At 33.7% G+C, this 72,089-nt stretch overlaps 4 protein-coding genes across 6 annotated transcripts; 2 read left to right on the top strand and 2 right to left on the bottom strand.

Moving 5' to 3' along the window:
• The first annotated feature begins 2,618 nt into the window (after positions 1-2,618).
• LOC125837871 (uncharacterized) lies at positions 2,619-11,943 on the top strand. Of its 2 annotated transcripts, XM_049516937.1 has the most exons (7): positions 2,622-2,699; positions 3,208-3,393; positions 4,308-4,451; positions 8,612-8,791; positions 9,868-10,050; positions 11,394-11,579; positions 11,787-11,943. In XM_049516937.1, the coding sequence occupies exons 1-7, from the start codon at positions 2,682-2,684 to the stop codon at positions 11,835-11,837; spliced, it is 948 nt and encodes a 315-aa protein (XP_049372894.1). In that variant the 5' UTR covers positions 2,622-2,681; the 3' UTR covers positions 11,838-11,943. The 2 variants fall into 2 exon arrangements, with proteins under 2 accessions (XP_049372895.1, XP_049372894.1); XM_049516938.1 differs by lacking the exon at positions 8,612-8,791 and having other exon boundaries at positions 2,619-2,699.
• A 217-nt stretch (positions 11,944-12,160) lies between these two features.
• LOC125837870 (dihydropyrimidinase) lies at positions 12,161-24,184 on the bottom strand. The gene is made up of 13 exons (XM_049516936.1): positions 24,081-24,184; positions 23,138-23,305; positions 21,998-22,049; positions 21,402-21,671; positions 21,039-21,250; positions 16,059-16,179; positions 15,471-15,558; positions 15,292-15,370; positions 14,685-14,772; positions 14,544-14,584; positions 14,391-14,443; positions 13,877-14,033; positions 12,161-12,495 (listed from the first exon to the last, which is right to left on the bottom strand). The coding sequence occupies exons 1-13, from the start codon at positions 24,165-24,167 to the stop codon at positions 12,310-12,312; spliced, it is 1,602 nt and encodes a 533-aa protein (XP_049372893.1). The 5' UTR covers positions 24,168-24,184; the 3' UTR covers positions 12,161-12,309.
• Positions 24,185-28,846: 4,662 nt separating this feature from the next.
• On the top strand, positions 28,847-34,472 carry LOC125837835 (calcium-dependent protein kinase 17). Its single transcript, XM_049516903.1, has 8 exons — positions 28,847-29,559; positions 30,439-30,582; positions 30,798-30,950; positions 31,310-31,425; positions 32,361-32,528; positions 33,213-33,340; positions 34,105-34,204; positions 34,365-34,472. Exons 1-8 carry the CDS (start codon positions 28,896-28,898, stop codon positions 34,464-34,466), a joined length of 1,575 nt encoding a protein of 524 aa, XP_049372860.1. The 5' UTR covers positions 28,847-28,895; the 3' UTR covers positions 34,467-34,472.
• A 1,549-nt stretch (positions 34,473-36,021) lies between these two features.
• Positions 36,022-52,135, bottom strand: LOC125837836 (serine/threonine-protein kinase BSK7-like). 2 transcript variants are annotated; one of them, XM_049516906.1, is made up of 12 exons: positions 51,983-52,122; positions 51,631-51,786; positions 51,042-51,204; positions 50,685-50,905; positions 50,133-50,268; positions 47,678-47,811; positions 47,459-47,564; positions 41,282-41,367; positions 40,050-40,238; positions 38,354-38,506; positions 37,227-37,340; positions 36,022-36,909 (listed from the first exon to the last, which is right to left on the bottom strand). In XM_049516906.1, exons 3-12 carry the CDS (start codon positions 51,118-51,120, stop codon positions 36,664-36,666), a joined length of 1,464 nt encoding a protein of 487 aa, XP_049372863.1. In that variant the 5' UTR covers positions 51,121-51,204; positions 51,631-51,786; positions 51,983-52,122; the 3' UTR covers positions 36,022-36,663. The 2 variants fall into 2 exon arrangements, with proteins under 2 accessions (XP_049372863.1, XP_049372861.1); XM_049516904.1 differs by lacking the exon at positions 51,631-51,786 and having other exon boundaries at positions 51,983-52,135.
• Between the last annotated feature and the right edge of the window lie 19,954 nt (positions 52,136-72,089).

The raw sequence follows: 72,089 nt of genomic DNA on the forward strand, positions 1-72,089 counted from the left end.
TAAGAAAAGGGGATAGCAGAAAAGAAACATCCAGCTAAAGTGATGTAGACTTTGTAGTTGTACATTAATTTTGTATTAACTAATATTGCAATATTTCTTTTGATGAAGTAATAGATTTTATAGAAAAGGGCATCAAAAAGATGCAATTAGACCAATATTGAACATCTATTACAGATTTTTTTATAGCTTTTAATTGGGTTGCAGCTCCTCTCATAGTGTGTATGCTCTTAGTTCAAAGCTTATATGAACCTTTGTTTGTTTGTTTGTGCTCGACTCACTAGTTAAGATACATACACAGATTTATCACTGCACACTAGATTTAATTCATCAAAGCACAAAAATTTATCACCCGAAAAATGAGAAGTCATAGGAGGGTCTGTCAACAAAGTAGCAAAACGATAAAGAAATGAAAAATGATAATGATCAAATTACATTATATTCTTGAATCAGATTTGGAGAAATTTCCTTAATTTGTGATGATGATCAAATGGGTGAATTTGTTGAAAACCTTCTTTGTGTTTGAAAAGTATGTCAAAAAAAGGAAGTCAGATTTGTTGCTTCGAAAAATTCACCGCTTTTCTTTATTTGTTTCTGAAGTGTTGGTTGAAAAACTTACCTAAACTATCATGTGTATGAGTTTCTTACATGAAATATCACCATCAATTCATGTAGAGAAGTAAACTTTTGATGGTTGACATGTGTTTTGACAAATAGTTGGTGATAGTTCATAGTTTAGAGATGAAACTTAAATACCGAATATTTAGACCATTGACTCTTTGTTTCTTATTTCTTGCACAATGATATATAAATAAATAAATAAAACACAGATTACTAATATTATTTACACATCAAAATAATGGGACAGTGATATATAATTTTATTGATGATATCAAATGATCTGTTAACAAGGCAAAGTTGCGGTAGTTTACTACTAAGATTGAGAGAAACATGAATATTGAGAATTACTAAATTGGAATTATTACCACAAAACATACGCAGTATCTCAATACCAATAAATTCAAATATATCCCAAAAACTACATAAAAGAATAGGTAAGGCTCATAGAAATTCATCTAAAAAAAGAATGAAAATCAAACAATGGTGATTTTGGACAATTAACTAGTGACAAATTGATCATTTTAATTCGAGAAATTGAGTTACAATTACAGAAAAAAGGAAAACACTTCATGTGTTCTTTATTAATGATATTGTCGTTAACATAAACAATATAAAGAAATACCAAGTCTACTTTAATTTCAAGACACCTTATATGCTTTGTCAAATATTCAAGTCAAATCTTTAGTAGAATACATTGAGGCATCATTGTGTTAAATATAATCGTTGTACTCGGTTGCAAAAAAAAAAAAACTTGTTTTCCTAGTACTAGTGATTTGAAACAAGACATGCTTATAAGCTCCATTGTCTGAGGTTAGAAAAATCCAAATGTGATAGTTAAATGTTTTTATAATTGGACATGATTATGCATTAAATTTGTAAGGACTTACTAGTAATTAATCTTTCATTAGTTTTACTCTACAATTACACCCTTAACATGAAATTCCACAAGTATTCTCTAAAAATCATTATCACCACAAAACATAAAATTCTTCATATAAACAATTTTTTTTTTTAAAAATAGGGTTCAATTTTTTTTGGTACAATCAATTGAGTGTTATTTGAATTGGAGTACATATCGTGGTATATGAATCAAAGTTTGTTTTTAGTTAATTTGTACTGTTGATTGAATGAACTAAGAAGAGAAAACACAGCTTGAAGCAATGGAAGCATCTATCCAAACATATTTTCATGTTGCGAAGAAGACTTAATAAGTTTTGAAGAATTTTTTTATGAATAATAAGTTGTCATTGATAATTGTCTTAAATTGATTTAAAGGTGTATGTGAGTTGCTTCAATGGTGTTGCTTGAAAAGTATCGTGAAAATAATGATGAAGAAAGCATGAAAGATTTTTTTTTTTTGATAAACCAAGTAAGAATTCCAAACAAACTTGTATAATTAATTTATAGTCCAAGTTACCATATAATACTCTTTTTATTATTTTATTTAAACATTAACAATATGTGAATATATTAAGAGGAAAAAAATAAATATTTCTAAAAATGAGGTGATTATGTAGTTTTCTTGTCCACAGTCAATAAATAGTAATTAATCTAAAAAAATAACATATATTAAATCCATACTAGCATGAAATAACTTAAATTAAATCCACTTACATAATTTGAAACTAAGCAAGCAAAAACATTCTCATGAGTAGAAAAGGTAGAAAAATATTTTATAATTTTTCTTTTTTGGAAAATTGAGAGAAGAAAATATCCTTTAATTCAACTTAATTGCTTCTCTTACTTTACTCTCTTTTACTTTTCATTCTATATCAAAACAAAAACAAATTTTTAAGTAAATACTACTCATTTTTATTAACTAACCAAAAATAAGTTTTAACCAACTTCATTTCTCTTAATACTTTTTACTTTCTTTTTAATAATATCTATCCTTTAATTTTCACCTCTAGTTTCTTAAGGCAATGGATATACTTGAATAGTTTAGAATATTTCATGTTCCATAAAAATTAGAGGCTTATATATAAATGAATTCAACACATAATTAATTTCTTCCCAAAAATTTTCCACCATTTTCTCTCTTCTTTTTTCTATCTTCTTTCACAATGGCAAAACAAAGGGAGGTATGTATTACATATATTTAAGTGATTCTTTTTTAAGTTTTTTTTTTTTTAATCTTGAAGATTGTTATTTTTCTTGGGTAAATTCTCACATATTTGTTTCTGCTTTTCTTTTTCTTTTGAAAATTGCTTTTAAGTTTTTTTTTTAAATGTAAAACACGAGAAAAAGTAAATGTTATTTATTTTTTTTGACATAAATGATCAGGAATATAAAGTGGTTCATCTATTTCGTTAATGATTTTGTTTCTCCTTCTGTATTTTGAGTTTGTGGCCTTCAAGAACAATAATTTCTAGGGAATAAAAAGAAAAATAAAATCATTTACATCAAAATCCATTTGATTATGTGAATTTCACATTGTTAACTATCTTTTATTGGTTTAATTCTACATTTTTCTTTTAAAACAAAAAACTATGACTCCCATGATCATTCATGACATTCTTTGGTATCATAGATACTGAATAACTCGTATAGTCATCATTTCACTAATTAAAGTTTATTTTTTCTATATAGAGAAATGGATCGCCGTCTATACCTCAGTTTGGAGCATGGCATCACAAGACCGCAGACGATCTTAATTTTTCCATGGTATTCTCACAAGCTCGTGCAAACAAGAAGCAGCATAGACACAACATAGCACACCACAACCCAGCAAATGAGCAAGAGATGCTTGGCAAGCACCAAGATGTCTCACCCAGGGTAGAAAAATATTTTTTTCTTTTCTTATAATAATAACATTAGGAAAATTCATTTGCATATATTCTCACTTTAATATATAATGAGAGACTTTACCAGAGGTAATGGTTCGAGCCTTGGCAGTGGAGTTCTCATTGATGGGAGCGCTAGAACCCTCCATAATGAACTTTTTACAGTGAGAATCCGGATTAGAGGTAATGGTTCGAGAGACCACGTTTCCTTTAGTGATACAATGTAAGCTTCTCTTTGGTATGGTAAAACCCTTAGTTGTGCGGACTCTTCACTTTTGATGCCGCACCCGTGTTGGATTAACCAAAAGTACGCTACTTTTGGCAAATCCGACACACACCCGTTGACATTTTTGAAGAGTCCGAGCAACATAGGTAAAAACATGGTAAATTCCTTATCTTGTTAAAGAAATGATTTTTGGATCTACACTCAAAACCCAAATATTAGCTTATGTGAGAAACTGAAAATTAACCAAGTCTACACAAGGAGACACCATGTTATTCCCTCGTCTAATGTAGGACATTCTTACACCCCTATATACGCCTAGCTCTAGACGTTTAGAGCGTGGACAACATAACATGAAGGTCCAAAATTGGTAAACCAAGATTATAGATAGGTCTATACATCTTAATTTGTTCCAACTAGATTAATAATGATACTGCACTTAACTAATGACCATCCTAGACATCAAAGTTCACTAGATCTTTGAATTTTCTCTGCTTTTAACGATTAATAATTCGAACTATAAACTTCACTTTAACAATGTCCTTCAATGTTTGGGGTAACTAAAGTACATCAACCACTGGAATATCAACTAATAGAACATATAAACTATGATTCTCATTCATGACCAAACTTGCTGTAATAGTATCATCATCATTTAACTAATAGTGTTTCTAAATTTGTAGAAAAGTAGTTCTACTCCAGTGCCTCAAGGCGGAGCATGGGATTCAAAAGATCGTGCCAACAAGAAGCCACATAAACCTGATAAAACACACCGAAGCCTAGGCAATGAGCAAGAACTTGGCAAGCACCAACAGGCTTCAACAATGGTATGTAAAATTATATCTCTTGTAAACCATAAATAGTTAATTTACGACGTCTGCAGATGCTTCTTCATATAAGCATCATACAACTCTCAAAGACAAACTTTCCTTTAATGTTATTGTTGGGATTTGTTTTTGGGGTGGAATTGCATGACTCCTTCCCTAGAAAACACTCACTCGTACCCACTACATGCACCAAATCAAGCATAATTCGATACTTAGGTTTCACAAGTTTTCTAGAAAATGATAAGACATTGGGTGTGTTCGGTACAGTAGGAAATAATTTTTTATTTTCCCCATGTTTGATACTTCGTCAAATTTTCTGGAAAACATTCTCTACCAAAAGAAGTTCCTTAAAATGAAGAACATGACTTCCCGAGTCGAAGTAGGAAAAACAAATTCCCCAAGTGACATTCTAACTTGATTGTGTCCTCCCCGCCCTCGAACACACCTCATCTTCACCTCAACTCCCTCCACCAATAGTATTTGTCTGCATTTTATCCAAATACTTTTAGGATAATATTTTTTTGCTTATGTAGCAAACACAAGAAGATAAGTAAGAAATGCACTTATTTTCCTCAAAAACATAACAACATACCCAGTGTAATCCCACAAGTGGAGTATGAGGAGGGTGGTGAGTACGCAACCTTACCCATACCTTGTGAAGGTAAGATATGTTTCCAAAGGACCCTCGGCTCAACTAAAGCATACCAAAATCAATATGAAAAGGAAATACAACAGTAAAGGATCCATGTTGGAAGTAATTGAGAAAAAAACTGTAGCAACAAAAAATAATACGATAACCGAAGTAAAGAAAATAATATGTAATGATGAAATAAAAAAATAAGATAGTAGAAGAGTAATCATAATAATATTGATAAGGGAAACTAGACAACACTCGGCTACCTATTCTTCGACTTACATACCTTCTTTTCTAGGATCATACCCTTAGTAAGTTGAAGATGTGTCATGCCCTTTCAAATCACCTCCGTAAAATTTGCTATAGCCAAACTTTCACGCCTCCTTACTGGGCATGTGCACACCTCCTCTTCACATGCCCAAATCATCTCGGTCTCACCTCCCTCATCTTGTCCACCACGGAGGCCACTTCCACATTGTCTTGAATATCTTTGTTCCTAATCCTATCCCTCCTAGTATGCCCACACATCTATCTCATCATCCTCATTTCAACTACTTTCATATTCCAGACATGTGAGCTCTGCTTATGCCAACGCTCCCCATACAACAAAGTTGGTGTAACAACCACTTATAAAACTTACCTTTAAGTCTAGGTGGCACATTCTTAACACACGAGACATAGGATGTGAGCCTCTATTTCATCCGACCCACTCAATACGATGTAACAACATCGTCAATCTCCTATTTTCTTGGATTATTGATCCATGACTTAAACTTCCAAGTACTCTGTTTTAGTCCTTAATTAAACCCTTTAGACTCCAAGGTCTATCTCAAAAACCTCTAGCCTATCATTAACTTCTCTAGGAGTCTCCTTAATCAATACTATGTCATTAGTAAATAGCATACACCATCACACCTCTCCTTGGATATGGCACGTTAGTTTATCCATCACCAAAGCAAATAAAAGAGCTAAGAATTGATCCCTAGTACAACCTTATCCTGACTTAGAAGTGCTCTGAGTCTCCTCCCACTCCTCCCACTGTCCTCACTCGGGTCTTGGCTATATTGTGGATGTCCTTAATCACCCTAATGTAAGTTACATGCAGACCCCTAGCCTCCAAACGTCTCCATATGTAAGTCTATCTTCCTCTCCCCATATTGATCCATCAATATCCTTACGAGATGAATAACTTTTGTAGTTGAACACCTCGACATGAATCCAAATTGGTTCTTGGTCATATACCCACTCCTATTCACCCTCATCTCCATCGCCCTCTGCCAAACTTTCATAGCATGTCTTAGCAAAGCTTGATACCCCTGTAGTTATTGAAATTCAGATACCACCCTAGTTCTTCTATAGCGGGTTCTTTATATACCTACATTGTTCAGGCATTTTTGACGTCCTAAAAGTGACGTTAAACAACCCAGTTAGCCACTCCATACATGATTTACCCCTACTCTTCCAAAGTTCCACCAGATTCATATTTGGCCCACGCACCCTCTACCTTCTCATCTTACAAATGACCTCTTTAACCTCCTCAAATTTTATACCTCTACAATACTCAAACTCTCGACAACTCTCACAGTGCTCTAAAACTAGCACAATAATCATGTTCTGCTTTTCCTTCAAGAGTTTATAGAAATATGTCTGCCATCGTCGTCTAATATGTGCCTCTTTCACCATACTTCCCTTTCCCGTCTTTGATGCACTTCATTTGGTCTAGGTCTTTGGCACTCCCCTCTTTTGCCTTAGTGAGCCTATGCAACTTCTTATCCCTTCCTTTTTTGTGTAATTATTCATACAAGCGCTAAAAGAATATCATTTTAGCCATTGTAGCAGCTAAATTCGCTCCCTATAAGCAACCTTCTTGACTTCTATTTTACCTTGGATTTCTCCATTCCACCACCATTCCATCGATGTCCACCAACAATACCCCTCCAGACCCCAGGACCTCTCCAGCTACTTCCCTAATGTAATTAGTAGTCATATTTCACACTCTTTGCGTCCCCACTACTCCCGAAGCCCCATCACCATCAATTTCTCCCCATATCCTGAGATTTGGCAATAATCAAGCCACCCCATCTGACCCTTGATAGGTCTTACAAAGCCCTCTTCTTCCTCTTAATCTCTAAATCCATTACCCAAAGCTTATCTTGAGTTATAACATACTCACTCGGATTAACCTTGAAGTCCTTATATTAATAGAGGCGTATTCAGGATTTATAGATAATGGGTGCACTATTACAAAAAGGTGGATCTAAGACATAAATTTGATCGATTAGATTCTTTTTACTGAAAACCATTAAAATTTTAAAATCATGAGTCCAAAATTAACTTTTATTTATCCAAACCAGTTACAAAATCTTAGAAAAAAAATTAAAACAAGATAGATAAAAGATTCAAATTTCTAACCTCACCTAGAGAGGTGCACCCAATCATCATCGTACTACATTATATGATACTTCGAGTCTGGGTTCACGCATCTATATTTAAATATTTTTAAAAAATATAACACTACTATATATGATTTCGGGAGGGGACCATGGGTTCACGTGAACCCGGTGATCCCCTCCTGTATACGCCCCTGCTTATATATACTTTTATCACACTTCCTGAAGAGAAAGACATCTATTTGAGTCTTAGCCACCATGCTACAGAAGGTCACCAAGTGATCCTCTTTCTTGGGGAAACTTGAATTTGCTATCACAAAATCAAAAGCTTCAATGAAGTCCAAAAGTGAAACTCGTCCTTCATTTATATCCCCTAAACCAAAACCCTATGTACATCAACATAACTCCTTGAAGTTGTCTTGTGGCCATTGAAATCTCCTCCTATGAATAGCTTCTAGGTGTGTGGGATACCCCTCACTACCTCATCCAAATCCTCCCAAAACTACTTTTTAACCTTTTCAACCAAATCCACTTGTGGTGCATATGCACTAATTATGTTCAAGGTAAGTCCTCCAGTGACTAGCTCAATCATCATCATCATCCTATCATTCACCCTCCTAACCTCAACCACTAAGCTCCCTAAGTTTCCTATTCACTAAAATGCCTACTTCATTTCTATTCCCCGAGCCTCCCCAGTACAAAATTTAAACCTGTTAACATCTCAAGCGTTAGTTCCCACCCATTTGGTCTCCTGAACACAAGTTATATTGATCCTCCTCCTCTTGAGAACCTTCACTGACTGTATAGACTTTCCCGTCAAAGTATCTATGTTCAGCTCCCTTGTAACCCTTGAACCCAGCCCCACCCGAGGACATGTCCTTACTCTACCATCATTCACCAAAGCAACAATAATCTATAAGCTGCTATAATGAAGGGTTTACTAAACTAACATCATGACAATAAAGCGTCTAAAATAAATGAATGAGAACTAAACTTAAAAGGCACTAATCGAGAATAAAGATAGGTTGGGAACAGAAAACTTAAAGATAGGTTGGGGAACAAAAAACTTTACTTCATACTGAACACACCCACAGTTTTTTGTTTCGCTAAAATATTTTTCATATAAATTGTATAAGGTTCGTCCAAAGTCTGTTCCTCAATTTGGAGAGTGGGATCAAAAGAGTGGGGGTAGTCCTGATTACTCGAAAGTGTCCCCTCAAGCTCGTGCCAACAAGAAGCAGCATAAGCATGATTCAGCACACCGCAGCTTGGGAAATGAACAAGAGCTTGGCAAGCACCGTGAGGTTTCACCCAGGGTAAGACATGCTTTTTTCGCTTATGAGATACAAGACAAACTTCTCTTCAGTTGTACAATGGAAACTGTCATTGGTACAGTAAAAAACATGATTACTACCCCCTATTTTGCATGTCGTTAGACAATTTACAGCATGAGTAGTATGCTGTTCACTTAGAGGAGCAAATGACCTTAGGGGTTTCAACATTGTTCCTACTTACTCCCTACACGACTTGAAAGGCTCGACCAACCACTTAAAGGAGGAGATGCTTAACCAGTAAAAGTTAACAGCATTTTCTAGCATTTAAAAGGGTCCTCCATATGAAACTAGTAAAGGTAAGAAAGTGATAGTATGGTTTTGCTTGAGAAACATAAGACAGAAAATCCTTCAACTCTTTTTTTTTTTTTTTTGATGACAATCATGAAAATCCTTCAACTCTTTTTCAGTTAGGTACATGAAAACAATAGGTTCTGTCAGCAGTCAAAAACTATAGATTACTGTTTAAACCCTTCTCAAAATAGATTGTCTAAATCCATTTTCCCAACTGGGATAGGAGTGTCTAGTGGGGGTTGGGAAAGGTTATGAAGTTATTCATATGTATCATGTATTAAGATTTAACTCAATCTACTTGTGCATTTTACTAGATCTATTACCTACTGCTGGTTTGGAGATTAGCAGTTGCACCAGTGACTAGGAAGTTAATATTCATACATCATCCCACACAACTCTAGTCTGTATAGTTTGTGTTAACAAAGGGGGGATTTGACCTGGGTGTCAAGGATGATAACAATTACATGAGAAGAGAGAAAAAAGTACTGCACATATTTATTGTACAAAAATATAATGCATCTGCCAAAGGTGTGGCTCATCCCAATTCTTGATTTACCCGATGTTGGCCCCCATATTATGTTGTCCACTCTCCAGTTGCCACGTCTGGGCATGCGGGGGATGTTGGATAGCTTTTCAACTAACATAGTTTATGTTATTGTTAATGTTTCAAAACTTAGATAACATTTCAATTGTTCCAGAGAGTGGGTTACTCATGGTGTTATTGTGTCACTGATAGTTGTTTTTTTTTTATCTTTCTGAGTCTTTAGAAAAATAGTCCTATGGCAGAGCCTCATTATGGAGCATGGGATCAGAAGACTGGGAACAGTCCAAATTATCCCATGGGGTTGTCCCAGGATCGTGCCAAAAAGAAGCAGCATAGACATGGTTTAGCATGCCACAGCATGGGAACTGAGCAAAAGCTTGGCAAACACAGAGATGTTTCACCTATGGTAAGAACTTTTTTTTCCTAAATTTGAGACAAGCTTGAAACTGAAATTTTGAAATCCCTGGAATTGTTTCAATTCGAGATCTGATTTCGTGATCTTGTGGAATCAAAATCCAAAATATCTGCTGTTTGAGGTTTAGAAGATATCAAACACTGTTGAAAAAAAATTGGAACTTCAAACTTGACTTTCTATTTTTGGATATTTGTGGAGTACTTGGCACTTGAGATCGATTTGGGGTTATTTGAGCTCAAAAGATTGAAAGACAATGTACCAGTTTGAAGGTTTAAAGCTTGAAGAAAGAAACTTGAAACACCTTCAAGCCCACTTCGAGTTTGAAAATTTTGGATATAAGACTTTTTCATATAAGTTTAGTCATATATGCCAACTTCAGACATTACGCTTTGGAAAGACAAACTTCTAAATGCTATATCAGAAATTTGTGAATCTAATTTCGAAGCGGTTACACTTGGAAAAAACTATGATCTTCGGCTATGCCTTAAATAAGAGTCCTAAAATCGGTTATCTGTGCACTTTCCCCAAACTTTCTTCTAGGCATATAAAAGAGACTTGTTTCTGGTTTGGTAAACGCATGATTACTGGCCTCTATGAACCGTATTCACATGATGAATATCATAGAAATATGGATGTTAACATAGATGGGTTGTCATACAAGATTGGAAAAGAGTAGCAGGACACATCTAATACAGTGAAACTAAACAAAGGATAAAATGAGAGAATGTCTCTTAGGATAGTTTGGTCATGTCTTGTAGACCTTCATATGAACAATAAAGTATGTACGAAAACATGATGATTGAAGGTGATAAAAGAGAATGGAAACCAGTCCTGAAAGTAATGAGTCAAATTCGATGTAGGATGTAAAGTAAACCTAGCATAGACCTCCATACATACCGGTAAGTTGGTATGGAAGTATTGGTCCGGAATCCTTTTGTTTTGATAATCATTAGTTTGTCTGAGAAGAAAAAAATTTAGTATTGGAATGAAATTGACCTAATTTGAGTGCAAGGGTACAAAACAAAAGTATGTTCTCTAGTCAGAATTGAAACTTCCGACAAATCAAATATGAACAAATTTGGAGGTGATTCACTTAGTGCACCTAGAAGTCTACTTAATGCGTGAAATTATTCCCTTTACAGCAGTCTGTCTATCAAATTATTTATTTAGCTAACAAGTAATGTGTTCATTTTGTTCACATTTTTAATCAAGCACTTCAATGTTGTACTAGTGATGAATTCCATATTAATCATCCATAAACTACTATGAGATTTGTACAAGAAAGATACTCACCAGCTCTTAATAACTTATCAGATGGTTTCATAAATCTGTAGAAAACTGGTTGGATGTCTGTACCTCAATTTGGAGAGTGGGAGCAAAAGACTCCGAGTGAGACCAATTATTCTATGGTGTTCTCACAAGCGCGCGCCAACAGAAAGAAGCACAAGAGTGATTTAACTCATCGTAGCTATGACTTTGAGCAGGATCTTCTATCCAGGGAGCGAGAGAAAGCTGCCACGGTAAGACATCCTAATCTCAAAAAGATTATGTTACAGTAAACACCTCTACAATACTGTAAGTAACAGATAGAAGGGTATATTGGGGTTTGTTCTGATCCATATTCGTCCTTGCTTGACGCCCTTGGATCAGGACATGCCTAACAGTATGTACCGATATAGCTTTAGTTTGTGGTTACCTCTAATCATTTGAACATGTCCTTTGTGCAGAGGAAAAAGAAGAAGTTCATGACCTACCTTAGTTGCTGTCTTCCTGTATGATGCCGTGGTTTTTAGTGTGAGCGAGGACCCCCTTTGTAGCAATCTTGAAATGACTATTTCTCTCCTGTATTCATATATGAAAACATGAGAGAGTTTTATCATTTTACATCAGAGTATATATATATATATGCATTCAAGCCTCTTGCTTGGAGTAAAAATCAAGAAAATTTAGCAATGTTATAATCAAAAGCTGTGTGATTCTTGGGATCTACTTTTATTCTGCACTACGAAGTAAATGCTCAAACTCCATTCAGTAATCCAGCTATACACCATTGTATAACATCCTTTATGGAATAAACATAATTTTATTTTATTTTGAGAAAGAATAAACATAAGTTTTATAAAATAACAGTATATGCCCAAGGGCCTGTCTGCAACTGCAAGAGTTTGAATGTCCTTAAGGATATTCTGTATTTACAAGTAAATAGAGAGAGACTTTCTGTTCCTCATAATGAAAAGTGAATTTGCCAAATCAAGTCGTTGACCGTTTTACGGGTGCTCTCAAGGAAGAGAGGTACTTTGCATCTGCCTTGTCTATCCCGTCAAAAAGATAACTGAAAGGTGGCATTTCAATGTACTTGCCAGCACCAGGGATGACTTTCAGCTCATCATTTTCCCAAACAACCCTTCCTCCTGCAATTGTAGTTTCAACCTTTCCCTGCATAACGAATAAAATGGGAAAAATAAAAAAGAACGCATAGGTATAATAAATTGCAAACACAAAGCGGTGGCAATGTTTGAGAATCAGTAAAAGGAGGGGCTGCGGAAATTTGGTATACTTAGTGCAAAAAAAATAGAAAGTTAGTGGATGGTTAAATTATAGAAAATATACATTTCAAGAAAAATATAGAGTTCCCTTTCCGCGACAATAGAATTTTTTTATAGGATTGGACAATTACAACTTTTAAATGAAGTGATTATCCATGAGAATATAGATTCCAGCAAAATGTAATACTCGGCTGTTTAGGTGCTTCTATATATACACCAAGATACATAAAAATATACTGAAGGCACAAGTTCTTAAAAGGTGACATTTGATTGCAGATTTTTTTACCCGTAATGTCACACACGATGTAAAGCATCCTGGTTAATATTTAGGTTAAGGTCGGAGTTCAAACAGTATTAAGGTGAAGTTTGACAACAGTTTTTCCTATGTTAAATAAAGGATGAATCCACAATCATATTCGTTATAGATTGAATATAGACCTCTTTCTTAGTAATGTACATAGCCCATATGTAGATAGCAGGATTCTCTTATATTTCTTTCCATAGTTGGCACCTAACAACTACAACATACTCATTGTGATCCCACAAACCTAACAACAACTACAACATATGCATTGTGATCCTACAAGTGGGGTCTGGAGAGGATAGAGTGTACTCAGACCTTATCCCTACCTTGTGTGAGGTAAAGAGGTTGTTTCTTACTAGTGCTATGATACCATGTGAGAAATATTGGAGAAAAATATTGTTGAATTGTGAATCTACATTATTTCACAGAGACCCTATTTATAGACACTATATTACAATCATTTACCAAGTAGGATTCTATATACTATCTCTATTCATATTCTAAGTAGGATTTTATATACTATTCTTGTTCCTATTCCTATTCTAACGGTTCCGATCACATTCTGTCCAATTATACCACCTCTGTTGTCGCTTCACTTCTGGTTACATCATATGATTTGAAACCTACATCAAAATAGATTGTTCTGTCTTCAATCGAAATACCCTTGGAAATTGTTTATGGTGATGAAACTTGCTGGAAAATGGCACTGGAAAAGAGTACTACTGAAGAGAGAGGTTAAAGTAAATAACCTCCGTTTTTTACAAGGAATTTTACGAAAGGAAATAAATCAAAACAAATAAAGGAAAATATTCTAGAGTCACTCATTTGATTTGGCTAATCATATTTTGTAACACTCATTAAGTAAATTCATAAGAACATCGAAACAATAGAATCACTGCATTCGGCAAAGTTCTACAACATAAAATTATGAGTAATACATAAACCTCGATAGTTTTTGAATGCTTACCTTGCCTGTCCAACCCTCATAGACATTGGTATCTGTCCTATAATGGTGTGACTTTGAACTAATCTTGAAGCTTGAATTGGGATTTAAAATGATTATATCTGCATCAGACCCAACAAGTATTGCTCCCTTCCTTGGATAGATATTGAAAATCCGAGCACTAAATCACAAGATCAGATATTTCCAGTTAAGCTTCCATAATAAGACAGTTGCATTGTTAGAAATTGAAATACAGCGATTTAAACCAAAGAAGAAATCATAAGCATCAAGCTGGTGGAATTAGATTCACATTGAAATAAATATCAGAACATCTGCTAGTCGAGATACATGCAAGCTAGACCGAACACCATGGTTATCAAGAAAATATATATATCAGAACATCTGCAAGACTTTTGGCCAAAGTTTAGGAGTTTACCACTGTCGTAGATAAAAGTCTGGTACTTAAGTAGAGAAGGGTAGAGGGGAGGGCCCATTATCAAATTTTGAAAAGTTATTCAGAATAAGTTGAGTAGTTTACCATTCTGTGCTTGTTATGCGAACATAATCGGTGACAGATATCTGACCAGATGCCTGAAAAAACCATCGAAAGAAAGTAAAAGATATACTCGCATAGGACAATTTATTTGAGCATCATGTCGTATTTAGAACAATAGAAAATGTCACAGCTTACCACCATTGTATCCCAAACCAAATGCATTCTCTCCTCCATACCTATAAAGAGATGGTTACACTGAAGAACTTAGAAATACACTAGAAGGAAGCTAAAGACACAGCAATAGATATATGTAAGGAAAAAGAAACTTTTGCACACCATTAACACCATTTGGTATTTTCCGGAAATCACCAATTCCTAGGGCTTTCTGAGTTGAGTTGAAGGTACAGTGATCAGTTCCTACCAGCTGCATATATGAAACCATGCTGATTAGTTGTATAGACAAGAAAAGGAACGCTAATGACTTCTATCTTGCTCATATGAGTTGATGGATGGATCATAAGACGGGAAAGTGGAATATTTGAGTAGTGTTTGGCCGTGATATTTTTGTACTTTTTTGGAGTTGAACTCCGGAAAACACGTTTGGCCATAAAAATTCAGAAAATCCCCGAATTCAACTTTGAATTTCGGAATTTTCAGAAATTCCAAAACAACAAAAAGTTGTTTTCACTTTTTTAACTCCAAATTACTCACAAAAGTTCAAAAGCAACTCTAATTTGTGTCATGGTCACATACAACTCCAAATTTCAAATATCATTTTTCACTTGGAAAACAGAACTACTTTTTTCAAATTTTACAACGAAACATGGCCAAACGCCACCTTGGATATTTCCTATGGCCAATGGAGTCCCCCAAGTAGCTTTAAATTTTGTGATAGCACAAAAAAAGCATATATTGATATCTATACAAAGATCGGGATTGAAACCTGCAGAACCCCTGCAGCAAGAGCTGCTTGAAGAGCTGTTCCATGACCTGCTGCTCTGATTGGTGGGCTCATGACATACCTGAAATAGTAAAAACATTTACGGGCATCTTATGCCATCTATGAAGGGAGAAAAGAAAAGAAAGAAAAGCTAAACCACAGAGGAAAAAAATGATTTTTACCTTGCTGCAAAATGGAAGTCAGGGTCCCAAAGTACTGAATCATTAAGAAGTAAACCTGAAACGACTGGCTCCCCAACAACTCTTTGACCTGAAATGAGATGGTAAATTTAGTATAGAGGCATAAGTGAAGTCCCATGAAACTGGCATCTGAAGCAGAGGTTTTTGATAAATAACATTAACATAGAGGAGAAATAGTTCCAAATCAAAGAGTACCCAAATAAACGTGTCTTTCAGAGAGGAGACAAAAACGCGCACAGTGGAAGTTAGAGATAGAAACATTGCAAGTACCAAGTTAAGTTTTGGTTACAAGTTCCCAGTTAAGGTTGGTAAGTTCAAAGTAGAGTAAACGATTTAGTTACAGCAAGGAGCAGAAAAGAGGACCCTCGTATCAAAGGAGCTCCATGGTCAATTAAAAAAATAACAAAAGTTTAGCCCCAGAATAGGTTTGCATGGATGAAATGATGGGAATACTTGCTAATATTCCTTAGAGGGGACAGTTAATCATTGCAAATTCACCATAAAGTAAGCATTACAAAGCACTAATCCAAATTTCCATCAAATATACTATTCAAACACTTAATGCCAAACCTGACTTCCGAGCTCTGGCAATTTCTTCCATCGCATTAATACTCATGACATGAACAACATACAATGGAGTGTTCACAAAGCTAGCCAAACGAATAGCTCGAGCAGTAGCCTCTCCCTCCAGCTGCAATTATTAACGACATTGCAAGGAACACCATTAGGTAAGTTATTCAAAGAATGAAATAGCCATGTCAAATCAAAGAACAAACATTCACAATCAGTGTGAGGACATTGTTGGCTTGAAAGAACAGAAATACGACAAATAACAAATATTCTTGAAGAAATCACCATAATTTAACATATATTTAATTCATACAACTACATAGCATCAGCACTTCTGAAAGTATATGTCCATGATTATCCATAGGGGTGTTCACGGTTCGGTTTGGATTGGTTTTTTACTACAAGGACACCAAACGAAGTAACTCAGTTTATCAAATGTTGGAATCAAACTAGAACAAACCAGACCAATTAAGTTGAGTTTTCATCGCTTTGGTTTTTGTCGGGTTTTTTATAAAATATATGATAATATACTTCCAAGTACACATTAAGTCAACTATATTACAACATAACACTACCAAGTCAATAACTCTTTAAGAAAAGAAGGAAATCTATATATATTTAATCAAGTTATATATATAGCTTCCTCCAAAAAAGTATGTTATATTATGTATATATAAGAAGCACCATCAGTTCATCAAATCACAACACAATAAGTTAGTTCCAAAAAAAATATGGCTAAAAAGAATGAAATTATTCCATTGATGACAATTATGGTGATGCTAATTTTGATCTCTAATTCAAAATTAGTATATAGTAAATTGGATGAATATTGTTTTAAGGAGTGTATTAGAGGATGTCAAGGTCATTAGCCAAGAATTTAGTCAATTATAAGGAATATAATAGAAGTTCTTACAATGAATTTTTTGTGCAAAAAATTAAAGATTTAGTTGTGATATATCAAGATATCTTGACGATATTTGAATTTAACGATGATGAATAATTAAAAGAGTACAAGTTATTTTGAACATGAAATAGATTCTTGGCATTACCAAAATAAAAATTATAAATCAAACTAGAGAGTGAAGACAAGTAATTTGATTACTATAAACGCAAACACCTAGATTACGAACCAAGAGTGTAAAAGATTAATATGTACAGTATGTGTGTGTGTGCGCGCGCGCAATTACAATTTTTTTAATGTGTGCTTAGATAGTCAATTTGGTTTGGGGGTTTTCGGTTATTTTTTGCTGGAAAAATACATAACCCCCCCCCCCCCCGAACTTGGCACGAAAACTTACTTTAGTACTTAAACTACACGAGTGTTTATATACCCCCTTAACATATTTGATGTGAATTATTTTCAACCCTCCGAACACCAGCCTCGTGCGCGTGTTGATACAGCTTGGAACGGCGCGTAATTCATCTTTTAACATTTTTTAAAAATAAAATTTGACCCTCCAACGGTAATATCCGACCCATTACGTATTTGAAGATCCATCTTCACTTTTAAAGAACCCTAATTTCCTCTTCTCCCTCACCAACCCAATCATCCAAAAAATGTGACCTAATTCATTATTTTTTTCTTGATTTTTCTCAAATCTTAGCTCTTCAAACCTAAAAGTTGAATCTTTGAAGAAATAATTATTCTTCAAAATGTAAGATTCAAACCTATTCTTCTTCATCTATTATTTTGATTTTTCTTTCCTCCATTGTAGATTTGAGAGAATGAGAATCGGGCTTAGAGATTTAGGGATATTTGTTTAAAAATGGGTCGGGTTGTATTTTGGGAACGGGTGGGTTATATAAAACAGGTAAGATATTTTTTAAACCCTTAGCGACGTGGACCAATGAAAACGCGTGTGTGTAACAATGCCCAGCCTTCAACTGGGCTGGTGTTCGGAGGGTTAAAAATAATTCACATCAAATATGTTAAGGGGTATATAAACACCCGTGTAGTTTAAGTACTAAAGTAAGTTTTTGTGCCAAGTTCAGGGTTTTTTTTTATGTATTTTCCCTTTTTTGCTTAAAACCAAAACCAAACCAAATTATGTCAGTTTCTAAAATATAAAACCAAAATAAAACCAAGAAATGTTGGTGTTAAAATAGGAATAGGTTTATACAATCCTATTAGAATAGGAATAAGTTTATACAATCCTATTAGAATAAGAATAGGAATAGAAATAGAAATAGGAATACTAAATAGTATCCTACTTAGTAAAGGATTGTATTGTAGTGTCTATAAATAGGATCTCAATGTAATAATGACGACAACACAATTCAATAATATTCTTCTCCAATATTTCTCACATGGTATCAGAACCTCTACGATCTTGGTAAACAATCAAAGAGCTTCCGCTGCCGGCGGGCAGCTATTACCCATATATGCCGCTCGTCTGACCTACGATTATGTTAACAAAATTTGGGTCGTTGTGTATCTTTTCTATGACTATTTTTTCATATTTAATTTGTGTAGCACCGTGCTATCCTTCTAGTGACTACCTTTTTTTGCATATTTGATTTGCGTAGCACCGTGCATCTCTCCGGACTACTTTTCATATTTAATTTGTGTAGTACCGTGGATTTTTCCGAACTACTTTCTCATATCTGAGTTGCATAGCATCATGTGTCTTTTCAATGACTCCTCATCAGATTTGATTTGCATAGTTCCATTCGTCTTTTCGATGACTCCTCAAATCTGATTTGCGTACGGTTGTGCCATCATTCCAACCCTACCCGTTTCTTTTTCAGCAGGGTCGTGCCATCATTCTGACCCTACCCATATTATTTCTCTTTTTCAATGGGGTCGTTCCATAAATTCAAACTATCCTATATAATTTTTATTTTCTAGTTGGGTCGTGATATCATTCCGACCCTACCAATATAATATTATTTGTTAGATTGTGACCACTTTTAGCCACAAATCTAATACTCGGGCATATGAGCTTGTTCCGGCCAGTTTTTTGGTGACTTTCTTGTTTAATATTGACTCGTCTATTGATTCCAACATGATCCATATACTTTATACTAGATTTTGAGCACTTACGACGACCGCTGCATTGTGAAGAAGTCTATATGGAGCAACCACCTAATTTTGTTGCTCATGGAGAGTTTAGTAGCCTTGTGTGTTGATTACGTAAGTCACTCTATGGTCTGAAATAGTCTTTTTGCAAGCTTGGTTTGGGAAGTTCCAACACTGTAATTTTATCACTCTGTGTTTTATCGACATTATGCATCAAATTCAGTATTTCATGAGAAGACCAAGCACATTGAGATTGAGTGTCAATTTTGTGAAGTCGGTTGATCAACTTGCAGATATCTCACCAAGCCCCTCATCGGTCCTCGTGTTAATTACATTTGTAACAAGCTAGGTACATGAATTGTATGCACTAGCTTGAGGGGGAGTGTTAAAATAGGAATAGGTTTATATAATCCTATTAGAATAGAAATAGGTTTATACAATCCTATTAGAATAGGAATAGGAATAGAAATAAAAATAGGAATACTAAATAGTATCCTACTTAGTAAAGGATTATATTGTAGTGTCTATAAATAGGGTCTCAATGTAATAATGACGACAACACAATTCAATAATATTCTCTTCCTATATTTCTCATAGTTGGCTTAATCCTTTGTTTACGATTCTATTCGAATTTTTGAGCAGGAGATGCTTCCAGGTGTTTCCTCTCCCGAGCGGAGAAAACTCAAGGTGCAAAGCGACAAACAATTCCCGAGATGCTGGAAAGGCTCTCTCTTTGCTGCATTGTTGCTAAGGCTAGTACTGGAGGGTGGGTTTAGAAAAAGGCTATCCACTAAGCAAAAAATGGATATATGATCCTTGGCTCGGATCCGAAAATAGGCTATCCAGTGCTTATTAGAATAGAACCCTTACCATCCCTTAGTTTTAAATTATTTTTTACTTCGGTTTTTCATGAAGACCCTTAATTATCAATGACTGCCTTATCCAAAAAACAATATGATTATCCATGGTGACAACTATAGTTACCAAGCATCTACACACCTTGTGCTGTGTCCAAATATTTTCCCATTATTTGACCAATGGTCACTCACCTATCCTATACTGTCAACATATGCAGAAGACCTAAACATGTTATTTCTTATTCATATGCAATCCAACTATATGTATACACATAAGCTTGTCTATATGGTTTATTGAGTTAACTCATATATTCAGTTTACTTAACTAATAGGAATTAAAGAAGTGCTTCCGTTTCTTCATCGTAATGATCACCTACATAACTTATCTAGAAAGCAAGTTCTGTCATGTCAAACAATACATTCACATTTTTGTACCTATGATACAGAACCCTCATCCGACTTTTAATTAATTAATTTCACGAAAGATTACCAGAATAATAGTAATGCCACAATTTCATTAGTGAAGTTGTCCAAACGAAAGCTATTAAAATGATAAGTACTTTTTAAGATACAGTTGGCCGACTGTAAAAACTTTTTCTACCAAATGAGAAAGCATACATATATTCAAGAAAGAGAAAGGGAGAATTCGAAAGGAACCTTAACCACATAAAAGCCTGAAGTAGAAATACTTTACTTCACTATACCTATCGAGCTGTAACAAATAGAAGCAATTTCTTGTATTGTTGGTCAGCAGGCCTTAATATCATTGCCTCAAGATGTTATGCATTGTAATATACATTCCTTTCTAGAAAATGAAAAATATTTCCTACATTGGATGTCCTAGACATTATTCTCTCTTCTTATCACTTAACAGGTTCTAATAATGAGAATGCATCAACTGGTTCTAATAATGAGAATGCATTACCATCCTACAACACAAATTTCTACCAAATAATTGGTTTTTTTTCTGGAACTCAAAGCTCCGGCTACTTGGTGGCAATAGGGAAAAAGTGCATGCATGCATGTTGACAAGCTAGAAGACAGAAAAAACTAAATCAGCTTATTCCTAGGCATGAATGTTGAAGCAAAATAGGTGGACTTTACCACTGGAGGCCTTGATAGTGCATGTCCCTCAGGACCAGTAATACCAAGTTCGATCATTCTTTTTTGACCTTCAAATACAGCATCCCCATTTTCTGCATGAACCATAGCTAAAGCACCAAGGGACTTGCACTTCTTCAATCCCTCCATCAGAAGCTCATCATTAACCATGAAGGAGCCTTTGTAGGCAAGGAAAAATTTGAAAGAGTTGATACCTAGGATAAGAGAAATAAAGTCAAGCGGAGTACCTAAAGAGATACCGAAAAGTGCAGAGAGGAAGATGCTTCCCATGAACTACCCTGCAAGAATGAACCGAAACTTAAAAGTATTCATATGAAAGTAACACTCTCTGGAAATAAGTAAAACCTTTCTCCTTGACCATAATTTCCATCTCCTCTGAAACAGTTTCATTCCATTTTGTAATTGCCATGTGAAACCCATAATCCATGCATGACCTCTTAGCTTTCTCTACATAAGCTTCATAACCTGCAGATAAGCTTCCATCTACCGGAATAACAAAGTCAATATGCATTGTTGTTCCACCAGCTAATGCAGCCGCCTGTCCACTGAAGAAGTCATCAATTGTCTCGGATCCCATAAATTCCATAGCAAGGTGAGTATGAGGATCAATTCCTCCTGTCATCGTCATAAGAATCAGCAAGCGAAGGTAAATTGTCTGTTAGCCAAGGTTTACTAGTGAGACTGTTTATTAGGAACTATAATTTCGAGAAAATGCTCTCATCTGGAATATTTTGTATTAAACAAAAACACTGCTAATTCACATAAAACTAACGTAAATGGAACTGATGTAAGAGCTGCACATATGACACTAAAAAATATTTTTCTACAGTAGTCATGCATTACGGGTCTTTTTTCTGGCAGGACTAAAAAAGCAAAACTACAATTCTGAGACTAGAAATGCAATCAACTGAGCCCCTCAGCCCTGAAGAACGAAACTCTACCTGGCATGACAAACTTTCCAGTTGCATCAATGACTTTGATATCGTCACCAACCTGCAGATGGTCATGAGTTGTGCATCATATTCAGATGAAAAGCAATGAAGTTACCCGTTAAGGATAAAGATAATCAACCAGTGAAAACATACAAGGAGTTTCATGAATAAATAAAGCCAGCTTGAGGGCACAGCAGTTGCCTATTAGCAGGTCAACTTAAGAAGTAAATGGAATAAATGTGACCATCGCACTAACCAACAAGTGAAGACACAAAAGAACCTAAAACACAAAGTGGAAGGAAGGACTAGAATACTAAGACAATTCTCCCGGCTCAGCAAACTTCAGCATCATAAAATGAGAAAGCAAGAAGTTCTTTCTATCGTGCTAAAGTAATCAGGGTAATTTATATCCAGTGATAATGATGTGACATTTAGAAAAACGGTATGAAGTCAAAAAAGCTATTCCTTCCTCAGTAAAAACTTTCATATGATCCTTCATCCATATATCCACCAAAGTATGTCCAGGGTTTTTTAAACTATCCTCTAGAATCTCATCTTATGACGCTTACCCACCGGCCACCTCTAGACTAATTTAAAGCATATTTTCCTTGCAAAATTAAGCAAAACTTCCGTTTTCTAGGGTACAACCCAGGATTTCCAAATATTTTTCCAGACCTGAACATTCTAGCTCACAGTTCGGACATGATAATCTCATGTGATAATATACCATGAGAATTCATTTGGATTTGTCTTCAGCTGAATCCAGAAAAAGAAAACAAAACAAGAAGATACTATCTTACTGCACTAAACAATAACATGTTCTCATTAACTCACAATAGTTGCTAGTCTTTCAATCTTGGTGTCCTAGGGACCAGGGTTTATTTCAGAATTATACCAGTCAAACTTTCACATACGAGAATCGTTTTCTGATTGATCAGATTGTTAACAGAATATTTGCTAAACCCTTTCGTTATTCCACCTAATAAGAACAAAATGTGGCTAGATACAAATGAATTAAGAACAATAATTGGCATCAAATTCAGCTATCAGCTCAGAGAGATCAATCACAATAGACAAGAGGCCCAACTATTATTCACTTCCCAGTCAATCAAGAAAACTCAAACCAAATAGAGAAACTTCAACAATTACCTTAATGTTAGGCTGCACCGCCACAATTGTTCCATCTTCTATATACACATCAGCAACCTCCTTATGATGAGCATTCACTACAGTTCCTCCTTTTATCAGTATCTTTGATGAAACTGACGACATAACATCGCACCCAGAATTTCCATAAATATTTGTGGCATCACAAAACTGAGAAAGATAAAAAGGATTTAGATTTTAAACCATCCTTCAAAAAAAGAAACTGCTTGACAATGGTATGAAAGGCAGAAAATTCTATTTATTTTCTTTACTCCTCAAACTTTACATACTACAGTTCATATTCATAAATCTTAATCATCTATCACGATTCAAATGAAAGTACATGCACAAAATCTGGAACAGTTCATTGAGTACTAAAAACAGAAATAACACAATGAAATAAATCAGCTTATTAGAAAACCACCCGAAGATTCAACAGTGGTCCTGAGGTTTTAGGTTCAAATCCTAGCGGAGACAAAAAATATTATGTGATTATTCACATATGTCCTCTTAGTTGCACGGGCTCTTCACTCTTGATGCCGCACCTGTGTCGGATTCTCCAAAAATACACTACTTTTGGCGAATCCGACATGCACCCGTTGACATTTTTTAGAGTCCGAGCAACATAGATTGTCCTAGCCTAAGTGGACAGAGTTACTTGATACCTGTTGCTGGTGTGAGGTGACAGGTATCCCATGGAATCAGTCGATGTAAGTGAAAGCTGCCCGAACAGCACATTCATAAAAAAAAAAAAAAGTGAAATCATGATGTTCCCTCACAAAAATTCAACTTTTATTCATGTCCAAACACAACTTCGATTTACAAATTATTACTTTCTTCGACTCAAAATAAGAGTCAAGAAATCACGTTACTAAGAAATCAATAATCTTTTCATCATATTTAATAAATATCTCTTGAAAATTCAAATTAAATAGAGAAGAAATACCTGGTTATTGTTGGATTCGGAAAGAGGGAAAAGAGCAAGCACCGAAATCAAGGGAATCAAAAATTGAGCTCTGAGGAAAAACTCCATTGAATCAAATTGTTGAGTAAATCTCTATACGTTGTGATCAAAATTGGATAAAGATTCCATTGCAATCAGTTTTGAGTTTTGACTTTCAGTTCAATTGAAAAAAAAAAAAGATGGCCTCATCTAATTTTTTCTTTTTTATTTAATTTACGGAAAAGGTCAAAACTACTCTTACACTATTCGAAATAGATTAAATATACCATTAAACTATATTTTGTCTCAAAAGTGCCCTTCTCATCTAATTATTGGACCACACTTACATTTTTGTTTAACGGAAGGGATCCGACTCCTCTTCAATCCTCTTCTCTCCATTTTCCCTAAGTTCTAGCTTGGATTGAAGACACATGTCATAGTTAAGAATTAATGGTTGAGATCTAATTGATTAAAACAAAGTCATTACCATAGTTATTTACTTCCATATATTTGCTTCTTAAATATTTTTGCAATCCATTAAATTTTCCCTAAATATATTAAAAACTTTTCTTTATTGCCCTACATACAAATTTAAAACTTTTACTAAATATTTTTACTTTTTTTTGAAAAAAAATTATAATATAGTTAAACGTTTTTATTATTCTAATAGAGTATTAAGAGCTACAGTGTCTATAGAGCAATATGGACTCCATGTAGGGAGTAAGAAAGAATTTAAAGTTGTGTGACAAAATTTATCTTACTCCTAAAATTAAAAACAAAACGTCAGGTCACAATTTTTAATTTTTTATTTGGCAAATGTTATTTGAGAAATGGCAAACGTTAGGGAAAAAAGTAAAAAATCAGCAAAAAATTACTTAAGTAATTAAGAAAAGAAATTCTTTTTAATATATTTAGGGAAAATATAATGGATTGCAAAAAAATTTAAGAAGCAAATATATGGAAGTAAATAACTATGGTTAGGACTTTGTTTTAATCAATCAGATCTCAACCATTAATTCTAAAATATGACATGTGTCTCCCATCCAAGCTAGAACTTGGGGAAATGGAGAGAAGCCGGATCCTAACGGAAGAGTTTTGTGGCATCCATGTGTGTATTATAAAAAAAATGCCAACCAACATGAGTTGTGGTGCACTGGTGGGAGTTCTTCATCCTTAACCAGAGGTCTCGAGTTCGAGCCCTGGTATGGAGAAAATCTTGTTGGGAGCGCCACCCCCGAATGGGCCCTGCAGAGCGCGATCTGAATTTAGTCGGAGCTCCAATGTGGGCTCCGGACACCGGTGGGAAACCAAAAAAAAAATGCCACATGGACCTCCACATGTGCACGCCAACACATCCACCTCCACATAGAAGTGTAATTTAACTCCTTTTTCCCCACATTTCATCCTTTCACCAACTCCAATTTCACCCCTTTCCCTCATTTCATCCATTTCTCCATTTAAAGACCTAAGAAACTTTCATTTATAATGGACCTAAACGGTAATGAAAGTTCAGAAACTCAGGATTTCTTTTTTGATTTCTATGGACATAATTCCAGGGACCGTAAATGGAACCACGGATCATAGATGTCCTCATAGAGTTCTTCCATCAAATTTTAATCAGGGTTATTTGGGTATTTTCTCACTCTTTTAATTCTTGTACTATGTCGTTTTGGCCTATTCTAAGTGAGTTTAAGTGGTTTCTAAAGACTCTAATGTCTATCCCAAACCAAATTTCTTCCATCTCAAGTCTTCTCCCTCAAGCAAGTTAGCGTTCTAAAGCGTCAAAACAAGTTAGGGTTTCTACTTCAGGTATATGAGAACTTCATTAATGCATTCTTCTTTACCTATTGAGTCACAAAGAAACTTCAATTTCTCAAGTTATAATTTCTCTAAAATTAGAGTTTCCATTATTTTCACGAGTTCTTATTGAAATTTAGATTGTTCTTCATGATTGATCCTCAATTGCATGATTTTTTATTATAATTTAATGTTTTCAATGATATTTCCATGAACTCATAGCAAACAAGTATTTTTCATGATCAAGATTATGCTATTTTCAGATGAATGTCTCATATTTTCATGAATTATGATGCTTTTAGATAAAGTATCTCTCAGTATATTTTCATATTTATATATCATAATTTACATGCTTTCAAATAAAGTGTCTTTCAAATTTTGTTCAGTTATCATGGTTTATAACCTACTCAGCATTTATCAATTATCAACATGATTTAGTAGTATCAGATTATTATTGTTTTCAAATTATGTTTGTTTTGTTGAGAGCATACTTAGCACCGAATGACCTTAGGGATGAAGGTTTATGTTTAGCGTCAGTAGACCTTTAGTAGCAATCACCTACCGTAAAATTTGTCTCAGATAGACATTAGCTAGTGATCCACCTTAGCTCAGATATCTGGTTCTTATGGCAAGTATTAAACACTCTTTTTTCATTGTAGGAGTAGTACATTGAAATCCATGTAGTAATTCACATGGTTTATGTCGGTTTTAGTATCTCCCACCATCAAATTTTCAATCATTGCATGACCTTATACTTATGTATTTCAAATCAGTATATCTCAGCTTCGTGTTATTTTACTTAGTCATTGCATCAACATGTTTCATAAATTCAGTATCTTCCGATATCATGTTGTTTATACTTTTTCTCCATACTCAGTATATTCAAAGTATTGACTGCATACTTTCTGCCTATATTTTTGATAATATAGGTTCTGACGCACATCATTAGGCCTGCTGTTAGTATAGATCCGATCAGCTAGCAGACGAGTTCATGAGTCCTCATCTATCCGAGGACAACCTTTATGATTTTCTTTCTGTCATTACTTTTAGTTTTAGACATATTAGAGTTAGCTAGAGATTGTCCTAGCAACTCATATTAGTAGAGGTTTTCAAATAATCGATTTAGATTTTCGTCAAGTATGTTGTCTTTTAGATATTGTTTATCTCGGTATTATGGGTTCATCCAGACATTCAATTTTAGCTTCTGCATATATGTTTCAGTTTTTTGTTAATTTTGCTAATCTAAGTGTCATAAATAATTTATAATTAAATTTTGATGAAAACATATATAAGATATTTAAAATTGTTTATGAAAAGTAATACATTTTGTATGTATAATTAAATAAATAGATGTATATAATTTGTCGGCTTGGTTCAGTTATTTCTTTGATTTTTAAAACTAAAATCAAAACAAAATAAAATATTATCGATTTTAAAAAATATAAAATTAAACCTAAATAAAATCGTTTTATATAATTAGTTTAGTTTAATTTGATTTTTCAATTTGAATTTATTTTTATCCAAATCGTGAACACCCCTAGTTGCACTCATGAAATTTTGATGGTGACAGTTACACTCTAGGACGTTGAAGCTATGCTAATGAGGTTGAACATGTCAACTAGGATATGTGGAAAAGGTAGAACTAATTAATTGGAAATTAAAAAAATTTGTTCTTATCCTTAATTCCATATTGTCCCCTAATTTGTTTATTAATTAGTTGGTAAACTTGTATGGTAATTGTAGTTTGTTAATTTCTCTATATTTACTCTGTGCCTCCTTTTCACTCAAACTTATCTTTAGCTTTAATTTAATTTTCTCTGCTGTGAGGATGAAATATATTTGCAACAATTACCATTCAGAGTGTTAAGCCATTTAGGCCATCCAAATCCAAGAAAGCAAAAAATTAAAGCAAGGGCCTCTAACTATCCACAAAAGACAATTAAACCTTGTTTCAAATCTTAATCTTAATTATTTCAGATCTAGTCATTACGTTTGTTTATTATTAAGGTCTGAATCTTAATTATTAATATGCTTATTTTCCTTATTTTACAATCACTTATTAATGGGTCCGAATGATTAAGATGTATGATAAAGTCTTAATATCACTAAGAAGTCTATTGCATCTACTTTTAGCAACAATTATCACAACCCACAACCACTATTTCAGCAGCAACTACTACCACCCACAACCATCATTTCGGCCACAACTACCATCATTGTCAATCACCACCACCTACCATCTACAACTATTATCCTCAACCCAACCACAACTACACACTACCGTTAATCACCAAAATCAATCGTCACCACCATTAGCCATCATTTGCCATCATCAGGACCAATTGCTTTACATTCGCTAATTACTATCAATAATTACCGTCATTAGTTAACACTATATATCATTAGCCACCATCATCTTTCATCACTATTATTAGCGATTAGTATCATTCCACTATTAATTATCAACCGCCACAATCATCAACCACAATTAATCATTACTGCCAACCACTATACCATAAGATATTATCCACAACCATCATTATCATTACTATTATCCCAAATTGATACATACAATCACCAACGTTAGTCATCACCACGCACCACCAATTGCCATATAAAATTTCAAAATATTTTATTAAATATAATATTAGATTAATTTTATAATACTTTTATAATTAATTTTATTAAATACTATTCTTAAAGTGAGTGTAAATTGCTTAAAAGAAGACAATATGTATAAGATGACATGGTATACTTTATCCACTAATGAATTCAAAGTCAAAGGGCAAAAAATGTAAAGAAGAAAGACATTTTCTCAACCTCTAACTAATATCCAAATGCAAAGTTTACTCTTCTTTCTCTCTCTCTTGCATTCACTCATTTATCTTTTTTCTTTCTCCTAGATTAACTCTCTTTCTCTTTTCTCTCTTTTTTTTTTTTTCATATTTCTCTTTGTTATTATTTGTTCATCATCTTCATAATAATTTATTTTGCCCTTTTAGCTTAGTCCCCCTAATACAAATGGGGAACTGTTGTTCAAGGGGCCAACCTAATGATGATGATCATATTATGAGTAAAGAAAAATCCAATGATGATCAATCAAAAAGTTGTAATAATTCAATTACACCAACAAAATCTCCTGACCCTTCTTCAAAACCATCTAAAAAATCCCCTATAGGTCCAGTATTAGGAAGACCAATGGAAGATGTTAGAAAAACATATTCCATAGGTAAAGAATTAGGAAGGGGTCAATTTGGTGTTACACATTTATGTACACATAAACAAAATGGTGAACAATTTGCATGTAAAACAATAGCAAAAAGGAAATTGGTTAATAAAGAAGATATTGAAGATGTTAAAAGAGAAGTACAAATAATGCATCATTTAACAGGTCAACAAAATATTGTTGAACTTAAAGGTGCTTATGAAGACAAACATTCAGTACATTTGGTTATGGAATTATGTGCTGGTGGTGAACTTTTTGATAGGATTATTACTAAAGGACATTATACTGAACGTGCTGCTGCTACTTTGCTTAGAACTATTGTTCAAATTGTACATACTTGTCATTCTATGGGTGTTATTCATAGAGATCTCAAGCCTGAGAATTTTCTCCTTCTTAATAAAGATGAGGATTCACCTCTCAAGGCTACCGATTTTGGTCTTTCCGTCTTTTATAAACAAGGTACGTAGATCAATTTAACTTTTATATGCTGACAGATAGTTACTATGCATGTCTATAGCACTAGTGCCTTAAAAGGGGTCGTTTGGTATAAGGGATATATAGTAATCCCAAGATAAATATACATTTTATTCTGCATTTGATTGGGGTATCTCTGACTTCTTTAGTCACTTTTGCATTTGTTGTATTTAGCAATAGCTTGGTGAAGATTTAAGGAACCCGCTCATTGTATTGACCGGCCTAAAACCGTACTTGTCCCCGATGAAAGTCGGAATGAAACCTGTTTTCATTCAAAATTAGCTCACTGTAAGGATTAGTTAATCTATGGAATTAGCTTTTATCCCATCATTTCATGTACTGCAATGATGGGATAAGATATCTCATATATTTATTGAATAACTTTATCTATTTCATCTCTCATACCAAACAAACCCTAATGGTACAGTGAAAGATAAATATTCAAACATTTGATAGTTAGCCAGGTAGGACTGATCAAGGAGTCGGTGTGACCTAGTGGTCAATAAGTGAAAATCATGAGAGATGCAAAGGGAACCTAGCATAGACAACACACTAGCCAGATCTTCTTATCTGTCTAAGTTCTGGTGGACAAAATTATCTGGTACATTGGCTAGTGATATGTAGTAGGTATGCACATGAACTAGCTTGGACACAAATATTTGTCTGATGAATAAAATTATTTGGTACATGTGTTAGTGAGATGTAACAGGTGTGCACACGAACTAGCTCAAACACTAATATTATATAGTAAAATTACGAACAACAAAAAAAAAAAGTAGTTAGTGCTCTTTATCTCATTTTTGTAAATATATTCATATTCCTCTATTAATATTCAATTTTTGTTTTTAATTTTGTGTTGTACAGGAGATGTGTTTAAGGACATAGTGGGTAGTGCATATTACATTGCACCTGAAGTATTGAAGAGAAGATATGGTCCAGAAGTTGATATATGGAGTGTTGGGGTTATGTTATATATTCTTCTTTCTGGTGTTCCTCCTTTTTGGGCAGGTATTTATATATTACTATCATCATTCTCTTAATCAGAATCTCGCTTTCGAGTCCTGGATATGAAAAAATTCTTGATAGAAATGGAGCCCTACCCGACACAAATCCGGATCAAGCACTTTAATTATGTAGGATAAAAATGCTAGTAATTAATTGTGTGTTAAATCAAAAGTAAGATTAATTAATTAATGAATGATGATTTTAATTTGTTTTTTCAGAAACTGAACATGGAATATTCAATGCAATTTTGCGTGGACATATTGATTTTTCAAGTGATCCATGGCCTGCAATTTCACATGGTGCCAAAGATATTGTTAGGAAGATGTTGACTTCAGATCCCAAACAGAGGTTGACAGCAATCCAAGTGTTAAGTAAGTTAAATACTAGTTACTCCCTCCGTCTCAGTTTACGTGACATTATTTGACTTGTCACGGTATTTAAGAAAAAAGCAAGACTTTTGAAACTTGTGGTCTATAACAATTCTTAGATATTTGTGTGACTGTAAATCGTTTCATTAAGGGTAATAGAGGAATTTTAAAATTAAATTGTTTCTAATTATAGTAAGATGACACTCGTTTTGAAACGGACTAAAAAGGAAAGGGTGTTACATAGAATGGACGTATAATTTGAACATGATATATACTGGAAAATAAATAAATACATATAGATGAAAAAAATCATAAATTGGAGCATTTACTTGATTTATGAATAAATATGTATATGAATACAGATCATCCATGGATCAAGGAGGATGGAGATGCACCAGATACACCACTTGACAATGCTGTTTTGAGTAGACTCAAACAATTTAGAGCTATGAACAATTTCAAGAAAGTTGCTCTCCGGGTAACAAATCTCTTTTTTTCTCTTTTAAATCGAAGCATATTAATCATTTAAAGTTGATCAATACCTGTTACGTCAAAGTAAAATTTGAAGATAATGAAACCCTTTTTTTCTCCTTTTAAATAGAATTTCATTTAAAGTTGATGTATAGATATTACATTAAAGTAAAATTTTAAGAAAGTTGCTCCCCAAGTAATAGTCCTTTTCCCCCCTTTAAAATAGAAGCATATTTCATTTAAAGTTGATCTATACATGTTACGCCAAAGTAAAATTTCAAGAAAGTTGCTCTCCGACTAATGAAGCCAAAAGAACCGTATTCATTTAAAATTGATGTATAAATGTTACGTCAAAAGTAAAATTTTAAGAAAGTTGCTCTCCGAGTAATGAATCCATTTTTTTCTCTTTTAAATCGAAGCATATTAATCATTTAAAGTTGATCTATACATGTTACGTCAAAGTAAAATTTCAAGAAAGTTGCTATCTGGCTAATGAATCCATGTTTTCCCTTTTAAATATATAAAAACATATTTCATTTACAGTTGATGTATAAATATTACGTCAAGTAAGATCTCAAGAAAATTGCTCTCGGAGTAATGAATCCCTTCTTTCCCCTTTAAAAAGAAGCATATTAATCATTTCAAGTTGATGTATAGATGTTACATCAAAGCAATATTTCAAGAAAGTTGTTCTCCAAGTAATGAATCCCTCTTTCTTTTCTTTTATTAACTACAAGCATATTTCATGTAAAGTTGATATATAAATGTTACGTCAAAGTAAAATTTCAAGAAAATTTTTCCTTGGATATTTTCAAGATCATGAAAAATTACATAAAATGTTGTGCATAAACTCTTCTTTTAGTATATATATATATATAATTTCACCTTCATTTTTTTTTATGTGAAGCCAAAATATTTACTTGGAGAGAATATATATTATAGGTGATTGCAGGATGTTTATCAGAGGAAGAAATAATGGGATTAAAGCAAATGTTTAAAAGTATGGATGCTGATAATAGTGGAGCAATAACACTTGAGGAGCTAAAACAAGGACTTGCCAAACAAGGAACTAAATTATCTGATTATGAAATTCAACAATTAATGAAAGCTGTAAGTTCTCTAATTAATTTCTTTATGTCAAACACAAAATTATATTTTAATATTCATAACCTTTTTTTCCTAAGTTATTTATATAATATAAGTGTTAGCTAGTCATTGCACTTACCAAGTTTACAATTGAATTAGTTTAGAATTTTTAAAAAGACCTAAAAATTTGGAATTTATCAATAGGTGATGTTGAATCGATTGATATTTAATTAAAATGGATATTGTTCTATTAATTTTAAAAAAAAGATAATTATTGTTATTGAAAGACGGGACAAATTTTAAAATTTTATCGTCATTTTTTAAAAATTCATCTGAGATCGATTCAAGTAGTCGAGCTTTATAATGTACAGCAAACGACACCCAAAAAAATGGTTTGGAATATAAAATTGTATCACGACTACTTTACTCGAAATAATTTATATATATAAGTAATTAATGTAGAGAGTAAACCATGAAAAAAAATATTTTTTCTCTCGATATGTTAAAAGTGACACATAAAAATGAAAATATATTTTTAATATAGTGGACAAATAAAAATAAACGAAGGAAGCAGATGTTAGAATAAATATTAATTTACCATCTAAAATCTTTCAATTAATATCATGGAAAAAAAGTTGCAAGTTGCTTCTTTATTCTAATATATTGTTTTTTTTTTATTTTGTATACATTGAAAATTTAATAAATTAGGCTGATGCTGATGGAAATGGAACCATAGATTATGAAGAATTTATTACAGCAACAATGCACATGAACAGAATGGACAAAGAAGAACATCTTTACACAGCATTTCAATATTTTGACAAGGATAATAGTGGGTAAGTTTTATGTGTTTGTTTTATAGTAATTGAATCGGACTAAATATATCTGAATGATTAAAATTTATAATAATGTCTTAATATCATTGATGTTTATAAAAAATATCTTCAAACCACTATCATCATTCATCATCACCATTAGCTATCACTATCATTATCATCCACCACAACTATTAACCGTCAAAACCAATATGTCACTGTTAACAGTGAGATTCGAACTCAGGCTCAACAATGCTAAAAGAGCCTTAAGCACCCACCCAAGAACCAATGGACTAGTCCGATCATTTGTTCATTGGGTACTCTATGCTATTTTTATACAAATACCTCTTAATTTCTACATAGATATACATATTTCGAGACGAGGATAATGGGTGTTTGAACACCCGACATACTCCATGTGGGTCCGCCCCTACCAACTATACCGCCACCAAGCACTACTGCTAGACACTATCATCACTAACTACTATCCACAACACCATCATTAGCTAACAATACATTGTCCCTAAGTGATAACCACAACACCAATGCTAGTCAGCACCAGCACCAACCACCATATAACTTTTTAATAGATATAATACTAGATTAATTTAGTATTTTAATAAATTAATATTTTTTATTTTTTTTTTAAAAAGCAAATCTTATATATTCAAATATGATCCAAAAATAAAAAGTCTTAATTATTTAATAGCCATTTCTTAAATTGTTTTTTTTTACTTTCTGCTAGATTTTAATTTTTAAAATTATTTTTTTTCCAATTTTTTCAGGTACATTACAGTAGAAGAGTTAGAGCAAGCTTTAAGAGAATTTGGTATGGATGATGGAAAGGACATAAAAGATATTGTTGCTGAAGTTGACTCAAATAATGTAAAATTTGAAACACTCCCATTTTTATCAGTTTATCAATTAATATTTATCATAATTATTATATACGTATAATAACCGTATAAATTAATTAATTATACACATATTTTTATATATTAATGCGTAAAACTTAAACTCTAATTATTTAATTCTTATTGTGCAGGATGGTCGAATTAATTATGATGAATTTGCAGCTATGATGAGAAAAGGAAGTCCAGAAACAACAGCAAATTTAAAGAAAAGAAGGGAGTCATTTGTTGTATAAATTTTCTTTAAAAAAAATCAAAATTAAGGAAAATAATTTTTTAAAGTCTTGGTATTTCATTGGAGAAAGATCAAAGACTTATTTTGTAAAAAACATTCATGATGTTTTAAAATTTCATGGATGTTTAATGTATATTATTACTATCATTTTTCCTAAAATCAATTTTTTTGAAAAAGAAATGAGAATTTAGAATTCAAAAGTACTCTATTGGGATTTTGTTAAAGAGTTTAAAAAGTGCTTTTATTTCTGTATAAAATATAATATAAATCTTTTTGTTAATAGATAATGTTTATGCAAAAAATTGTGGTGCGCAGAAGAGCAACAATAGAAATTCAGTTTGTCACATTTAGAAATGAAAAAAAAAAATCACCACAAATATATAATAATGCCAATGTTATTGACTAAATTTAGAAAAGAAATAAAGTTTTCTATTATTCATTATGAAACTCCAAAAAAGAATAGAATATTGGTCCAATAGAACTACTTGAGAGTTGAGAAATGGACCTCATATTAAATATATTATATAGGAAAAATTATATGGTCAAACAAACATATACTAGTTAATTAGTCATCATAGCTATAGTTTTAGTTAATTCTCACTCACGACTAACATTCAGTGTTAATCACGTGGGTTGGGGTTTTGAGTTTGTATAATTTGAAATTTGTATAACTTTTGTATAATATAATTTGTATAATTTTGTATAATGTAATTTTGTATAATATAATTTGTATAACTATTTAAAGTTCAGATGTTTGTGTTTGTATAAATTCGTTATTTCGAGTTTATACAAAAATAATTCACTCATACAAAGGTACCTGCGAATTATACAAACAAGACAACTCAAACGGTAGCTATTGCGCATAAATATGCAACCTATAGCTATAGAGCATAATTAAATTTATTATAATAACTATTTGCAAAAATTCCCCTATATATCAATATGATTTTACCAAATTCATATGAGATATTTAGATGGATTATATCATGCAAATTCAACTTATTCGTAAGAAAATTTATTAGACAAGGATTAACGTCTCGAGCTTACGCAAACAACTTTTACCAAATCCTAAACAATTTTTTCGAATAAAATTAAGATATTAAAGCTTTGATTAATGTTTGCAACGACCAACCAATCAAGACGAACAAGAAATAGTTTATACCCTTAATTCTCGAAAAGTATGCAATACACAAAAACTTATTTCCGCTACTTCCATTAAGAAAGTCATTTTCTTTATTTCTTTAAGAAACTTGTTTTTTCTAGAGAAAATGTTTTCAAAATATTTTGACCAACAAAGCAATAAAAATTTAAAACCTATTTTCCTCAGTACCAAACACACCCCAACTCTAATACTAAGGTAAGAAAATCAACCTTGCACGATTTTTTTTTAAAAATAAATAAATCTCAGGCCTAACTCAACCACAAAGTTCAACCTTTGCAGTGAGAATTACCCAAACACCATATACAAGGGGAGAACACTTCATCCCCTCAACCTATATGAGGCAATATAACAAAATTAAAAAGACAAAGAACTTAAATTTCAACAATATATGAATGAGCTACCATCTGTACAAATAATTATCCACAAAAGCATTCAAACTGATTAATTGTTGACATAAAGATTCAAACCTTACAAACAACATTCAGAAAATTAGACCAGTTACAAGTTTTACTTACTTAACATAAGCACTGCAAAAGTAAAATTACCACCACAAAGAAAGGATATTGACCTCAAACTCCAAGAGAGAAAGACACGGACGGATGATTTCAAGAAGAAGTTAACAAGACGGAGAGAGAGAGAGCGAGAAACGAAACAATTTGAGCAGCTAAATAGCACTGTACATAAATTACAGCACAGGAAGTGTCTCCAGCTTTCCTTTTTTTCCCACAGATGTTGGATCCTTAAGGAACCAACGGCATTTGATTATTCCCAGAGAATAGTTTGTTTATTGGAAAATGTCAATCCATTTCAACCGGAGCGCTTAGGATAACCTGTCCACAAAAGCTGTGACTAAAACCAACCCCATCCAATTATATGTAGCAAAAGAATGCTCTGAAGTAAACCAAACCTACTTAATGATCGCATGCACGAGGCAATAGATTGAATAGCCTCTCCCCAGTGAACTTTTGTGATCCACGTCCAAACCCCATTAGCAACGGAGCAATTAAATAATGATCAGTGGATCAACTCGCCACTTTCAGGAATTTGTGTTCTTCTTTTCTTCAAGAACAGAACCTTCCTTAAGTGCAATTTGTGCCTCATTTTCCCTTCCAAGTGCAAAAAGAGAAGCAGCTTGTAAATACGAAGCAACATGCCATACAGGAGATATTACTTGTGCCTGTACTGCATCATTGAGGGCTTCCTGTGGCATATCATTCATGAGATAAGATAGACTACGCCGTGCATACACAGTTGGGGAGACCATGGTTCCAACATCGATAAACTGCAAAACCAACCTAAGTATTAAATGAGTGATGCATTTTAAATAGATTAGATCTACTCTTCTAAGCACTCATTAATAATCTTGAGAACATATTATCATCTCTTTAGACCATTTTGTTACTTTATTGAATGTATAAAGTTTTAGACTACAAACATTTATCTCGTATAAGAACACACATCTGAAAAGTACCAACTCAGAACCTCAAGTTTGCAAGAACGATCTTGCTACTCATATTCAAACCCAAGTGAGATGATTAAAACTTAAGTTTTATAACCCATGGCAACTGAACCTATCAAGGAGGACCGTGAATTTCCTACCAGTGTATAGCATTCAATGGCGGCCTTAGCATCTTTGTGCCTGAAAGCAGCATCACCCTTTTTCTTGGAGTTCAACGTTTCCTGCATCTGATTTGTCCACATCTGGAATGAAAGCTGCAGGCAACATTAAAAAAGTGTGGCTATCATGAGACTTTGATAATTGGCTCCAAAAATGTACAATTACTTGGATTTGACTACCCATATGAACAAACAATAAGTTACCAAAAGAAAATTGTTTAACACCTGAGTAACTTCCTCTCCAAAGTGTCTCACATGTTGGAGAAGTGAGCACAATTATTGAATAGGCATTGGGAAGTTAAGGTAATAAGTAAAAGAAGTAAGTCATAAGTACATCATATTTTTCTCCACTGTTTCTGACTGTAGGGATGGCAACAGGGAGTTCACGTCTCATTCTTATTGTTTTCCAGGTTAACATTTAAATTTTCCTTTTCTTTTTTTTTTTCTTTAGAAGAAAAAAAAGTGGAGTAAATATATGAGTTCAGAAATTAGGACACAATAATAAAAAGTTACTTATATAAATGAAGTTTCAAGACTACTGGTATATATACACAACAAATTATGTGGGGCGGGTAGAAAACAACAAATTGTGCTATGCAGGGTGGACTGAAATATTAGCGGGTTTGCTCCGCAACCGCACCGCATCATTTGTGAACCCTATTTCTGAGAACTTCCTTTGCACAGGTTATTTGTCCTAGAGGACACTTGTTTAGACAAAATTCAAATCAATTTGCTTTGAAAAATTCACTCATCAGGACGGCCCCTCAAGATGAAGGCACAACATTGATCTAATTTTGTAGCAGTTAAAATGTGTAGAACAACCAAACTTAAAACAGCATCGAGAAGCTCTCTAGTTGTTAGGATTCCTTAATACGAGAGAAATCACTACGAACCAAATCATAGAAAAGGGATAAGAGGCAGGTGGAAAAAAATGTGAGGCCCCTTCTCATGCACACATGTAAAACAACTGCAGGGATAAGAGGATAAAAGATCCTCATATGGCATGAGGCTAAAAATGTGACTCAATGTGTTCAAGATAAAACACTGAAAGGGAATGTGTGTACAAGATGAGGACATCGATTCCTCAAAATAATTACTGATAGACAAACCTCAGTAGCTGCTCCTTCATCGTCTTTGTACCCAAGCTTTTCTAAAATCTCATGGATGGCTGTTAGATCCATTCTCAAGCAGGCTTCACCAAGTGGAGACAGAGGCATAGTTCCACCATCACGTGAGATACCCATCAAAGCATGAGAAGGAACCTGCAAAACAAGTAACCAAAACGTCATTATGGCTAATTCTATCATTAATGTGATCTCTGACAATTTACAGTCAGTATAGAAAATAAATATTTAGGGACAATAATATAACCTAAAATGTTTCTTACCTCATCCAAATTACTGTTTTTTACTAACTTAACTAATACAGACTAGGACCAAACTAACAGAGAATTAAATGCATTCACCAATGTTGCATCACGAGTGTACAATGGGCATCAAACAATCCTCGTGTATATTGTACAGATAGCTTTTTACAGCTTCAAGTGACACGATAACACCAGAAGAAAAGTGAATAGATACATAAAAGCATTAATTAGGCTTTCAATATTGTTTTTGATAATCAAGAAATCCCCAACGGCCAGCTGGGATACGGTTTTAAACTAGCTGGATATTGGATCCCCTCTACCCTTCTCCACTCAAATGTCAGGCCCTGTTCACAGCAACGTTCAAACACACATTGTGTTCTTACTAAGAGACTGAATCCGTGGGAGCTTAGGCACTAAATATTTAATAATGGTATAGTTACAAATCATATTTTTCGCAACAAAAACTTGGAAATAGTACACCACTGACGGCATTAACAACTTCCACACCCAATGAATGTAAGGCACTTCATGTGTTAACCTTTGCTAAATTTCCTGTTCAAACTAACTGGAAATCACTGCAAATTTTTGTCAGGGAAATTTATGAGTGATCCCATTATAAATAACAAAAGGACATATCATAATCAGTGTGTGCTTTATTAGTTGTCACACACCTAAAGGAATTCAGCCACAACGCCTCAGCTTCTGACTAACGATCATCCACAATATAATGTTTACCAAACTGCTTTATCATATTTACTTTCACTATTATAGAGCTCTCGCCAAAAAAAGCAGCTCGCAGGGCAAACCTTATAAAAAGAAAATAGCTGCAGAAACAAAAGCTGAAAGCTAAAACCGGAAAAGCACACAAGCAGGGACAAAAGAGCTATGGCAATCCATCCCCAGAGGGATATTTTAGACAATATGGAGAGGAAGGAACAGAAGACATTTTTGAAGGAGTGGAAACCTCAGTCCCCCTTTTTGGAAAGCAAGTTGCCTAATGAACCTTTTTTCAAAGCAAGCTGTCTTATGAACCTTCTTTCTTTCTTTGGATACTGAGAAACCCCCGAGGGCTACAGGCCCAAAGTTTGAAACTTCGCGAATAATGGGGCGAGGCCTCTACCCCTCTCAACTTACACCAGCTTTGGTCTGTGGTAGTGCTCAAACCTCAGACGTGTACCGAATCCACACATCATATTTATGAACCTATTTAGGTGCCGTAAGCTTGTTGATGCAAATCATTTTTCGGATATTGTCAAATCCAATTTTACTTAGGAGTCCTTTCCTTCCGTACATTTTGCATCCTTATACACCAACTAATGAAAGTATTACTTGATCAAAAAAGAGAAAGAAGAGCACGCAGGTAGAAAAACAAATATCAAACTCAGCAGAAACTAAAGATAAGTAATAGATAGTAACACCAGAACAAGAAAAAACAAAACCTCGATCTCTTTCTGAAGAGGAAATAAAGCAGCAACCAGCGACTTTGGATTTGGCCGCTCACGTGGCTCGTATTGCAGACATCTTGACGCTATCCTTACCAATTCAGTCCCATCATCAGAAGAAAATTGACCTTCCAAGCAAGAATCCGTAAGCATCTGAAGATTCCGGTCTTTAATCAGATCAAGGGCCTGACAAAAACAGATACAGTATTAGAAGGGACAAGCACAGCAAAAAAACAGTTCACGAGTAACTGGCCAACAACAACCACATATCCTTTATCACAAACAGTTTTGATATAATTGATCCTACTTTACAACCATTTAGTCGCTGTAGCACCGCTTGACTTCAACAATCGGTGAAACCAACCCCCCCCCCAAACACACACACAACCAAATTGAATTTGATGCCTGATCAACGCTATTTTGCCAAGCTTGAAGTTCTCATTTTCATTTTTACAGGTAAGAACTATAAAATTATATGATACGAATTATCGAATCAACATGATTCAGACTGTTCGGATAATTTCCAACGAGCAGTCTAAGTATCACTACCGAGATTGAACAAGATAGTTTACCAAAGAATAGGAGAGGCGGGAATAGGAAAAGACGAAAAGGAATCAGATGTTTATGGGGTGTTGGTAATGGTTTCTTCTAGGAACCTAGTCAACGAAGACAGCCATGAATTACGAGAGTCTAGAAATTAGAACTGAGTTTTGTTGTACAAACAGCTCCAGAGAACGAAACAGCCAGGATTTCTCTATTTAGGGAACTTTATTATAAGTTGTGTGTCAGACACTCAGAGAGCCCATATATTAACAATATTTCCCTTCCCGTTCTTGCATCCTACTGCTGTTTTGCCTGTATAAAATTGAGGTGCAAACCAGTATGAGGCAACATTAAACCAGTAATTTTAGCCCAGCTCTCCATGGGATAAAATGCAGCCAGATAGAGTTAACTGGAGCTCACAGCAAGCATCAAAGCCTTTCTTTTTCTGGGGTAGGTGAAGAAAGAGTATCAGTATCTCCAGGGCTCAAACAAATTGAAAATTACTACCTCTCCTAATCAACAGTATCTTCAAACTCATAACTGCCTTGGATCAAAAAGATTTTCTCATTCATATAAAAGATGGATCGGACATAAACTAGGACGAAAGAAGCACTAAAAACGTCATGTTTTCTTGTCCCAAAAGAAAGTAAAGGAATATCATCTTCAATTAGGAGAAAAGAGTATACATGGCTTGGAGGAATATGTTTTCCACTGAGAAGGTCAAGCAAGAGTGTCCCGAAGCTATACATGACGCTCTCCGGGGTGATTCTTCCTACAAAAATTTCAGAATAACAGAGTGAACCATAATAAGTTTAACAACGCATAGCCAGAAATATTATTAACGTCATAGAGATTAATGAAGCAATTATTCCTAATAGATTACAGCAACTAGCTAAATGAACAAACCAATGCCACAAAGGTAAAAGTTGCTTGTAAAGAAGGAACCCCATCAACTTTCTAAGTCAACAAAGAAATATAATCAAACAATCTACTGGGAACAGGCAAGAGGCAGCAAAATCACCCGGCTCCTCCCTAAACCCCTCTCTTCTTCTTAAGGGAGGGGAAGTGTAAAATAACAAAAACCAAGGTCATCAAGCAAAGACAGTCATGAAGAGCAGGATACGTCACAAAGTTTCATGCTTTGTATGGTTAATGGCTAAGGAAGCAATCCTTACACAGGACAATGTCATGAAGAGAGGGGTAACCTTGTACCAGCTAACCTTCCCAAAAAAAAGAGAGGGATAACCTTGTGTTCCAGGTGTTTCCTATGTGGTTAAACAGCTGAGACTGTCAACCATCTATTTTTACATTGCAAGTACACCCAACAACTATGGAGACTATTTCTCAGCCTTAAAAGGCATTTCCTGGACCATGTCTAGGAAAGTGACTGAGGCCTTAATGAGTTGGGAGGAAGTAGGGGTCCATGCATAGGACAGAGGTAGATGGAGAATTATCCCTAGTGCTATATGGTGGGCTATCTGGAAAGAGAGGAATTCAAGATGTTTTGAGAGCATAGTGAACAATGTGCAACAAGTTAAACTTAACTGCATTCTTCTTTTAGTTTTTTGGTGTAATTAGTTATACTCAAATGAAACTAGAAACTATCTCTATTATTGATGTTCTAGACTCAATTTAACCATAGAGAAGTGAAGTGAGGAGTAGACTTGAATATAAGGTTTCAATACAACCCATGTATTGTTTTGTGATACAATACAAAGTTACCAAGTTAAAAAAAAAGGTCATCAACCAGAGTATTTTTTTTTAACCTAGTAACTTTGTATTATTTCACAAAGCAGTTCCATGTACAGTAAAACCTTGTATACAAGTGAACTCTGTTCTTTAGAAAGAAGTCCTTCGACACATCATACTTTTAGATTGTCGTTTATGACTGTCACCTTTTATATGTTCAATATAAATGGAGTAGGTTCAAGTATATAACCATGCTTGTTAGACATCAAGAGTCTGAAATGAGAAACCACATAAATCTAAGAATGGATTGATAGCCACTTTAAGACTTTCAGATGGATTTAAAAGAGATTCTACTTGATCAACCATAACTGGCTCACCACTTGAAAAAGGGTCGGCAGGTCGATTTACATCTTCCCGTGAATGCTTACACATGTAGCACCTATTATTATGCATGATCCTCCTCTTCCTCAAGAATTGATTTATTTTTATGACCAGTTCCGAAACTCGGGGGATGACAGATCAACCCTCTATATCCTTGTGACCAAAACATCAAGCTTTGTACATCAAATTTGAATTTGTGACTTGCACCTAACATAAATATGGCGTTATACTACTTTTGCCTTTTGAACCACAACCTTGGGGATTGGTAATTTGGTATACTTGTAAAGTTTTTGAAAAATTCTTTAATTATGATTTATTAAGAAATATTGCCCTATATGAATAAAGTTTTGATAAGAGGATTCAATGCTAATATGAATAACAGACAAGGTCTGGTCATCAACCACTTACAGTATGTTGATGACACATTGATATTTTCTGATGCAGACAGCTCTCAACTAAAGTACTTGAGAGTAATTTTGATCCTTTTTGAAGCCATCTTAGGCCTACACATCAATTGGGGAAAGAGCTTCATCTTTCCTGTCAATGAGGTGCCTAGGATAAACATGCTTGCAAATATTCTAGGGGGGAAGGTAGGGGATCTCCCCACAACATACCTTGGCATGCCTTTGGGTGACAAGAGCAGGTCAAAAGGTATTTGAAACAACATTCTAGACAAGTGTGAGAAGAAGCTGGTGAACTGGAAGAGTCAATATTTGTCCTTGGGAGGAAGAGTCACACTCATCAACAGTGTGCTAGATGCTCTACCCACATTTATGATGTTTGTTTTCCATATGCCTGCAAATGTGATTGACAGAATGGAGGCAATTAGGAGGAATATTTTGTGGCAAGGAAATTGTGATCCTAATAATCATAAATTCCAGTTAGTGAAGTGGGACCAAGTCATTCTCAGCATAAAGGAAGGAGGTTTGGGGATTAGGAATTTGAAAATCCAGAATCAAAGCTTACTTATGAAGTGGTTATGGAGATTTGCCTCACAAGAACAAGCTCTCTGGAAGGAACAATAAAGGCTAGGTTTGGTATGGAGAATTTGTGGATCACCAATCTAGCCACACAACCCTATGGATCTGAAGTATGGAGATCCATCATAAATTTATGGATCAAATTCTTTAACAAATGCAAAATCAAGGTAGGGAATGGTGGAAGGACTTTGTTCTGGGAAGACAAATGGGTGGATCAGGTGACTTTGAGAAATAGGTTCCCTATTTTGTTCAACATGAGCCTTCAAAAAGAGGCTACAATCAGAGAAATGAGAGATAATCAAGGGTGGGATCTAAGGTTTAGAAGACATCTAAATGATTGGGAGGTCAATAAAATAGTTGAGCTACTCAACATTCTAGGGCAGTGCAAAGATCTAAACACAAATGAGGACAGTCTATTTTGGAATCCAGATGAGCAAGGCAGATTTTCAGTTGGCCCAGCTTATAGAAGCTCACAAAGACCTGGTACTCATATAGGTGGATGGCCTTGGAAGATGATTTGGAAAGTCAAGATACCATTCAAGATAGCATGTTTCACTTGGCTGTTAGCCAATCAGGCTGCACTCACTCAACACAACCCTATGAAAAGAGGCATGCAAATCTGTTCCAGGTGTTGGTTTTGTGAATGTGAGGTCGAGACAATAAATCATCTCTTTCTACATTGTAGAGAGACTGCGAAGTTGTGGTAGATTTTCATCAACTTAAGGGACATCAGTTGGACTATGCCAAGGAACATCAAAGAAGCTCTAGCTTGCTGGAACAGAGATGGGAATGAGTCAGGACACAGGGAGAGATGGAAGATTGTCCTTGCCTGCATTTGGTGGTCTATATGGATGGAGAGGAACCCGAGATGTTTTAAAAACAAGAGCTGCTCTATGCAGAATTTGAAGCTGAATTGCCTGGTTCTTTTCTTTTTTTGGTGTAAACATGAATATCCTCAAGATGCAGAGGATATTCCTAGTATTTTAGAGTTCTTATGACCTCCATAGGAGTTCTTTGCTTTTTGCAACTTTGGATGTAAGTATTACTAGACTACTCCTTATGTATTCTTTTGTTTATAATACAAGTTACCTTTCTCAAAAAAAAAAAATATTGCCATATAAGCTCTTTGATCGATAAATGGTAGAGGGCAGCCCGATGCACTAAGCATCCCGCATTCACGCGGGGTCCAGGGGCTTGGACAAATGGAAGGAAATCACCTAATGTCTTTTGTCACCAATGGGAAATGAACCTTAGACCTCACCTCATGGCTTGGCCTAATACTATCCGTTGGGAAGAAATCACCTAATACTTTATTTAGCCTTTCTACATGTTTGGTTTTTTATGTCTTTCAAATTTTTTTAGCATGCTTCACTTCAATTGCTCCAAGTTTGGCCAATAACCATGAAAAATATTTGTTGGAAGGCTATTAGATTAGCTTATCATCTGCATCACTCTCCTTTTATCTATTTAAAAAGTTCAACCAAAAGAAGCTATTTGTCAAGGTTTGCCTTTGTAGTTTTTAGTATTTTGGAGCTAAATTTATAAACTACTTCATGCAGCAGAGATAAGTGATGTTTCCAAAGACCACAAAAGTAATTAATCCCTGGAACAAAGATCAAACTATAGCAGAGGTGACACTGGTGTACTGTTCTCTTCTAGCCAAGTCTTGGTGGACTATTTCACCACTACGTATGTGGGTGGAAAGTAGCATTTATCTTTAAAGAATGTAAGATATATACACCCACAGTATAAGAAATTTGTATACCATCAGATCACCTTTACCTATCGTAGTAGGTAAATACAAAGGCAAAATGGTCTGATAGGCCCTTATACTAGAGTTGGATTGTAAACTGGACCCTTCTAAGTCGTAAACTGAACACTTAAACTCAATAAAACACAATATTTTAAACCCTTTTTTCACTTGATCAGGGTGCGTGTAAATACAACCAAATACACATGGAATCCACGTCATTTTTTAGTGACACGTCAGAAATTAAATATAAAAAAAATAATAATAATATTTAAAAATGCTATGTTTTACTTTCTCTCTCGTTGTAACCCTTTCCCCATCCCCTTTCTCATCTGATCTCACCTCCAGCGCCTCCCCCAACCAAATCCAAACCCATATCCCATCATTTAGCAATGTTGATGATATTTATCATGTTCATCTCCGGCGAAGAGTTGAAATCGAGTAAATGGACTAGTATCAGAACGATTTCTTGAGCTACTGCAATCAATACGTTCTTGTCAAGATAACAGCCCAAGATACGAGTCCAATATCGAGTTCTTCGACTCAATCGTTTCGATCTGAAACCGAGTCCAATATTGAGTTCTTCGACTCAGTCGTTTCGATCTGAAATCGAGTTATCAGGTTCTTCGATTCAGCCCGTATAGACTTGTGATTCGAGTTTTCAATTTTAGAGAGAAGTCCAATTTGAATTTTCAAATTAAAAGCTCAAAATCATGTAATCCGTTCCTGATTCGAAGACAAATAAATCAGAAATAAATTTGAAGATTTATTTCTTTTTTATTTCATATAACCATTTCTGTTCAACTTCAGTTTCAATGATTAATTTATACGATGAGAAATCTATTGGCCGCGGACATAATTATCCTAATTATTTTTATTTACAGAAAATTAGAAGAGGAAAGGAGTATTTTAATTTTTCCTTTTTTAAAAGAAAATTTCTGATTATATGTGTATTTCTAGCCGTTCACGCTCTTAATTTGCATGTAAATCACGCACTTTTCCAACTCATCAATTTTATTGCCACATAAGTTTGATCAATGGTCAGAAGAGTTTAAAATATAGTATTTCATTGAGTTTAAGTGTCTAGTTGACAAAGTTATAAGTAAAAGGGTCCAGTTTACAATCCGATCCAAGTATAAGGGCCTATCAGACCCTTTTGCCAAATACAAATACCATATATTAGGCAGGCTTATCGGTAGATATTATTGGGTGTCGTGATAATGTAAAAAACTCTATACATCAAAGATGTATATAGCTTAAAAACTCATCTTTAAATTGGTCCAGTACGTGCAAGTTGGCCTGGATACCACCATTCTATTAGTAAAAAAGTAGTTGTGTGTGGACAAACATCATTTTATGTCCTGCTTAGTTGCTTGACATTTTGCTTGTTGGATGACCGCGGTGTCCGGGCCAACTTTCGCGCACCTCGACTAATTCCACGGGATACCTACCACCTCCCACCTCCCAACAATAGGTAACAGGTAACTCTATCCACCAAGGCTAGGACAGATGGAAAGAATCACCTAGTTTTGTTTTTTTTTGAAACTGAGAAAAAAAAAAATCACCTAGTGTTTTTGTTTCCATTGAGTTTTGAAAACTTCACATTTTGCTTCCAAACACTTTTAGCTGTTTAAGAAATTTCAATAACGTATATATCTGGTAAAGCGGTAACACAACTGCTACTGATAGATAGATGCAACAAGGAGAAAAGTTTCTGCGAAGACAGTAAACTCTTATATATATATACAGCACTCTTGTTCCTGATTTCAATATATACTACATTTAACAACAACAACAAACCCAGTGTAGTTCCAAAGCGGGGTCTGGGAAAGGTAGAGTCTATGCAAACCTTACCCCTATCGCATGGAGGTAGAGGTTGTTTCCGAAAGACCCTCGACTCGAGCAACACACAACAGACCAGTTAAAAGAAAAATACAAAAGTAAAGAGAACATAGAAAACAATAGGGAAAGCATAGCATAGCATTCAAAAAATAGGAACAATAACAATATACTACCTTTAACAATTACAAATTAAAAATATGATGTATATGTTATAGAGGTACCTGTCCTCAAATATTCAGGAGGAGTAAATGCCAAGTTTGTGCTGTAACTTTTTCCATCTCGACTATTTTTCATCAAACCAAAGCAAGAGAGACGGGGGTCGCCTTCCTGAGAAATAGACAGTCGGTAGATCATTAGAAGCACTCGAATCCTTAAATCTGTAAAACTTGATACTTATCAATGACCATAAAAAAAAAATGACCAAGGCACTAGGTACTTACTTCATCAAATAATATTCTATAAGCATTAAGATCATGATAAAGTGCCCTCCCTCTGATTGTACAATACTCGAGAGCCTGTGCAAGATACAAAGCCACCCTTAACCTCATTGCCCATTTCATGGGTTGTGTCTCCCCTGGATATGTAAATACAATAAGTCAACTGAAACTTCACCGATCACGAAGAAATATATGTTCTCTTGGATCTTTAAGAAAGTTGTGATTTTCATTTACCTTCATTAAAGCAGTAAGAAGATATGAGTGTTCCCATCTTATCCAATCTCATTTTACATTTACCGACTTTCTAGGTGAAGTTCGGATTTCATTATTAGGTTTACTTAAATCTTCAAATTGTCTAAACAAGTGATGGGGGTAAAAGAGGCAAATTGTAGATCAACATACTATAATAATCAATCAACTTTGCCTTAATTTCAAAACAGTTCAGGTTGGCCATAATCCTCCTTGTCCCTTTTCCCTTGAATTCTACACAAGTTACTGCATCCTCTCTTCTCAAAATGTGGATCCGACTCTTGATCACACACTAGAACTACTATAGAAAATCAACCATGGTTGAGCCATCCAACATAGAGTAACCTCACAACAATTTTCTTAGGGCTACATATAGCTTGCAGGTAACACCAGGGCAACAGCAGTACGATATTTGAGAAACAGATCAAAGAGAACAATAAGTAGGGACTTAAACCATGGATCTGGCATGAGTTTTTACTCGTTTACCTCACTTGTGGATAAGTTCAAAGCCATGGATCTGGCATGAGTTTTTACTCGTTTACCTCACTTGTGGATAAGTTCACCAGTAGTATACAAGATGAGGTTTCATGGTGGTATGTGTTGACAATACTGTGTTAATTGATGAAGCTAGTGAAGGAGTCAATCAAAAATTGAAACTGTGAAAAAGGTCACCCTAGAAATAAAGGTTTTTTTATGAATAAGTAAGAAGAATATGCACACTGCAAGTTGAACCCCGATAAACAGAAAGAGTGAAGTGAATTAGGTGAGGGTGTGACACTTAAATATAGACAACTAAGATAACTAGGCTTAGTAGTGAAGACGTAACACACAAAATTAAAATAGGATGACTGAAATGAAGGAGTATATAGACGTGCTATGTGATATGAAGATACCTAACAAAATAAACATAACGTAAAAGAGAAAGGTCAAGTCATATGGCTACAAATGTTAAGCTTTTAGTAGGGGACCTTAGTATGGGAATGAATATCATGCCTTTAAAGCTCAATTTACCCATAGCATGAATGTTATAAAAGTGCAAATGTTAATACAAATGTGCGATACAAGGTTGGAGAAGAAAGAAATATCACATTAGACAGAGTGGAAGTAACATATATAGAAGATTGAATGATTTTCTCAAAATGAAAAACATACAGAAGATAGAATGAGAGGAAGTTTAATATAGTCATGTCTTACGTAGCCTTACCGGTGCAAAGTTGTGGCACTACAGTGATTGAAGTTATTAAAAAAGGGCAAATAATTCCTAAAATATTATTTTTATTATCAGTTGAAGAAGTCCTAAAATCATATGGAGCTGTGTCAAAAAGGCCTACAAACTCAGGGAATAAACATAAATAACTAAGAAAAGAACACACAGAAAGAAAAACATCCATAAAGGCATACTCAACTAGTTGGAATTAAAGTTTAGTTGTAGTTATTACACCTGCATTAAGTCCAGCGTTTGTTAGGAGACTAACAAGAGTCTCTTCACTCCGGTTAGAAACATGTATACCATGGGACAAGTGTGAAATTTATCGAACTTTCAGTTTTTTTTTAAAATAATCAGAAGACCTCCAGGATTATTAAGTTTATCAGAGAAATCATTATTTATCATTGGAATAACGAGCCCAAATAGAGCTGAATCGACATAATGATTTATATAGCTGACCTCAACCGCTTTGGGATAGAGTACTTTAGTGATTTATTGACAGTATAAAAGCACTAGTCAAAAAGGAGTTAAAAGATTTTTAATATTCAGACCATAGAGCAATTAAAAGGGGAGCCAGTTACTATAGCTCTGCTAAGGAGGGGTGGCAACAGCGGTGTCACTGGCCTTGTTAGGGGCACCAGTATGGTGGTCGAACAAGAAAAGGATAAGTACAATTCTTAATATTAGAGCCCTTGAATTGTACATCTTCATTTATGAATACAATTTATTTTGTTTGCTTTTTACTTTTTTCTGATAGACGCTCCGTCCCCAAAAAGAAAAACGAAATATTTAAAAATATATAATATTTCCATGATTCTACCTAGGTAGGGGTAAAGTCTGCGTACATACTACCCTCTCCGGACCCCACTTGTATTACACTAGGTGTGTTGTATATTCCCATGATTAGTACAACCTACTATGAACTTCTTTAAAACAAGTAAAGCAACGGTACAAGAGTCATGACTAGGATGAAAAATAAAATTAAAATGTAAATGAACTTACAGTGAAAGAGATGCTTTGCAAGTGTCTCATTGGGCATAAATTCTGCCACAAGCAGCCTCTCATCACCTTCACAACAACAACCAAGAAGATTCGCTAACTTATTGTTGCGGAGTTGACCAACTGATCTGGCTTCTTCCTGAAGTTCACGATTTGGAGGATAACAAAAAGGAAGTTAAAATATATTGCTTAAACAATGTAAAGCAGGAAAACGACAAGATACTCAATTTCAAGCTATTAAAAAACATCGAAAGGTGCATGCACTAACGACAAAAATAAGACGTGTAAAAGCGTCATACTTCACTTTTGCATTTACGGATCAGTTGTCTCATATAAGAAACAACTGGAATGATGCTTTTAAATAACAGGACAGCTTAAGATCTCCGACATTCTCTATTTCCTTTCCTATTCATTGTTATTTTCCTTTTGCAATTAAACATTATATCACCAAAAGTTAGCCGAAAGGAAAAAAAAATTATATCATTTTAGATAACATGAATATAGAAACCTAAATACCTGATGGAATTAAATAAATGCTCTTTATGAATAACTTACTAAGAACTGTCGAGAATCAGGCCATGCAGATCTATTAAAGCGTTTGACAGCAACTCTCCTCTGGTTCTCTAACTTTCCTTTATAAACAACATTAGGAGCTTTTTCACCATGTTCTGAAACTATATTCTCTACAGCAAATCCAGAAGTAGATATTCTCAGCTGCTCAACAGTAAACTCGCGGAACGTAGGCAAATCACTAACTTCAGCTCTTTCTTCATCATCTATTAGAAGAATGAAAACCGAAAAAAAAACATTTTCACAATAACAAAAAAGAAGGAACAAGAACCGACAAATTTACAATTCTGAATGAACTGCCCTTGGATGATGATAGAAAATACCAAGAAAAGCTTTACATACCAGGATTCTGAACCTCATGAACAGGACCATTCTGTCCACTCCAGCAACACGAGGCAAGTTTAGAAGACTCACAGCCCATCCTATTACCCCGCCTACTTTAGAGATATAACTGCAACTTTTTTGTTTGTATCACAACCACCACATGTTCTTCAGCTTAGAAGATCTGCATTTGAGTGATAAGAAGTATTTTTCATTACAATTGCATCCTGATTATTAAAAATATATCCTTTATCATTAAACTAGAAACAGAAAGATAAGGTTAAAGACTCGCAACACAACTGTTAGCCATACACAATTTCAGGTGTACACCCCAAAACATCATACAAAAGTCTATTGAATCTGCTATCCACAGTTCAAACAAACAACAAAAGCACACAACAGTCCATTCAATTAGCAATCCACAGCTCAAAGATGGGGGACAGAAATTCCAAACACACAGACACTTCACTAGACATCAAAAAGGTAAAAAAAAAAACCAGACAACAAGAATCATACACTTCACATTTCAGCTACATCACAAGTCAAGCAAATAATCAAAAAATTGGAATCATGAAAAAAAAAAAGTATAAACCCAAACAAAAAAAGGTACCTTTAGCATAGATTCAAAAAAATTGAGTCAATCCAAACAGTTGCTATCCACATAACGAATGAATCCCAAAGCCACAAACTTTCTCCCCAAATCCAATCAAGAACCAAAAAGCTCCTCTTTTCCAACTGAATCAACACACACCAATTCCAAACCACCCTGAAAAATTCATCATACAAGTCAACCCCAAGTCAAAAATCAAATCTTTTCAAGCTAATAAACAAAACCCAAGTCTAAACACCACAAACGCCACCAAGAACAAAAACCCCACATACAAAAACACATCAATCTTCAAAAGGGTTCAAAGATAAACACACATATATCAAGAAAATAAACACTAACAAACCAAAAGCACCTTTCTTGAAGATTGATTGATTCAAAAAAGTGCAGCAGATTAATTTCTTGAGAGAGATCAAGAAAGTGAAAATGGAGTCAGGTGAAGTAGAGCATATATATATATATATATAGTAAAGAGGATAGAGAGAGAGATGTGAAGAGAGAAAAAGGAAAAAAATAAAAGATGTGTTTGTACAGATCCCTTTTCAGTGTGTGTACATATTACTCAGTTACTACTAGGACAACTACTACTTAGTATAACGTGTACTATTTTTCCTGCTTTTTTCCTGATTTTCCACCGACATTAAACTCCCTTTTTCTCCTCATATATTTTTTTTTCTAAGACACCAAACACCATAATCAATTGTCTATCCATCTGGCCTTGGCCACAAAACTATGATATTCAAGTTTTGGTATTATGTATACAATAATATAATAATATTGCTTCAAAGGTCTTGGGGTAATAATATTTACTTCATTCTATGAATTCATCTTCTTCTCTTTTTTTTCCTTAATAAGTTATGTGTACCGTCTATACTCCTTAAATCTCACTTTGTGGAATTTCACTAATTACGTTATTGTTATTGTTGTTATTAAGAATTCATTTTTTTCTTCCAAATAATATTTAAAAAGAATTTATGCTTTTTTAATAATCAAAACTTTCACCAGCTATGCGATGTTTGCTTATGAAAAATGGCACTTGAAAAGTTGGGTAATTTTGATAATAACAACAATAATGACATATTCAATATAGTTTTATAAATGAGCTTTGGATTTTGGAGAGGTCATACGCATACAGATGTTATTCCTATCTAGACAGATAGAGAGATTGTTCCTGATAAATCCTCGACAGAAATTGAGTAATGTGTAATCAAAACTAGTATAAAATTATTGAAACTTACTTAAGCGACGTTGCTACTTTAATATTCAGGGTATCTCAAAAAATAATTAAATTGTCATTTACTAAAAATTCAATGTATAATAGGGTTGATAGTTAAAGTACAAGCATTTTGATTTTGTTGAGTGAATGTCAGTTTTATGAGTTGTTAATTATTATTTTTATAGTTTAAAGTGGTTTACGCGGGAATTCATTCTTTCATCTTTATGAGTTCCTTGCATGATAGAACACTTGAAAAGCGAGCTCTGTTATGATCACTATATTATTATCACCGCTACAAACTAATTCACCGGGGGATTGAAGTGATACTAATAACCTTAGGAATAGAGATTGAAAAGCCGTTTTTAATCTCAGATGCAACCAAACTAACTAGATTGATCATAATATCGTGAAACCTATTTAATTTTATTGTACTTTTCTATATGATTTAACTTTTGCATATGAAATACTTTGAAATATTTATTAAAATTTTGCAATTGATTTAAGTTGACTCATACATATTTTTTACTTCTGAAGGATAGAAGTTTCTTGCATGATAGACTTGTCTATATCTGTGAGACTAAATTTGTATGTCTTCATGTTATTTTAGGTGACAACCAAGCAATTTTTTTTTAATTGAAGGATAATATCAATTCAAAAGAGTGTTATAGAAAAAGTATAGACCTTTCATATCGCTATGAATACCTTCGCCTAGGTCTCTTATATAGCTATGATCTCTCAATTATTGAATAAGCTCTATAAATTGATTGTTACTATGAGAGTCAAATATGACCCAAAATTTAATGGTCCTCTCAATTCACCCACAATCTTGTGGGTTGGACACAAAATAATTTCACACTGGCAGATTTTACCCCAACTCGATATAATTCATTTTTAAGTGATCTCCAATTTATTCCAGTTCTAATCCATTTTTAAGAATTACTTTATTTGAATTTACTACTTGAAATTCATTTTGGGTCGGGGCTCGGTCCCATGAAAAAGGTCTCAAATTTTGGGTTAGAATTGAGTCTCGAATTGGGGTTAGGTTTCGAAGGTCGAGTTTTGAGTCAAGTTTGGATTTCGACTCGAAGGTGGATTTCCAATTTTGGGTCTCGAGTTAGGATCGGGTCATGATTGAGTGTCAAAACTCATATGAAGATCGAGTCTCAAGTCGAGGCTGGTCAGAGCTGATTCTCGAGGCTTAGGGCTTAGGGCTTAGGTTAGGATTGAGTCTCACTTTTCAGGTTTTGAGTCAACGTCAGGTCTTAATTGAGGTTGGATCTCAGGTCTCAGGTCTCATGTCTAGGTCAAGGCTGAAGACCGGGGCTCTAGTCTTGGGCTCGACCTGAGTCGAATCTTGAGTCGAGTCATGAATCTCAGGTCAGTATTTGGATCTCAAGTCTAGGGTTGAGGTTCCTAGTCAGGGTCGGGTACTTCTTCTCCTTTCTTAGATTCTCAAGGTCGAGGATCGGGCCCCGAGCCAAGATTGGAGGTGTCTTGAGTCAGGATTGGGTCTCATTCCTAAGCTAGGTTAGGTGTCATGTCCCTAAATTGTTGCTATTAACGTATAACATTTTCTAATGATAAATTATTTTACTTGTTTCAAATTATACGTTGTGTTTGAAATATTTTAATATGAATTACTTGTGCAAATTTCATTTTTAACACTAAGATAGTTTGGTATAACATAATAAAAAACACCAATTTGGGATGAAATCTCCATCGAATATTTTGAACATTAAATGAGTCATAAAGTCGTTGGCTTTCATTTATTACAAATTTGATTTGATTTGGTCTTATAAAAATAACTTTTTTCTCTAACATAACCAAGAAATGCCTATTGATTTTCCTTTGGGGGTTGACTTTCAACATCTATAATATGCTATTAAATGTGTGTGGTAAAAGAAGAAATATATTTTCAATTTTGCCACTTTGATGTTAGTTTATTTGCTTAGTTCTTACTCCGTTTATTTTTATTTGTTCACTTTAGATTTTACACGTTTTTAAAAAAATAATGACTAATCTGAATATTTTATCACAATATTCATATTAATTGATGTATAGTTTTAAATCTTGAGAAGTGATTTGAAGATTTAATGATGAGGGTAAAATTTTAAAAAAATAACATGTTAAAAGTGACAAATCAAAATAAAAATAACAAAGGAAGTATTTATGTCATCCTGAATTACATATTTAAACACAATTAGGAAATAAGTGGGTTGAGTCATAATTTGGAATAAACTTAGCAACGTAATTTATGGTTTTAATTTAAACACGTATAAAAGTTATATAAAAGAAAATTGTAGAATTAACTACCTCGGAAATGAGTTGAAACTTTATGTAACCAACTAATTAAAATAAAATAATATTCTCTCTACTCCATTTCCTTTACTGTTCTTACTAAAAATAGATGATTCATAGTATTTGTCATATTAAAAAATGAAGACATAATTAATCGTTTGTTATCTTTTATTCTTAATTATAAACACGAAGAGATTAATATGGTGCAAAAGAAAGAAGTATTAAATAGAGAGGAGGAATAAGTAAGGATAATTTAATCAAATTATCTTTTAGTTAATATTTTCCTTAAAGAATATGCAAAACAAAATATGACAAGTAAAATAAAACGCGATAAATATGGCCATGTTTTAGTTTGAATTATTTACTTCATTTAGTTAAAATAAATAGATCAGCTCTAATATCTTAAAGAGTGTTTCACTGCTTTAAAAAAAATCAGCATTTAATGATATTTTTCTACATAATCACAAATAATTTACATAATTTGAGTAAGCAAAGATTGGATCAGGCTCCCTCCATTATAGATTCTCTTCAAAAAAAAATTCAAAGCACAATTAAATAATTGATATTTGTCTTATTTTAAATTTTAAAGGCTTAGATTTAATTAAATTAATAAATATTTTAACTATAGTTAAGATTTTAATTTGGAAAATCAATCTCCATGAAAATCTCAACAACTTCCACGAATTTAGGAATCTATTAGTATCAATTATTATCAAGTATATTTTTGGGAAAATTGTTTGAAATAGAAAACTATTAATTTAAATTAAATGTTATTGCCGTAGTTTATTTTAATTCTAATTCGCAGCAAACATCCCCTTTTTTGCCATCTGATTCGATATATAATTAGCCATTTTCGGTATACAAGTAGCCATTTTATACATTTCGGTATAAAATGCGTTTGTGTTTGTATAAAACGAGAGAAAAGTGTATATACAAATACAAATACATATATTTTCATCTTATACACTTATAATTATACAAATACAGATCTTATTATATAAATTACAATGTATAAATGAATTTATACAAAACTGAACAATTTGTATAAAACTGGATGTTTGTAGCCAATTATACAAATTAAAAGCTCCATAGCAAACATAAAATTTGTTATGGAGCGCAATTATGCAAACTATAACTATAACATACAAATATGATTTTTATGTTTGCTATATGCGAAAGTTGCTCTATATTTTTTCCATCTAGCTATAAAACGAGATTATGCAACTAAATGAGTAATTATAAAATTATTGCTTTTTAACCGTAGGAATAATATTATCTCCCACATTTGATTTTTTTGTGACATATTTCTGTAACTTTAAATTAAAAATAATTAGTTGAGAATCAATTACTAATTCAAATGAAAACAATAAGCCGTTTATTCTTAATAAGTTTTAAATGAGATAAAATCTATGTCCCCGCAGATAATGTAGGAAAACTTTTAGAAATATACAATTATCTAACTTACATTACAAAAAAATAGCATAAAACTTATTGTCACGCTCCGAGCCTACACCTTGGGCGGGACTGGCACTCAAGAACCATTGTTGGCCCCAAGTGAACCCTTGATCTGATTTACTTACTCAGCGGAAGACTTAACTCAACAAACATAAATCTATGTAATAAACTGGAATGTTATAAATGAATATTCAACTGGTCATTAAGGCAAACTCAAGTCTCAACATAAGATAATGACAATGAAAGGACTAAAGAGCTAACATTTAACTGTCTATGAAGCCTCTAAAACAACTAAGATGGGTGTTGGGACAAGACCCACGACATCCTAATGAACTAATAATAAAACTGAAAGCAATAAAAGGGATCCTCCGGAAAACAAGGAGGCTCACCACAAGACTCTGAGTGCTCAATTGGATCAACGATGCACTGGATGTTGATCCTGATTACCTGTGTCTGCATCATAAGAAGATACAGGCCAAATAGCATCAGTACATTGAATGTACGAGTATGCGAGTGGAATTCTAAAACAAGACATAAGTTTGAAAGGAACTGAAGAACTTACTTGGCTCAACTCAACTCAACATAACTGAACTCATTTCAATATAAAGCAGTTTAAAACAAGTGCAATATAAAGAAAAGTTGTTTAAAACATGGATGTCAACTCTGTGTATTTTGGAAATACAATGGTACTCTGTATGTATGCAAAGATACAATATATATAACTCTGAGATGTATTTAAAAATACAATAAATTGTGTATATAAGAATACAATTTCTTCTGTGGGAGTTTCTCTAACCGACAACCATCACGTAAGAGCTATTGTGATGATACAACGTTTTGCCTCACGCTGCCAGGGTTGTTCTATACCTTGTCGAGGATATAGAACCTGAACTACTAAGTGGATCCACTGGTCTATGCTAAAAGGCACTAAAGGAATCATCTAAAAAACATGACCCTTTTCTATCCATGATGGCTACAAGGTTTATGGAGGCTGAGAGTTCTCCTCCATATCAGCGCTCAATACTACTCCTAAAATATAATACTAGATCTTATGTTTAAAGGCATACTTCTTTCTGTGGTTTGAGATAATTGCTCAAAACTTAGCTCAAAGGCTATCTTTGAAATCAAAGTTTCCCTTTTTGCTTAAACATTTACTCTTTTCTGAAAACAAGCTCAAAGGCTCTTTGGAAATCTTAGTTTCCGTTCTTATTTAAATGTGAAAACATTTTAAACTCTTTGGGAATACATAGTCCCCATATACTTCTTTGAAGAAATGAACTTCAATCTTTACTCTTTATTCTTTACTCTTTACTCAACTTGAACTTTAAGTATTGAAACAAAGTTAAAAGCATTTTCAAAAGATTGCTTGAAAGGACTCTAGCTAAGAACTTCCTAGACTTGGCTCTTAACTTTCCTTGAATTTGAATTTATGAATTCAAGGTTATGATTCATGTTTCTGGATGATTTCTAGATATTTAGAAGTTATTTAGAGTGGTTAGAATCAATAGGAAGTGTTAGTACACTTTAGAGGCACTTAAACGGGCTAAATGACGAAAAACTGGTGGAAAACGACAATCCGGGCGCGTCCCAACTTACTGGGCCTCCAAAATGGCACACTGCTGGCACGCCGCCCCAGCCTGCCTAGCGCTATGGGGGCGCGTCGCGCCAGCCTCCCTTCAGGCAAAAGTTGACGAACCTTTGGTCTCGTTTTCTGATCTTAAATCGATTAATTCCGTCTCATTTTCTCAAATTCACTTTAGAATCAGATACCCAAGACATATACACAAAATCTAACTCAAACAACTCAAGGGAACAACACTATAATATCAAGAAACTCCTTATTCTCAACTCATATTCAAGAACGAAATCAATTCAAGAACAACTATCAAGAACATCAAATTCTCAATCTTTTTAGGACAAAAATATGCTGAATTAAACATGCTTGGCGCGTGGGTTAACTAACCCAACGCTATGTGATCTCACATACCTCGTAGGGATCACCCCTTGACGAAATCCACAAGCGATTCCTTACGAAGACGACGAATCTTGAACTTTCTTCTCCTTTCTCCCTTTTTCTCTTTTCTCCAAGCCCTAGCATGAACTTCAACATTTCTAAATTGACTAAAATATGATTTGACCCTTAATTAATTCACTAAAACAAATTAAATTAATTGTGTAAGGAAAAGACCAAACTACCTTTCAAAATCCGGATTGGACTTTCCTTATTTGAACAGCCCAACTTCGAATGGGGATATCTCACTCATACAAACTCGGAATTGCGCAAAATTGGCGGCGTTGGAAAGATTATTCCAAGATCTTTCCTACGATATCTGGAAACACACCTAAATCATTCTGATCTAGAAGTTATGGTTGTTTGAAGTTGACCAAAAATCCAACTTAACATACTTAACAAATTTTCCAGATTTTTTTATATTCTTTCCAAAAATGACTATTTCCGCTTTTTAACTTCTTTCTAGTTCTTTCTAGTTACGGGGTGTTACAATTACATTATAAATCTTTAAATATACAATTATCTAACTTACATTGCAAAAATATAGCCTAAAACTTACATTATAAACACAATTCGGTATACAATATTATATACACGGACCACGGTATACAATCTTATATAATTTTTATATATTTATTTTATTACATCAATATTTAAAAATTTGATATAGAATATTTATATACTCAATATACAATATTATACAAAATTATAAGAGATATTAATGCACTCATATACAATAATTTACAAAGATTATACATTGTTACACAAAAAATGGACTTCGTCTTCTTCCTTGAATCCAAGTATCGGATTCATCCAAAAACACCTCAAAACCTGGACCCCAAAAATTCATATTTAGGCTCCTCAATTTGTAGCTATCTTTTGCAACATATCCACTCGAAATGAAGCTTATTTGCGGAAATTCATATTTGAAACTTCGAGCTTCGATAATGACTGTCTATGATTTCAATGAAATGTCAATAGTGTGTTATGACTCATGTCTAACTTTAATGACTTATGTGTATATTTCTATTACTGTAATGTTTAAGATCCCTGATTAATCGAAGTATTATTGTGTTGTGTTGAATTTAGCTCGTGGAAAATGTTTGATACTAATAAGTGATAAGGGTTATGAGTATAATATCTTTGATAACTAATATTTAGTAAGTTGAGAAATAGATGGTGTGTAATAATAACGTTACCTAATAATAGTAATTGAGTAATGTAAAGTGTGATATATTAATATCTTTTATTCTTATTGATTTTTATGATGTGTAGCGTGAAACTAATCTTAGTCGGCATATGATGCCTATAAGTACGTGTGGTGCACTGATACTATTCTTACTACACCTTTTTATTGTGTGTAACTATGTTTCAAGCTGTTTGAAAGTGTGGAGACGACAGACATTCATCATCAGCTTGTGCCTACTCTTTCTTTGAAAGGAAGTTATATCTTTATATATTTTTTTTTATCAATACTCTATGTATAAATCCTAGTACATGTTCGGACTAGATTTTTGGAAAGTGTCAAAAGACTTTTATAAATAATAATGAGTGTTGCTTTATTTAATTATGTTTGCCACATATGTATTTTCTTCTAATTAACAACTTTTTATAAAAGAGAGAATTTGTGGTAATAATTTATATAACAAGAATCGACTAGATGTCCGGGCGATCTAGTAATTTGGATCGTAACACATTCAACATTTGATTTAGCTTTATCCCCCTCTAGGGTTATTTAGTGATACGTTCTATAAGAACTGAACGATCCTATATGGTCAAATACCTAGAGACAAACTCCTATGTTCCTTTCATTACGGTATTTCCTGAACAAGTTCCTGAATTACAAGTCTAAAGGTTTTCTTCTTGATGAAATTGATGTTTATGATAGTGAATATAGTGACAATCTTGATGCTAGTGATGATATTGATCGTGACCTTGATATGAAGCTAGAACTCCTAACTAGGATGAATGGGGTTGTGGATATGATACTAGAAATAGATTGATGTGATATCACCCTTCAATTTGAATTAGCAAAAGCAATGTCTCCTTGCATAATGTGTATTCCAAACATTCATGATTAGGATGTGAATGAGTAGAATGACTTATACCTCGGTCAAGGATTTTTTTCTTTGCGTCTGCTGCTGTTGATGTGTCTATTCCCATTGTCTTTTTTTAGTAAGATTAGTAGGCGATAAGCTCACATCCGAATCCAAAAGAGTAAAGATCAGAGTTAGCTGACAATTTTTTTATTATTTGACGATTGTGTACACTTATGTGAGTGTTGGGAGACAACATTGAAGTAGATAATATGAATATGATACCAAGACATGTCCATGAACTTTTAATGAAAATTTTATGATGCATGTACAAGTGGTTAAATTCAATTCTTGAATAAAATATGACTTGTGATAAGCATATTGAATGTAGACTGATTCCTAGAAGTGAATGCGGTATTAGGCAATGTATGATTGGCAAATACCACAACTCACTTCTATGTGAGGTTTGAAGAAAATAAAAAAAAAACATTATGATATATCATGGACTGTCAAAGGATAAAAGTAAGAGATAAGTATATTTTTTATCATGACCGTATTTATATAATTTTCTTCTTGAAGGAGATGTTCACCATACAAATGGTATTATGAAATAAGTGATAGTACATAAAATTAATTGAAAGATCTAAAAAGCTAATTTATTATTATCCGGGTGAAAGAATTTGCTCATAATATTGATGTTATAGTAAACCTCGAAAGAAACTTATTAAGTTTTAAAGACATTGACCAAAAGATGAATTATATTGAGAATATACATTATGAAAAAGTTTAATATCTTCATGTCAGTACAACCAAAGCAGGTTATAAATATTTATGTAAGAGGTCTCCCAATACCGATCGTGACTCATAGCATTGAGAAATCTCTCATAGGGGTAGTCAGGGCCCTCAATTCTGTCCATTATTAGTCTACATTTCATAAACATGGGTTAGAAAATCATAGAAGGAGTGTGTGTTATAGGAAAAATCTGGCTTTGGGGCAGCTTGGGAGGCTCCAGTACTTTCGCCCTTCCGCTATATATAGTAACTAGGGTGGCACTGTAGTGAGGGGGTGTGATATGACGCCTATGCAAAGTTCCATAGAAGATGACGTCATAGCGCTCATTGCCCTCTATAGCGACACCCACTATAGTGAGATGCAAGGGCGCTATAGCGGTCTTCATCTTCCAGAACTCTAGGGGGCATGTTAGTGGCGCCCCTTGGCCTAAAATTTCCATTTTCAAATTTTTTTTCTACATATCAGTGTTCCTGAAGTGCTCCCTTACTTAAATACACAAAAATCTAGTCATTTCAATCCTTAAATCACACCTGAATCTAAGTTTTTATCAAGAACAACCCTTTAACTTCTCCTACCATTTTGGAACTTTTTTCAGCCCTATTCCCCGTGATCCTTATGCTTAGAACACTGTAGTAGAAATGTAAACATAAGGGAGATCCCCATGCTTCGGGGAATTCGATAATCAAATCATTCTATTTTCAAATTCAACTATCAACCCAAAATTTCATTCTACCCTTCTTAGCATGCAATCGTTCTTAAGCGTAAAACGAAGTAAGAAAAAATGAAGTTTGCGGTGGTTACCTTAGTTTGACGTTTCTGAACGAAGTGATCAGAGAGAGGAGAGAGTTTTATGTGGAGAAAAATGGGCATGACAACCCATTTCCCTCACTCTTATTAGGTTTTGATCCGCGTCATGCAGCTATAGCGGTTGTGCAGCCGCTACACCGACGTCCATGTGGCCGTTATAATGGGGTAGAGTGAAAAGTGCAGGGGGGGAGGGGAGAGTGGGATTTTTTTTTGTGGTTTCGTGCGTCTGAATTTCCTTTTTTGGTAATCTTAAATATGCGAGGACGTGGTTGCACTGCATCACTTTCATAGAGTGAGTGCATTCTTGACTTGTCAAAATCATTTGGTAAACCTCGATTACTGGTCTTTCTTCTTTCCACCTAGGATTCACTTGGGGACGAACAATGAGTAAATTGATATCAATTGTAATAATTCAATCTATTGTTATTAAAGGGCATCTCATATGAAATCCCAAAGTTCTTTAAATTTGGTGCAATAATTTAAAATTTTGTGCACACGATGATTTTGGACCATTTTGATTTTGGGCCTGCCATAGTGGGAGGTTTCCCACTTTGGCGGCGCTGCTATAGTGCCTGCACGACCATTATAGCGGGCTGATGAAAAATCTGCAACTTAATTAATGTGTCTTCTTTTATTTTTTTCCCACTTTTTAAAGGAGAAAATATACGAAGGATACTCTAAAAATCCTCCCAAGGCACCCGAGGGTAGGTTTTCCTTAAGTTGAGTAGTTAAAACTATTTTACTGCATCATAGGTTGTTGATGTTTGAAGATTGCATGCATAGGCCTTCGGACATAGAGTCCGAATGATTTTAGGTTGCTATTTATTATTGTTAATTAAATCGAGAGATGAGATAATGACTAAGAGGTGGTTCTCTAGTTCTTGATTGGTAATCTTGAATTTTCATGTTAAGGAGGTTTGGTGGTAATTTTAAAAGTTAAATATTATGAAATTGTTGAGTTATATCAATTTCTAGGACTTTTGGTAATCAAGGGGAATGAATGTGTACTCTTAATGGGGTTCAGTATAGGGTCATTGTTATATTGATATGATTTGTGTTGATGTATGTATGCATATTTATTGCTTATTACTATCACTTGTGTAATGCATGTTAGGTAAACCATAAGGCAGGATATGTAATGACATCTTGTTGATAATCTTATGCGATAAACCTGTTTACTTTACTTATAGTTTCAAGTGTTATTGTTTATTATGATTGTGCATGATTATCTATGATTGGTGGTTGGATCGGGTACCATGTTGGTAAAGAAATACTAATGGTTGGCTCGAATACTAAGCCTAATATAAATACTAACTCTGATTGGCTCATATACTGCACTGATACACTAATAGTTTGTATTTGGTTCCTTGAGATAATCGGGCAAGTGCATTTTAGTTCTATGAATGAACCGGTTTTATTTGTTATAGTGTGATGTATGTATGTTGGACCCTTAAGTGGTATGTGTTACTTGAAAGGTGAGTTGAACTCAGGTATGACTTGTATGTGATCATGTGATGCATGTTTCATATGAAGAATAAGTTAGGATAAGGATAAGGATTCAGGGCTATATTATACTTGTAATTATAAAGGTACGTTATTGGTTACCGAAATGGTAGTTAATAAGTCATGAAGATGACCGAAGGTATGTTGTGTGGGTTAAGTGCTGGGACTGGTTATAGTGGTCCAATATTTTAGAACTTATATGATAATGAGGGTTTGAGTTAAGATAGATGAGTTGGTTTGACTTAAGATATATGAGTTGGTCTAAGGCTCCAGTTTCAGGTACTGTTCTGAAAGGGCTAGAGTGTGGACATGAGAACTTGAGAGAGAATATAGGTTGGTGGACAGGGCTAAGGGATGCCTTGTATTTAGGAATCTCTATGTGATAGAAAGACTAGGTTATGATTTGATATTAGGGTGGCATAACAAGTAGGCTTGGGAAGCCTTAGAATAGTAAGAGTGTCAAATGTTTAAGATATAGTTGGCAGTAGGATGAGGTAGGAGGCTGGGATCAAGGTGCATTAGTTTATGGGCATTATACTTGGGAGGGTAAAAACACGTGGATAGAAAAATGGGTGTGTAACTTTCATATTGCATGTTTGTTTCTGAATATCTACTCTATATTATGTTGCAGGTTCGGATTGACCGATGATGCCTACCAGTATGTATTGTTTGTACTGATACTACTTTTTTCGATGCCACTTAATATAGTCTGGTTGCAGGATTCAGTGATATTTGATAGGTGAAGGAGATGGTGATCTCCAACAACTTCTACTCCTCTTTTCTTATGGTAGGATTTGTGTCTTATTTCCTTTAAACATTGTATTGTCTTAGTAGCTCTTATATCTGTTTAGGCTAGTTCTTAAGGTAGTGTTAGTGTGTGTCTTTCCAAAAATAACATTGGTTTTAAATCAAGTGAATTCAATATATTTATAGGGTGTAAGATCTCAATTTGATTACTTTCCGCATATCTTAATTGATTTGGTGGTTGGGGGTTCTATCTCAATGTTAGAGTAGGTTTCTGTGCGGTCAAGTAGGTTGGATCGTGACAACCATTCTCTCCATCAAATTCAAAACTCATATACATCTATCCCTAATAAGTTTTCAATTCTCCCTTAAAAAAAAAAAAAAACTTCACCTCTCCAAGAATAGACACTATTTTATTTTGATAAGTTGGAAACAATTTGTATTTTAAGGAAAAAAGAGAGGTAATTTTAGAGGGGTGGATAATAAAAAAGGAGAACCGACTAAATTCAGTGAAACAAAATGAGCTACAAAGATTTTTTCATAATTTGTTTTTCAGGAAATCTAAGTTGCATGACTGTTTGTTTATTACACATGAAAAAGACAAAACTCTCTACTATCTTCCAATTACTAAAGCATCCAAATTCAGTTATAAAAGAGGACAATTCTCAATCCTAAAACTGGAAAAAGAAAACTATAGCATCTTTTTCCAATTCAACAAAGCCAAATTTTTTAAACCCAATAAATCAACTCACCACTTAAATAAAATAGGGAAAAATGTTATGAAATATATCCGAATTTTAATCGAAATTGTTGTAATAATACCGAACTTTGAAAATGACCTTTTACACCATGCACTATTTAATAGTGTATTTTAAAGGTATATGTGTGCCCATGTGGACATCATAACTATTACATCATTATAAATAGTAACGTGTCCACGTGGGCACATATATACCTTTAAAATACACTATTAAATAGTGCATGGTGTAAAAGGTTATCCATACAATTTGGTATCGTAACAACAATTTCGGCCAAAGTTGAAGTATTTTTCAGACCTTTTTCCTAATAAAATACGATAACACAAAATCAGTTTAGAAAAAATTGGTCCAACACAAAATAATCGCTCAAAAATTTAAAATGGTGAAAATCAAATCTTCTATTTTTTTCATTTAATCAAAATCGCAAATTCGAGCAAATATTAAAAAAAATCACAAGAAAAGAAATAATCAAGGGTAAACCACATAAATCCCACTAGTTTAGGTCTTAATTATTAAGATTCTCAATAGTTTCAAATATTACTTCCTGTACCATATTTTATGCTTATGATATATGAGTCTGAATCCATGAGATACATGCAGTATCTGCCGAATTTTAAAATTGAGATACAAAATTTATTTATTTAAATTAATTGGTTGGAACTGATTTCCTTAATTAGAGGAGTAATTGAGGATTTTCAAAATACATAGATAATTAATTTCATTTTATTATTCTTTGAAATAGTAAATTCATTAATATTATTAATATAAGATAAAAACATGTATATCTTGGTAATGCAATTTGATTAATTTCAAATTATTACTCTTAAAATAATAAATTCATTAATTTGATGTATCTATATCAATATATGATGTATCTAACAAACTAAACACTTAGATACATGAGTGTCCTGCAAGTACATTCATATGTATCATAGAAGTATCTAGCATTAATTTCATGTATTTGTTATAGATATCTAGTATTAATTTTATGTATCTATTTATATATATATATATATAATATTAATTTCATGTATCTTTTATATGTATCTAGTACTAATTTGATGTATCAAGTATCAATTGCATATGTTATATCCAAAAACATGTATCTCGAATACATAGTAAGCATATACATCTAATTACGTGTATCTAAATATGGAATATACAAAAAGAAGAAACATATACATCTAATTATGTGTATTTAAATTTCATACGTTATATCCAAAAACATGTATCTCGAATACATAATAAGAATATACATTTAATTATGTGTATCTAAATATGAAATGTAGTTGAATCACATGAATTTAGGAACAAATCACGATTGTAGAGTATCTGTCGTATCATTAATATCATCGTGTTGTTAAAAATCATGTATCCAAAATTTAATGGTGGATACATATACATGCTGAGACACGCCATTACTAAAATTACAACTCAGATCTTAATTAAGATTACTACTTATTGGATACACATGTTTCAAGGGCTATATCAAAGTAATATTGGTACTACCAAATCCATGTCACGGTAACCAAAGAAAGCCTTAGAAGAACACCAGCAAACAAAAACTCTCTACAATACTCCCTTTGATCCTTTTGCGTTGTGGCATAACGTAATCAAAACTAAGATCCATTTCTTCCGGAGACAAACAATCAAGACCCACTCTGAATTAAAATTTTCTCTGTAGCATTTACTTTGATTTGATCTAGTTATAAATGAACAATACCAAATAATATTTGGGTTCAGGAGAATTTGTCACCCATGGTGATGATATCTTGAGAAGAAGAGAGTAGATTAGCTATTGTTGGAATGAAATTGTACGATGAAATTCCTGAATCATAAAGGAGGAGACATAATTGAGTGATAATTATGGGAGGGGAGAATTAAGAGATAGTAGTTGATTTGGAGTGAAAGAGTTAATTAAGCAGATAATTAATCAATCCTAGTTTTAAGGTATGTGGGTATCTAATAATCTAATTGTATCTTCAAATAATAATTAATATATGGTATAAAATATTAAAAGTGGTAATATATATAATTGTTTGAAAGTAAAGATAATATTAGTATATATAGTAGTGATGTATGTCTAATAAGATAGTTTATCCAATAATCAAACCAGAATTTGCAAAATCAGTTCAAATAAAAAGCTAAATTAATCTCTAATCGGTGGTCATACAAACAAAAATCAAAAGGATGGATCCAAAATTTTCCATTAACTAAAATCCAAATCTAAAAACGGAAAAGGGCCTAAAATACTCTTCAACTATGCGAATTGGTACAAAAATACCCTCTTCTACCTTTCGGGCCTAAAATGCCCCTGACACCAACCTTTGGGATGAAGGTTGGGTTAGAGTATTTGGGTAAGTTTACGGGTGGGCTATTGGGTGGGTATGTGTTTTATCTAAGAAGAATTTTCACATATAGCCACTCAAAAATAGCCTAATTACTCTCCATAGCTATAGTTTGATAATTACAATTCGTAGCTACATGTTATAGGAAGGAGAGAGGCGAGCGAGACTGGGAGAGAGGAGAGAGGCGAGATAGAGAGGGCAAAGAGTGGGAGAGAGGTGAATTGTAAATGTATATCAGTTAGATAATTGTATATTATACATATGTATTTGTATATATGGAAAGCGAGATTGGGAGAGGGAGGAGAGAGGCGAGTGAGATTGAGAGAGGGAGGAGAGAGGCAAGTGAGATTCGGAGAGGGAGGAGAGAGGCGAGCGAGAGAGTGCAGAGAGTGGAAGAGAGGTGAATTGTATATGTATATCAATTAGATAATTGTATATTATACATATGCATTTGTAAATATGGCAAGCGATATTCGGAGAGGGAGGAGAGATGTGAGCGAGATTGGGAGAAGGAGGAGAGAGGCGAGCGAGAGAGGACAGAGTGTGGGAGAGAGGTGAATTATATATGTATATCGGTTGGATAATTGTATATTATACATAAGTATTTGTATATTCTAGTGAATTATACATATACAAACGCAACTAATTATACAAATACGAAGTTAGCCCACGTAATCATATATATATATAAAAGAGAACCCTAGGCCCTCCTACGTGGCGCCACCACAGGCTAGAATTTACTTTTAAATTTATTTATTTCCAAAAATAGCCTTCCCCTTTCATGAAAAGTTGTGACTTTTACAAAAAGTTGTCATTTTTATCGAAAAATTGTGATTTTTATTGAAAAATTGTGACTTTTATGAAAAGTTTTGACTTTTATGAAGAGTTGCGACATTTATGAAAGGTTGTAAAATTTATGAAAGGTTATGAAGTTTCCGAAGAGTTGTGACTTTTCCAAAGAATTGTGACCTTTCCGGTAAGACACAATAAACATTTGTTCATACTACCTTTGTTGTCTATAAATAAAGGGGTTTCCTCTCATTTTAAAACAATGAAAATTCTGAACTTCTTCTTCTTCTTCTTCTTCTTCTTCTGCACAATTAAATATTTGTGTACTTTGATTCTGTTTAGTGGCTCACTAGCACTATTGTTTTTGTATCATTACATTGGTGAATAAAATCGTTTCATTCTGAGAGGATCTATTTCTTTAAACCTCGGGTATTAGAGGGGAATGATTTTCTTAAGGAGCCACTGTATATTCAGTGGGCTCGATTTTTCCTTTCTGTTTCATTTTATTGTTACAGATCCTGGTTTGTTTTTTTACCGTCATTAATTTATGCTTATGATATTAATTGTTGTTTTTGAGTACATGTTTTAAACTTTGTTGTTTATGTTTCTGTAAAGTTATTGTTATACAATTATATGATACACAATGATGACTATTTTTTGAAGTTTTTTCCCATTATCCCTTACTTCTCTTTCATCCTTTTCAAGGATCCTTAATGTTTTGTTTGTGCACAACTTCAATTCCAAAACACTATCATAACTATCAAATGATTATGAAACCTTTGCTCTTGATAAACACATTAGTTATATATATATATATATATTACTTTTCTATAAAAAAATATTTAATATTTTGAAAGTAATTGATAGTGTTATACTAACGAAATTTGCAAAGAAGAAAATTGAGAAAAATATTTATTTGACTCTCTAATTAAAGACACTATGTAACCATGCATATAGATGATACAAATAAACTAACCATTGTAAAATTTCAAAAGCAAATTAATGAATCTGTAAAATGAAATTATGTAAACTAAGAGAAAATAGCGTTATGATTTGTAATTTTGCCTTTTCTTTTAATAAAACAAATGGTAAACTACAATTGAATAACCTCTACACTCTTAAAAACAGATTTACATAAAAATACTATATAACATCAAAATACAAGAAAAATTCTATTCTAATAAATTTTAAAGAAGAATGTTCTATCCGCGCGAAGCGCGGGCTCATTTACTAGTTAATGTATAATGTTAGTCGTGAGTGGTAATTATACCAAACTATAGCTATGATGAGTAATTAAGTAGTATAAGTTTGCTTAACCGTGTAATTTTCCCTTTTTTTAAATTAGTTTAATTAATTTTTATGATAGCCAATAGAATAGTGACACGTCATTAATAAATTTAGGTTGTTAAAGATGAGGGCAAAATAGAGCCCAAAGGTTGACGTCAAGGGCATTTTAGGCCCGAAAGGTAGAAAAAGGGTATTTTTGTACCAATTTGCATAGTTGAAGGTTATTTTAGGCCTTTTTCCGATCTAAAAAACATCAAACACCGTAGGGATACAAAAAGATTAAACTTATAATTCAAACAAAAAAAATAGAAAAATAAATAGATAGCACCCAATTTGCTAGAGTATCAATCACATTTTCTTTTCTCTATTCAGTACAAATTTACCCATTCTTACCTTGGTTCATTTTCTTGTACAAAATATATTAAAACTATCAAATAAAATAAACGTTACTTAAGAACTTGCATTTGTTCATAATTAAAAGCGTCAAATGTAACGTCTAATGCTGACATATCATAGACCAATCAATTCAAAAGGTAAAACTTTTTAAACAAGAATAGGAGCAATAATGGGGCGAATTCTTTAAAAGATCATAATGACATAATATTTTATAAAATCATTGAAAATGATTTATGTATTTGAAAATGATGAAAAATAAAGAGATCTCAATAGTTATGTCGTATTGACAATATCAAATGACCGTCATCAATATCTTATTGGTTACAACTGGTTATTGTGCGGAAAGTAAAATCATACAATATAAAATACGACTTGTGACTTGGGGCATAATTATTTTCCCCAGAAAAGTCATGATATTATTATTTGGAGATGTTCTTTTGTGGTGAATGCAATGAGGTTTTTTCAATCTAACAATACACGAAAAACTTGAATGCGTATAATGAGTTGTTGTTATTTCTAGCTAGAGAGGGAAGCTTATGTAAATCAATAACAATAACAACATATCCAGAGAAATAACACTAAGTGAGATCCGAGGAGGTAGAGTGTACGCAAATTTTACCACTACCTCGTGAAAAAAGAGATGTTGTTTCCAAAGACCCTCAGCTTAAGTGTATCAAATCCAACTAGAGAAAGAAGAATACGATGAAAATAGCGTAGTCATGAATCCCCATCCGCACCCGAATTGGCTAAATCTAGTATAGTGGGTCTTGTTCCGATGCGGGAAAAAATCTTTTTAAAAGGCATCTCGGCGAAAGAGGACTGAGAACCATAAGAAGAAAAACAGTGCAAAGTCTACAAAAAAGAATACTAACAAACATAAAAAATAGCGTGATCATCGAAAACACAATAAACCACATATGACAAGAACTATAAGGGTACTACTTGCATTACGACTACTATTCCTCTATCTTAATACGAGACCTCCACTCCTTCTTATCTTGAGTCATGTCGTCGGTATATAAAGTTGTGTCATGTCCTGTCTAATCACCTCACCTTAGTTTTTATTCGGTGTACCTCTACTCCTCCACGTGCCCTGTACAACCAACCTCTCACACCTCATCACTGGACGTTAGCGCACCTCCTCTTGACATGCTCAAACCATCTCAATCTCATTTCCCTCATCTTGTTCGCCACATAAGTCACTCCCACCTTCTCCCGGATAACCTCATTCCTAATCTTGTCGCTCCTAGTATGGCCACATATCCATCTCAACATACGCATCTCCGCCATGCATCTTCTGAACATGTAAGTTCTTAACTGGACAACAATTCACCACATACAACAAGGACGATCTAACCACCACTCTATAGAACTTCCCTTTAAGTTTATGTGGTACCTTCTTATCACACAAGACTCCAGAGGTAAGTCTCTATTTCATCCAAGCAGTCCTAATGCGTTTTGTGACGTCATCGTCAATATCCTCACCATTTTTAATTACGGACCCAAGATACTTGAAGGTTTTAAATTGTTCCGAAACATATAAAGATTCCCCAAAATTTCTTATATGAATTAATGTGATTCCATTGAGTATCTCGATGATTGTGATATATAAATAAAGATCATTTAGACCTCATAAACATGATGGATATATTTAAACATGATCAGTCACATACTGCAAAAGAAACTATTGATATAAATATGTGTATCCTAACAAATACCGTCAAGATTTTATTAGTTATACAAATACAAGACATTACATAAAGTTCTATCTTCAAATAATCTATTTGCATGTGAGAATACTTTCATATTATTAAATTCTTCAAGACAATCAATTATTGACACGTATTCAAGTTAGGCCAAGATATTAGCAACGTATAAAGCAAGTGGATCAATTTATTAACGATGTGATTTTTTTTGATAAAAAGGTTACAATATTATATGAAAATGATTCTTGCGTAGCTCAATTGAATGAAGAATATATCGGAGAAGACAAAAAATATATATTTCACTAAAATACTTTA

The sequence above is a fragment of the Solanum verrucosum genome, unplaced genomic scaffold (assembly GCF_900185275.1).
Source record: "Solanum verrucosum unplaced genomic scaffold, falcon-dt-bn FXZP01000262.1, whole genome shotgun sequence".
NCBI classification, from domain to species: Eukaryota; Viridiplantae; Streptophyta; class Magnoliopsida; order Solanales; family Solanaceae; genus Solanum; species Solanum verrucosum.

Excerpts from the sequence above, each read along its gene's own strand:
- LOC125837871 (XM_049516937.1), top strand. Across the intron at positions 10,051-11,393 it reads ACAGAGATGTTTCACCTATG|AAAACTGGTTGGATGTCTGT; the intron begins GTAAGAACTTTT and ends ATAAATCTGTAG. Across the intron at positions 11,580-11,786 it reads AGCGAGAGAAAGCTGCCACG|AGGAAAAAGAAGAAGTTCAT; the intron begins GTAAGACATCCT and ends TCCTTTGTGCAG.
- LOC125837870 (XM_049516936.1), bottom strand. The coding sequence starts at position 24,167 with ATGGAGTTTTTCCTCAGAGCTCAATTTTTGATTCCCTTGATTTCGGTG. Across the intron at positions 15,371-15,470 it reads GACTTCCATTTTGCAGCAAG|GTATGTCATGAGCCCACCAA; the intron begins GTAAAAATCATT and ends TTACTATTTCAG. Across the intron at positions 14,444-14,543 it reads TGGTTTGGGATACAATGGTG|GCATCTGGTCAGATATCTGT; the intron begins GTAAGCTGTGAC and ends TGGTTTTTTCAG.
- LOC125837835 (XM_049516903.1), top strand. The coding sequence starts at position 28,896 with ATGGGGAACTGTTGTTCAAGGGGCCAACCTAATGATGATGATCATATT. Across the intron at positions 30,951-31,309 it reads GACAGCAATCCAAGTGTTAA|ATCATCCATGGATCAAGGAG; the intron begins GTAAGTTAAATA and ends ATATGAATACAG. Across the intron at positions 31,426-32,360 it reads TCAAGAAAGTTGCTCTCCGG|GTGATTGCAGGATGTTTATC; the intron begins GTAACAAATCTC and ends TATATATTATAG.
- LOC125837836 (XM_049516904.1), bottom strand. The coding sequence starts at position 51,120 with ATGGGCTGTGAGTCTTCTAAACTTGCCTCGTGTTGCTGGAGTGGACAG. Across the intron at positions 47,565-47,677 it reads ATAGAATATTATTTGATGAA|GAAGGCGACCCCCGTCTCTC; the intron begins GTAAGTACCTAG and ends TCTATTTCTCAG. Across the intron at positions 37,341-38,353 it reads ATGAAGGAGCAGCTACTGAG|CTTTCATTCCAGATGTGGAC; the intron begins GTTTGTCTATCA and ends TGTTGCCTGCAG.